Source organism: Loxodonta africana, chromosome 9 (assembly GCF_030014295.1).
Source record: "Loxodonta africana isolate mLoxAfr1 chromosome 9, mLoxAfr1.hap2, whole genome shotgun sequence".
Classification (NCBI taxonomy): Eukaryota; Metazoa; Chordata; class Mammalia; order Proboscidea; family Elephantidae; genus Loxodonta; species Loxodonta africana.
The window spans coordinates 106,232,135-106,304,223 of record NC_087350.1 but is presented as its reverse complement, the minus strand read 5'-3'; the positions used below and the strand labels follow the sequence as shown (position 1 = coordinate 106,304,223).

The 72,089-nt window shown below is 37.4% G+C and overlaps 1 pseudogene; it reads left to right on the top strand.

The window, feature by feature from the left end:
- The first annotated feature begins 14,625 nt into the window (after positions 1–14,625).
- On the top strand, positions 14,626–68,204 carry LOC100671644 (eukaryotic translation initiation factor 3 subunit E-like; annotated as a pseudogene).
- Positions 68,205–72,089: the final 3,885 nt, after the last annotated feature.

Here is a 72,089-nt window from a genome sequence, read left to right as displayed (position 1 = left end):
CACTGTTGAGGGTCTTCCTCTTTTTTGCTAACCCTGTACTTTACCAAGCATAATATCCTTCCCTACGGACTGATCCCTTTGATAAATATGTCCAAAATATGTGAGACATAGTCTTGCCATCCTTTCTTCTAAGGACCATTCTGGTCACACTTCTTCAAAGACAGATTTGTTCATTCTTTTGGCAGTCCGTGGTATATTCCACATTCTTTGCAAACACCACAGTTCAAAGGCATCAATTCTTCTTCTCTCTTCCTCATCCTTGACCAGTTTTCACATGCGTATGAGGTGATGAAAAACACCATGGCTTGGCTCAGGCTCAGCTTAGTCTTTAAGGTGACATCTTTGCTTTTCAATACTTTAAAGAGGTCTTTGGCAGCAGATTTGCCCAATGCAATGCATCTTTTGATTTGTTGACTGCTGCTTCCATGGGTGCTGATTGTGGATACACAATGAATTCCTTAACAACTTCAATTTTTTCTCCTTTTATCATGATGTTGCTTATTGGTCTAGTTGTGAGGATTTTTGTTTTCTTTAAGTTGAGGTGTAATCCATACTGAAGGTTGTGGTCTTAGATCTTCATCAGTAAGTGCTTCAAGTCCTCTTTGCTTTCAGCAAGCAAGGTTGTGTCATCTGCATAACGCAAGGAGTTAATGAGTCTTCCTCCAATCCTGATGCCTCATTCTTCTTCATGTGGTCCACCGTCTTGGATTATTTGCTCAGCGTACAGGTTGAATAGGTATGGTGAAAGGATACAACCCTGATGCACACCTTTCTTGACTTTAAACCATGCAGTACCAACTTGTTCTGTTTGAACGACTGACTCTTGATCTGTGTACAGGTTCCTCATGAGCACAATTAAGTGTTCTGGAATTCCCATTCTTCACAATGTTATCCATAATTAGTGATGATCCACACAGTTGAGTGCCTTGCATAGTCAATGAAACACAGGTAAGCATCTTTCTGAGAGTCTCTGCTTTCAGACAAGATCCATTTGACATCAGTAATGATGTCCATGATTCCATATCCTCTTCTGAACCTGGTTTGGATTTCTGGCAGTTCCCTGTTGATATACTGCTACAGCCATTTTCGAATGATCTTCAGCAAAATTTTACTTGTATGCAATATCAGTGATATTATCAGATAATTTCCTCATTCAGTTGGATCATCTTTCTTGGGAATAGGCATAAATATGGATCTCTTCCAGTCGGTTAGCCAGGTAGCTCACTTCCAGATGAGTGAGCACTTCTAGGGCTGCATCCATTTGTTGAAACATCCCAGTTGGTATTCCTTCATTTCCTGGAGCCTTGTTTTCATTTTTTTTTTTTCAGTGCAGCTTGAATTTCACTACCATTGGCTCCTGATCATATGCTTCCTCCTGAAATGATTGAATGTCGACCAATTCTTTTTGGTATAGTGACTCTATTCATTCCATCTTCTTTTAGTGCTTCCTGCATCGTTTAAGATTTTCCCCATAGAAGCCTTGAGTGTTGCAACTTGAGGCTTGAATTTTTTCTTCAGTTCTTTCAGCTTGAGAAATGCTGAGCCTGTTATTCCCTTTTGGTTTTCTTTCTCCAGGTCTTTGCACACATCATTATGACACTTTACTTTGCCTTCTGGAGCCACCCTTTGAAATATTCTGTTCCGGTCTTTGACTTCATCATTTCTTCCTTTTGCTTTAGCTACTCAACTTTCAAGAGCAAGTTTCGTTTTTTTTGACATCCGTTTTGGTTTTTTCTTTCTTTCCTGTCTTTTGACTGACCTCTTGCTTTCTTTATGTATGATGTCCTTGATGTCATTTCACAAGTTGTCTGGTCTTCAGTCATTAGTGTTCAAAGCGTCAAATCTATTCATAAGATGGTCCCTAAATTCAGGTGGGATATACTCAAGGTCATACTTTGGCTCTTGTGTACTTTTTCTAATTTTCTTCAGTTTCACCTTGAACTTACATGTGAGCAATTGATGGTCTATTCTGTAGTTGCCCCCTTGGCCTTGTTCTGACTAATGACGTTGAGCTTTTCCATTGTCTTTCTCCACAGACGTAGTCGATTTGATTCCTGTGTATTCCATCTGGCGTTGCCCACATGTATAATCCCTGTTTATATTGGTGAAAAAAGGTATTTATAATGAAGAAATCATTGGTCTGCAAAATTCTATCATGTGATCTCTGGCATCATTTCTTTCACGAAGGCCATATTTTCCAACTACTGGTCCTTCTTCTTTGTTTCCAACTTTCGCATTCCTATCACCGGTAATTATCAATGCATCCTGATTGCATGTTCTATCAATTTCAGACTACAGAAGTTGGTAAAAGTCTTAGATTTCTTCATCTTTGGCCTTAGTGACTGGTGTGTAAATTTGAATAACAGTCACATTAACTGGCCTTCCTTGTAGGTGTATGGATATTATCATATCACTGACAGCATTGTACTTCAGGATAGATCTTGAAATGTTCTTTTTAATAATGAAATGCAACATCATTCCTCTTCAATTCGTCATTCCTGGCATAGTAGACCAAAGGGTTGTCTGATTCGAAATGTCGAATACCAATCCATTTCAGCTCACTAATGCCTAGGATATAGTGTTCATGTGTTCCATTTCATTTTTGATGATTTCCAATTTTCCTAGATTCATTCTTTGTACATTCCATGTTCCTATTATTAATGGATGTTTGCATCTGTTTCTTCTCATTTTGAGTCATGCCACATCAGCAAATGAAGGCCCCAAAAGTTTGACTCCATCCATGTCATTAAGGTTGACTCTACTTTGAGGAGACATTTCTTTCCCAGTAATATTTTGAGTGTCTTCCAACCTGAGGGGTTCCCTTCTGGCACTATAACAATGTTCTGCTGCTGTTTGTAAAGTTTCCACTGGCTAATTCTTTTCAGAAGTAGACCATGGGGTCCTTCTTCCTAGTCTGTCTTAGTCTGGACGCTCAGCTGAAGAATCCTGTCCAACATGTGTGACCCTGCTGGTATTTGAAGACTGGTGGCAGAGCTTCCAGCATCACAGCAACACACAAGCCCCATAGTATGACAAACTGATAGATACATGGAGGGAACAAGACAGAGTGGCATGAAATGGAAGCAAAAGGAAATTGTGTGCAAGTAGAAGAAAAAACTAAGAGAGGGAGGAAGAAGCAAAATAGTGGAATGTGCCTTCCCTAAGTAAGATTTTCACCTTGGACAGCAATCCCAAAGGATAGCAGCTACCATAGAATTGATTCCAACTTATGGAAACCTTATGTGTATCAGAGTAGACTTACACTCCATAAGGTTTTCAATAACTGATTTTTTTGGAAGTAGATCACCAGGCCTTTCTTCTCAGCTACCTCTGGATGGACTTGAATCTCCTACTTTTTGGTTAGCAGCCGAGCACATTAACCATTTGCAGCATCCAGGGATTCCAAGGAGTTTGGAAAAAACACTACTCTGGAAGTCAGGAGACAGAGATGCTATAGCTAACTCTACAATTACTGAGCAAGTCTTCTTCCTTCTTTAAGCCATTGTATATTCATCTTTTTGCTCCCCCAGCCCCACACAAACCCATGTAATCTTTATCACGTTATTCAGGGAATATTCTTAATCTATGGTATATCAGCTCCCCTTCTTGGCTTAGTCTTTTTCTCCATGTTGTTGTTAGGTACCATCAAGTCAGTTTTGACTAGAGTGACCCTATGTACAACGCAATGAAACACTGCCTGGTCATGAACCATCCTCACACTCATTGCTATGTTTGAACCCATTGTTGCAGCCACTGCGTCCATCTATCTTGTGGAGGGTCCTCCTCTTTTTCACTGACCCTCCACTTTACCAAGCATGATGTCCTTCTCTAGGGATTGGTCCCTTCCGATAACATATCCAAAGTACATGAGACGAAGTCTTGCCATCCTCTCTTCCAAAGAGCACACTTGGTGTACTTCTTCCAAGACAGATTTGTTTGTTCTTCTTGCAGTCCATGGTTTATTAAATACTTTTCCACAATACCATAATTCAAAGGCATCAATTTTTCTTTGATCTTCCTTACTTATTGTCCAGTTTTTGCATGCATATGAGATGATTGAAAATACCGTGGCTTGGATCAGGCTCACCTTACTCATCAAAGTGACTTCTTTGCTTTATAATACTTTAAAGAGATCTTTTGCAGTGCATTTGGCCAATGCAATACATCATTTAATTTCTTGACTGCTGCTTCCATGGGTGTTGATTGTGGATTCAAGTGAAAAGAAATCCTTGACAACTTCTGTCTTTTCTCCATTATCATGATGTTGCTTATTGATCTAGCTGTGAAAATTTTTGTTTCCTTTATGTTGATGTGTAATCCATACTGAAAGCTATGTTAGTTGTTGTTGTTAGGTGCTGTTGAGTCGATTCCGACTTGTAGTGAGCCTAAGAACAACAGACAAAATGCTGCCCAGTCTTCGCCATCCTTACAATCATTGTTATGCTTGAGCTCATTGTTGCAGCCACTGTGTCAATCCACCTTGTTGAGGATTTTCCTCTTTTCCTCTGACCCTGTACTTTGCCCAGCATGATGTCCTTCTCCAGGGACTGATTCCTCCTGACAACATGTCCAGAGTATATAAGATGCAGTCTCGCCATTCTTGCTTCTAGGGAGCATTCTTGTTGTACTTCTTCTAAGACAGATTTGTTCGTTCTTTTGGCAGTCCATATATTCAATATTCTTCACCAATACCACAATTCAAAGGCATCAATCCTTCTTCAGTCTGGCTTATTCATTGTCCAGCTTTCACATGCATATGAAGAGATTGAAAATACCATGGCTTGGGTCAGGTGCACCTTTGTCTTCAAGGTGACATCTTTGCTCTTCAACACTTTAAAGAGGTCCTTTGCAGCAGATTTACTCAATGCAATGCGTCTTTTGATTTCTTGACTGCTGCTTCCATGGCTGTTGATTGTGGAGCTAAGTAAAATTAAATCCTTGACAACTTCAATCTTTTCTCTATTTATTGTGATTTTGCTTATTGGTCCAGTTGTGAGGATTTTTGTTTTCTTTATGTTGAGGTGTAATCCATACTGAAGGCTGTGGTCTTTAATCTTCATTAGGAAGTGCTTCAAGTCCTCTTCACCTTCAGCAAGCAAGGTTGTGTCATTTGCATAATGCAGGTTGTTAAGGAGTCTTCCTCCAATCCTGATGTCCCTTTCTTCTTCATATAGTCCAGCTTCTCATATTATTTGCTCAGCATACAGATGGAATAGGTATGGTGAAAGAATACAATTCTGACGCACACCTTTCCTGACTTTAAACCAATCAGTATCCCCTTGTTCTGTCTGAACAACTGCCTCTTGGTCTACATAAAGCTTTCTCATGAGCACAATTAAGCGTTTTGATTTTCATCAGTAAATGCTTCAAATCCTCTTTGCTTTCAGCAAGCAAGGTTGTATCATTTGCCTATCACAGGTTGTTAATGAATCTTCCTCCAGTTCTGATGCAGCATTCATCTTCATATAGTCCAGCTTCTGGCATTATTTGCTCAGCATACAGATTGAATAAGTATGGTGAAAGGATGCACCCATGACGCATACCTTTCCTGATTTTAAGCCACGCAGCATCCTCTTGTTCTTTTGGGCTGACTGATTCTTTGTCTTGTACAGGTTCCTCATGAGCACAATTAAGCATTCTAACATTCTCATTCTTCGCAATGTTATCCATAATTTGTTATGGTTTGCAGTCGAATGCTTCAGCATATTCAATAAAACACAGGTAAACATTTTTCTGGTATTCTCTGCTTTCAGCTAAGAGTCATCTGACATCAACAATGATATCCCTCACTCCACATCTTCTTCTGAATCTGGCTTAAATTTCTGCAAGTCTCTGTTGATGTACTGCTGCCACAGTTTTTTAATTACCTTCAGCAAAATTTTTCTTGTGTGTGATATTAATGGCAATTTTTGCATTTTGTTTGGTCACCTTTCTTTGGAATGGGCACAGATATGGGTCTCTTCCAGTCGGTTAGCCATGTAAACCTCTTTCTAATTTCTTGGCATAGATAAGTGGGCACTTCCAGTCTTGCATCCATTTATTGAAACATCTCAGTTGGTATTCCATTGATTCCTGGAGCCCTGTTTTTTGCCAATGCCTTCAGGTTTTTTTTTTTTTTTTTTCAGTGCAGCTTGGCCTTCTTCCTTCAGTACCATCAGTTTTTGATCATATTCTATGCCCTGAAATGGTTGAACATCAGTCAGTTCTTTTTGGTACAGACTCTGTGTATTTCTTCTATCTTCTTTTGATGCCTCCTTTGTTGTTCAATATTTTGCCCATAGAATCCTTCAGTATTGTAAATCAAGGCTTGAATGTTTTCTTCATTTCTTTCAGCTGGTGAACCGCCAAGTGTGTTCTTCCCTTTTGGTTTTCTAACTCCAGCTCTTTGCACATATCATAATACTTTCCTTTGTCTTCTTGAACTGCCCTTTGAAATCTTCTGTTTGGGTCTTTTACTTCATCAATTCTTCTATTCATTCCTGCTGTTAGTTATTCAAAAGCAAGTTTCAGAGTCTTTTCTGATATCCATTTTGGTCTTTTATTTTTTTTCTGTCTTTTTAATAGCCTTTTGCTTTCTTCACGTGTGATGTACATGATATCTTCCCACAACTTGCCTGGTCTTCTGTCATTAGTGTTTAATGCATCAAATCTGTTCTTGAGATGGTCCCTAAATTCAGGTGGGTTATCCTGACATTAGCACTTTGGTTCTCATGGAGTTGTTTTAATTTTGTTCGGTTTTAACTTGAACTTGTATATGAGCAATTGAGGGTCTGTTCTGTAGTTAGCCTCTGGCCTTATTGTGACTGATGATATTGAGCTTCTCCATCATCTTTTTCCGCAGATGTAGTCAATTTGATTCCTAAGTATTCTATCTGGTGAAGTTATGTGTATAGTCACCATTTATGTTGTTGATAAAGGGTATTTCCAATTAACAGGTAAATGAATAGGTTCGACTTCAAAAAAAGAAAAACCCAGTGCCATCAAGTCAATTCCTACTCATAGTGACCCTATAGGACAGAGTAGAACTGCCCCATAGGGTTTCCAGGGAGATCCTGGTGGATTCAAACTGCTGACCCTTGGTTAGCAGCCTTAGCACTTAGCCACTACGCCACCAGGGTTTCCAGGTTTGACTTAGAGACACCAATATAGGTATCATGTGGGTAATGCACACAATTATGTACATACTAAAGGTCACAAAAAGAAGTCACGCCAGTTTTCTGTAAGAAATGTTATCTATATTTGCATAGCATTTTCTGAAGACACACAAAGATGCATACTTCTGGACCACTGAAATCCTTTTCCATGGGCTCATAGTTGAATATGTTAACATTTGGGAGAATAAGAATTGTCTAACACATACTGGAAGGTTAACCAGGCCCTCCAAGTCTAGCCACAAAGAAATCTGGAGCAGTTCAAGCCTGCTTGTCTGAATATTTGCCAGGTGCTACTGCATTGAGAACTGAACATTTCATCAATCTTGATGTTATACAACATGACCTATAACTATAGTAAGGTTCAGTACAGTCAGGCATGAGCATAGAACTCATTTATCACTCCCAGCCTCTTCAATCTACCCAGCCTGGTCACAGTAATTTCTTGAACCCAGACTTATGACATTGGTGCCCATGCCAGTTTCCCAGATGTCCCTGAGAGTCATGCTACTGGATGGGCCTTCAGACCTGCTATAAAGCTGATGTAACCTAGTATGAAACCCAAGCTTAGGAAATCTGCATCCTAAAGCACACAGGCGGCCCAAGACCCTAAGGTGGTACAACAGGGGGGCCATGCTGGTATTCTCATCAGAGGGCATCAAGTAAGAATAAGAATAAGAATAAGAATAATAAAGTATACAAGGGTAACCAGAAATTGGGAGCAAAGGGTGGAAGATGGAGGGGCATTCAAAGACGGCATCAACCCCAAGAGTGTGAGCTGAGGTGCAGAATCAGGTAGGAAGTAAAAGTATAAATGCACTGGAACGATGTGGCTGTAGATGGAGAGGAATTTGTGAAGAATTCTGAGTACGCTGGCTAAAGGGAATATCTGAAACTGCCCAGCACATAGAATAGAATATAATAGAACAGAATGGAATGGAACGGAACAGAGCAGGATAGAGATAGATAGATGATAGATAGATAGATGATAGATAGATAGATAGATGATAGATAGATGATAGAGAGATAGATAGAGAGATAGATGGATGGATGGATGGATGGATGGATGGATGGATGGATGGATGGATGGATGGATGGATGGATGGATGATAGATACAGAGAGAGAGAGAGAGAGAAAGAGGCAACCCTCTCTCATTGCCATGAGAGTAGAACTGTGTTCCACAGGGTTTTCAGGGCTGTGGGTTTGAACTTTTTGGCTAGTAGTCAAGCACCTAACCCTTTGAGCCACTCAAGGACTCTAATAATAGATAGATAGATGGATAAATAGGCAGATACATAGTCATAAAATTATCAACAAAATACTTTTATGTGTAAATCATGGGTTCCTTTTATTATCTGAACTATTTTAAAAAGCATTAACATGAGATACTTTTAGCCAAGGAGTTCTGCCAAATGTTTGCATTGTTAATGACGTGGCCAGCATAGTGGTTAAAGATTCAATTCTATGGAGACAGAGCGAAATCTCAGAAGATTTGAAATTAACCGTGCGGTATACTTTAATACATGTGTGCTTCTAAATAAGTTTTCAAAGTTCATATGGATTGATTGCCCTTCTGACTAACTGCTTAGTGATGCAGTGGAAAGTCCTGACTTTGGATTTAGATGGATCTGATTTTAATTTCTTGTACTGATGTTTGTTAGGCGCTTGACGTTGGGCTGTTATCCTAATCTCTTCTACCCTAAGTTTTCTCATCTGCAAGATGGGAGTAATAATGTTTCAATTGCCGGGATCTTTTTTTTTTTTTATGGAAATTAGTCGGATGATTCATGTAATGAACCCAATGCATGCTTGCCACATAAGAGGTGCTCTATAAATGAGTTTTTATGACTTATTTTATTAACTTCCAGACAAGGTAGATGGTATTTAGACGGAAAAAGGGATGGGGATCATAGAATCATGTCACTAAAATTATAACCTATATTATTACCAAAATATGATTTGATATATAAAGATATCAGAGACACATTAAAAACATAAAAAAGTCATTAACCAGTGTATTTGCTGATGCTGCTGTGGTAATAAAACAATTGACTTGTATCTCTCTTAATATAAATTGTGAATCACTGAGTAAAACAACACTTTAAAATGGTATTCAAATACAACATCTATATAAATATTCTCTGCTTTTAATTTCTCTATTGCACATCAATTTATGCAGTTATAAAAATGCAGAGGAGCAAAAGTATATTTTCAAAAATTATCTCTTATTCTAGCTCTCATAGTGACTATTGCTAACATGTTATGAATAAATTTCTAGGCTCTATATACCTACATATATATGTATATACATATGCACACATACAAATTTCTTTTAAAAAATAGGATTGTATAATCATGCAATAAATACTCTTTTGTATCCTTTTTGTAAAAATTCAACTCTACATCTATTTTTTTGTCCTTAAAACTTTCCAGATAAAATAAGCTACACTATTCCATGCAATAAGAGGACGAACAAAGATGTAGCTATAATAATACTGCTATAAAGAAGCTGCTCTAGAGACCAGAGACTTCTGTAAGCTGGTTTATAACTTTTCTTCATAAAATAGAACATCTTGTTCTATTTAAGTTTTTCACCTGATCCTGAACCCATATTTTTATTCCATTTTGAGACCATGACATACTGGTTTTGAAATACCTTATGATCTTTGGTTGAAAGTGCTGAATATTATTATAACCATTTATCCTCACATAGTAGAAACACTTGACTGGAAAAGGCACTGTTTTATTTTCCTCGTGCGCTTGGGGAAGTTGTTACATTTTTGGCACTAGTTGTTGCTGTTAATTCCTCAACTTTTATGACCATGAACCACTGCCCTCAAATTCTTTTCTTCCCATTTTCATCAATATAGCTATATATAATCTTGCTTTTGCAATGAGAAAACACAGACCAATAGTGCATTACAATTGGCAGGCTTATGCAAAATTAAATATTACCTGTTGACTTGAGGAGACCTTTACGCCAGCTCTGAATTTATAATCATTCTTCATATGGACCCTATCCACTGATTTAGTTACCTAAGGACAATCAGTAAGCAACAACATTAGCGTCATACATTTTCTCTATTAATAAGTAATAAGAAAATGGAATTTCCATTGTTTAGCATTCAAAGATTAACTAATAATGCCTTTATATATGCAAATCGGTAGCAAATAATTTCTTGTAACTCAGTAATACAAAAAAGTTACCTTCTAAAACAAAGATTTCTTTCTTTTTCACTATTTCAACCATAAATATACTCTAACAACTTAACTCTAAGGGAATTACTATACATATAACAATAATTGACATTTAAATCATGTAAATTACCCACTCCTTTCTACCAAATAATTTGAATCATATCAATTTCTACTTGCTTTATTTCTCTCCCTGCAATCAAGTAGGTTTCCTATACAGTTATTATTGATACTATTGAGTTTTTTTTTCTGTATTCCATCATAGGGTCCATTGCTTTCTAAATCCCTTCTTCATCACCTACCTATTAGCTGTTAAGGCACCATGTTTGCTGCCTAAACCTTAGAGTCTAAAACAAACAAACAAGCAAAAGGCAAAGAACTAAGTACTGTAGATGGGGAGGTAGCAGGGAATGCCACCCGTAAGGAGAGATCATTTGTAGGCCTGAGGAGAGAGAGAGAGCATGATGATTGTTCTTTTACAGCACAACCACTAGCCTCATCTTTATATTGTCTGAATAGCAGTGCTGTTGAGCAGTGTGTTGTACCAAACCGGAACTAAACCCATTGCCATTGAGTCAATTCCAACTCACAATGACCCTATAGGCAGAGTAGAACTGCCCCATAGGTTTTCTAAGGCTGAAATCTTCACGACATCAGACTGCACATCTTTAATGGTTTGTGGGTTCGAACAGCTGATCTTTTGGTTAGCAGCTGAGCACTTAACCACTGTACCACCAGGGCTCCTTAGTGTGTTGTCATAAAACAAAAAGTAAAACAGAGCAAAAAACCCTCCATGGTAATGTAAACAGGACATGCAAATTCTCCTGCCACAGCTATGTGAATTGAGTGAACTGGAAAAGGCAGTTAAGATATTACTCAAAGGCTGACTTTTATTTATTTGTCATGTGCTTTGGGAAAGCTACTTTTCCTTTTTGAACATTAGTTTCCTCATTTCTAATATGGTAGTAATAGTACTCTATTATATTAAATGTAAGAAATATTTTATTTCTTACAGCAAGTATTGTGATTGGATATAATTTGTAAGAACCCCCTTCTTCCTTCTTTCCACCCTTCCTTTCTTCTCTTTCTTTCTCCTTTTTACTTCTGTCTTTCTCTCCCTCTTTTTTACTTCTCTCACTCCACTCTAGACATATACATATGTGTATATATATGTATATATAATCACATACACATGCACATATATATTCTCACCATTCTAACTTATTTTTTCATTTCCCTATTTGCATTTACTAATTTTTCTGAAAGTTCTTTTAGTAGAAAGTTATAATACAAGGCATAGTAATAGCAGAAAGAACAGTAATGCCTCTGTCTTAAATTTTTGAGGAAATTAGTAATTTTCTCTTCTTAGAAATTTGTGTATATAAAATCTCATACAATAGTATCAGATAAGTGACAGTGTGGGCTTTTAATAAAAAATATATGTAAGACTGTTTTTAGTTGTTGCTTGGTGCCTCACAATCATTGACATGCTTGAGCTCATCGTGGCAGCCACTGTGTCAAACCATCTCATTGAGGGCCTTCCTCTTTTTTGCTGACCCTCTACCTTACCTAACATGATGTCCTTCTCCAGGTAATTGTCCCTCCTGATAACATGTCCAAAGTATGTGAGACAAAGTCTCACCATCCTTGCTTCTAATGACTATTCTGGCTGTACTTCTTCCAAGACGGATTTGTTTGTTGTTCTGGCAGTCCATGGTATATTCAATATTCTTCACCAACACCATAACTCAAAGGCATCAATTCTTCTTCGATATTTGCAATGAAGAAGTCATTGGTCTTGCAAAATTCTATCATGTGATCTCCAGCATCATTTCTACCACCAAGGCCATATTTTTCAACTACCGATCCTTCTTCTTTGTTTCAACTTTTGCATTCCAGTCACCAGTAATTATCAATGCATCCTGACTGTGTGTTCAATCAATTTCAGACTGCAGAAGTCGGTAAAACTCTTCAATTTCTGCATCTTTGGCTTTAGTGGTTGATGTGTACATTTGAAAAATAGTCATTTTAATTGTTCTTCCTTGTAGGCATATGGATATTATCCCATCACTGACAGCATTGCACTTCAGGATAGATGTTGAAATGGTCTGTTTGACTATGAATACAACGCCATTTCTCTTCGATTTGTCATTCCCAACACAGTAGACCATATGATTGTCCAATTCTAAATGGCCCATACCAGTCCATTTCAGCTCACTAATGCCTAGGATATTGATCTTTATGCATTCCATTTCATTTTTGACGATTTTCCTAGATTCATCTTTGTACATTCCATGTTCCAATTATTAATGGATGTTTGCAGCTGTTTCTTCTCATTTTGAGTTGTGCCACCTCAGCAAATGAAGGCTCTGAAAGCTTGACTCCATCCATGTCATTAAGGTCAACTTTACTTTGAGGAGACATTTCTTCCACAGTCATATTTTGAGTGCCTTCCAACCTGAGGGACTCATCTTCTGGCACTGTATCAATGTTCTACTGCTATTCTTAAGATTTTCACTGGCTAATGTTTCTCAGAAGTAGACTGCCAGGTTCTTCTTCTTAGTCTATTTTAGTCTGGAAGCTCAGCTGAAACCTGTCTACCATGGGTGACCCTGCTGGTATTTGAATACTAGTGGCATAGCTTCCAGCATCATGGCAACACACGAACACCCACTGTTCGGCAAGCTGACAGACATGTAGGGGCATACCTTGTTTTATTGTACTTTGCTTTATTGTGTTTTGCAGATATTGCTTTTTTAACAAATTGAAGGTTTGTGGCAATCCTGTGCCATGTCTTCAACAGTATGTGTTCACTTCATGTCTCTGTGTCACATTTTGGTAATTCTCACAATATTTCAAACTTTCTTCATTATTATTATTGTATATGTTATGGTGATCTGTGATCAGTGATCTTTGATGTTACCATTGCAATTGTTAGGGCACTACGAACTGCACCCATATAAGATGGCGAACTTAATTGATTAAAGGTATGTGCGTTCTGACTGTTCCACTGATTGGCCGATACCCAACTCTCCCTCTCTTCTTGGGCCTTCCTATTCCTTGAGACACTATAATATTGAAATCAGGCCAATTAATAACTCTACAATGGCCTCTAAGTGTTCAAGTGAAAGGAAGAGTTGCACATTTCTTACTTTAAATCAAAAGCTAGGAATGATTAAGCTTAGTGAGCATGTCAAAAGCTGAGATAAGCCAAAAGCTAGGCCTCTTGCATCAATTAGCCAAGTTGTGAATGCAGGGGAAAAGTTCTTGAAGGAAATTAGAAGTGCTTCTCTTTTTTGGTGGTCTCCAGTGAACACAGGAATGATAAGAAAGTACAACAGCTTTATTGTTGATATGAAGAAAGTTTTATTGGTCTGGATCAAAGATCAAACCAGCCACAACATTACCTTAAGCCAAAGCCTAATTCAGAGCAAAGCCCTAACTTTTTTCCATTTTACGAAGGCTGAGAGAGGTGAGGAAGCTGCAGAAGAAAAGTTTGAAGCTAGAAGAAGTTGGTTCATGAGGTTTAAGGAAAGAAGCTGTCTCCATAACATAAAAGTGCAAGATGAAGCAGCAAGTGTTGTTGTAGAAGCTGAAACAAGTTATCCAGATGATCTAGCTAGGTAAATTGATGAAGACGGCTACACTAAAGAACCAAATTTCAGTGTAGCTGAAACAGCCATATACTGTAAGAAGATGCCATCTAAGACTTTCATAGCTGGAGAGAAAAAGTCAACACCGATTTCAAAGCTTTAAAACAGGCTGAGTCTCTTGTTAGGGGCTAATGCAGCTGGTGACTTTAAGTTGAAACCAATGCTCATCTACCACTCCAAAAACCATAAGGTCCTTAAGCATTATGCTGAATCTCCTCTGCCAATGCTCTAAATGGAAGAACAAAGCCTGGATTACAGCTTATGTGTTTACAACATGGTTTGCTGAATATTTTAAGCCCACTGTTGAGATCTACTACTCCAAAAAAAAAAAGATTTCTTTCAAACTGTTGCTGATCATTGGCAAGGTAGCTGGTCACCCAAGAGCTCTGATGGTGATGAATAGGGAGATTAATGTTGTTTTCATGCCTGCCAAAACACCATCCACTCTGTAGCCCATGGATCAAGGAGTTATTTCAAAGTTCAAATCTTATCACTTAAGAAACACATTTTGTAAAGCTATAGCTGCCATAGATGATGATTCCTCTGATGGACCTGGGCAAAGTAAATTGAAAACATTCTGGAAAGGATTCACCATTCTAGAAGCCATTAAGAAAATTTGTGATTCATGGAAGGATGTCAAAATGTCAACATTAACAGGAGTTTGGAAGAAGTTACTCCAACCCTCAGGGTTGATTTTGAGAGATTCAAGACTTCAGTGGAGGAAGTAACTGAAGATGTGGTGAAAATAGCAAGAGAGCTAGAATTAGAAGTGGAGCCTGAAGATGTGACTGAATTGCTGCAATCTCGTGATAAAACTTTAGTGGATGAGAAGTTGCTTCTTATGGATGAGCAAAGAAAGTGGTTTCTTGAGATGGAATCTACTCTTGGTGAAGACGCTGTGAAAATTGTTGAAATGACTACAAAGGATTTAGGTTCCTACATAAACTTAGTTGATAAAGCAGCTGCAGGGTTTGAGAGGATTGACTCCAATTTTGAAAAAAGTTCTGTGGGTAAAATGCTATCAAACTGTATCACATGATACAGAGAAATCTTTCGTGAAAAGAAGAGTCAATTGATGCAGCAAATTTCATTGTTGTCTTATTTTAAGAAATTGTCACAGCCACCCCAACCTTCAGCAACCACCACCCTGATCAGTCAGCTGTCATCAATATTGAGGAAGACCCTCCACCAACAAAAGATTACAAGTCACTGAAGGCTCAGATGATGGTTAGCATTTTTTAGTAATAAAGTATTTTTTAATGTATGCCTGTTGTTATTTTAGACATAATGCTATTGAACACTTAACAGACTACAGTATAGTGTAAACATAATATTAATATGCACTGAGAAACCCCCCAAAAGTCGTGCGACTTGCTTTATTGTAGTTGTCATGAGCCAACTCTGCAATATCTCCAAGGCATACCTGTAATTCATTACATGTATTCTTTATTGTTGCTTGCGTGCACTCAAGTTGATTCTGACTCATAGCGACCCTACAGGACAGAGTAGTACTCTAACTCTAGATGTGCATAGCATACTTTTGAATCTAGGTATACAGGTTTAAATCACTGGAATCTGTTTAGATATTTTTTTCATAAGGGGTCTCTTGCCCATATAAAAGAATCTATTTGCATTTCTCTCTCCCTTTTCTGTCTCTTTCTAACCTAAGGTATGGGATTTCTGAGCCACATTTATCCCTATGTTTACATTAAGGAAGAGTTACCAATTTATTTATGGCATTCTATGTTTTTTTGCTGTGCTCCCTTCCCTAGAAATACAAAAATCCTAAAATAGTTAGGTGAAAAATCTGGTCTTTAGATTTCAAAAACTGTAATGATTCAGTCATCGGTTGTGAGGATTAAGTAATGGCAGCCCTTTTCTGCTTCCCGCTCTCCTATGTGATGTTACTTTGAAATCTGTTCCAAAGCCCCTGACTTCCTTTGGGAGTTTCCCTCATGGGTGTTAGGTATTCATATCTACCATGAACTGAAAGAAAATTGTGAAGAATGAAATCTTCCAACTAATATGCCTCCAAAGTTGCAAAATCAGGATTCACAAAATAAGATACTGAAGGAATGTGTCAGAATCACACTGTTCAGCAGCATATCTGGCCATCTGACTTGTAAGCCATGCTCAGTGACCTCAGCTTGTCCTTGAGGCTCCTTAGCAAACAGAAAGTGCCACAATTAGAGCTGTGGCAGTGACCGGAGCCAAGTTGAAAATGAAGAATGCTGTTGTTTTCTGTCTTTACCAAACGAAGCTTGTAGAGCATCTGAGAAGTACACCTGGTCTTCTAATGTATTAGAATCATTTTTTTCTTGGTATTATGCTCTTTTATGAAGCTAAGGAAATTATTTTCTCACAAGTATGTGGTAACTAACAAGCCTGTGTACTTTCAGATATTAAACAGACATAGAGGGGAAACTTCTCAACCTATTTGGATGACGTTTTCTAATGAGGAGGTTGGATATAGTGAAAGATTAATTTGAAACATTGACAACTTTCAATGCACTCTTTAAAACAATAAAATAAATGGTTTGGATCTGCTCTTCATTCTTGATTTATCAAAAGTTATCCTAGCTTTTTCAAGTTAGCACAGAGAGGAAAGCCTATCTGCATCCTTTAGAGATTAATATAAGTTGAGTTACTATTGTTTTTTTCCTTTTAAGCCTCAAGTAAAGTGAGTCGTGCAGGAAAAAGTGTATTGAAATAAATAAGCTTGCTACAGTTGTAGGAGTCGAGGACTCACAGTTCTGCTACCATAAATTTATCATAATACCTACTGAATATGTTATTTAATGAAGTTAAAGATAAAATTCATATATTCTTATTGAATTTTTATGTTATGTATGATATTCATGTACGAGAAATATCATTTGAACACGTAGGAGGTGATTCTTTTCTCATTATTACTTGTCAGCAGTGGAATTCATGAAGATATTTTAACGAATCATTCAAAAATCTCTCAGGTTAAACTTTACATGCAAGCTGGATGCAAAGCCTTCACAAACCGGAGCTCAACAATTAAATACATTTGCGATATTCATTAACAGGGTCAAGCTGGTTTTTAATATCCACCCTAAAGTTACTCATGGCTTAGCCAGACATTTGAAGAGGCTAAGTGAGCTATGGAAATAGATCTGAAGATGTATATGTATTTTTAGTTGCAAGGTAATAACTCAGTAAGATACATGTTATTGACTGAGTTCCCCTAAACTATTGTTTCTTACTTTTGTTTATGGATTCAAATGTACGGTTCAATATGTGCAAAAGCCGCATAAATTATGGTAGTGTGCAGGCAGTATGAAGCCACCAATTTACTTCCCCTCACCACAGCATTAAATGTGAAGGTGTCAAGTTGTCCCTTCAGGTTTCATTGGCAAACATAAATTATTGCTAATAGAATGCACCAGCAAAATTTCTGAATAACAAATGACTTGGGAAGCATCACCACCAGAAGGAACTATAGGACACTTGAGATAATTTATGACACAAATATTTTCAAAAGCTGGTCAGCTTGGAAGGTTGATTTCGAAGTGTAAAATAAATAACCGACTGAGTTCTGCCTGTTCAACTCATCCTCCTGCAATTTCTGGCAAATATATTCTTAAAGGAGTCGTAGCTCCACCGGGAAACCAGCAGTGCCCTTAGAGCATCAAGGTAGCTGATGGAAAGTTCAGCTTCAAATTAATCCTCCAGGTTCCTCAAACTAACTTTCCTTTTCTACAGATTCAAATGCTATTGTTTCATATAATATATAGTATCTGTTTTACACCCTGAAATACCGAGCTCAAACAGGGTAGAATTTCAGAGGCTCTAACAGCCTGAATTTATACTCCTTGCTATTCTGCTCCCTCCCCTTTGTAAGGGGGGCATGTCTAGGGGACAGAACATGTTCCTCTACATATTTTTAAATGTTTTTGCAGGAACTTGTAGCAAAGTCATCAACCTTTGATGGAGATTCTAAAAGTAGATCCTACAAAAAAAAACTTAAGGAGAAAAAAAAAATCAGTAACAAAATCTATGACAGAAAGAAAAAATGGGTGTCCACCATTTGCAATATAAATCTGTGGATTCTTTTATTTCCAGCTCTATATCATACAATGTTCTGCTGCTATTCATAAGGTTTTCACTGGCTAATGCTTTTCAGAAGTAGACTGCTGGGTCCTTCCTAGTCTGTCTTAGTCCAGAAGCTCAGCTGAAACCTGTCCTCCATGGGTGACCCTGCTGGTATCTGAATATCGGTGGCATAGCTTCCAGCATCACAGCAGCACACAAGCACCCACAGTACGAGTTGGAAGGCACTCAAAAGATGACTGGGGAAGAACTGCCTCCTCAAAGTACAGTCGACCTTAATGATGTGGGTGGAGTAAAGCTTTCTGCACCTTCATTTGCTGATGTGGCACGACTCAAAATGAGAAGAAATAGCTGCAAACATCCATTAATAATCGGAACCTGGAATGTGCGAAGTATGAATCTAGGAAAATTGGAAATCATCAAAAATGAAATGGAACGCATAAACATTGATATCCTAGGCATTAGTGAGCTGAAATGGTCTGGTATTGGCCATTTTGAATCAGACAGTCATATAGTCTACTATGCTGGGAATGACAACTCAAACAGGAATGGTGTTGCATTCATTGTCGAAAAGAAGGTTTTAAGATCTATCCTGAAGTACAACACTGTCAGTGATAGGATAATATCCATACGCCTACGAGGAAGACCAGTAAACACGACTATTACTCAAATTTACGCGCCAACTACTAGGGCCAAAGATGAAGAAATAGAAGATTTTTATCAGCTGCTGCAGTCTGAAATTGATCAAACATGCAATCAAGATGCATTGATAATTACTGGCGATTGGAATGCGAAAGTTGGAAACAAAGAAGAAGGATCAGTAGTTGGAAAATATGGCCTTGGTGATAGAAATAATGTCGGAGATCAAATGATAGAATTTTGCAACCAACGACTTCTTCATTGCAAATGCCTTCTTTCACCAACATAAATGGAGACTATACACATGGAACTCGCCAGAATGAACACACAGAAATCAAATTGACTACATCTGTGGAAAGAGAAGATGGATGGAAAAGCTCAATATCATCAATCAGAACAAGGCCAGGGGCCGACAGTGGAACAGGTCATTAATTGCTCATATGCAAGTTCAAGCTGAAACTGAAGAAAATCAGAGCAAGTCCACGAGAGCCAAAATATGACCTTGAGTATATCCCACATGAATTTAGAGACCATCTGAAAAGTAGATTTGACACACTGAACACGAGTGACCGCAGGCCAGACAAGTTGTGGAATGACATCAAGGACATCATCCATGAAGAAAGCAAGAGGTCACTAAAAGACAGGAAAGAAAGAAAAGACCAAGATGGTTGTCAGAGAAGACTCTGAAACTTGCTCTCAAACATCAAGCAGCTAAAGCAAAAGGAAGAATTCACGAAGTAAAAGAACTGAACGGAAGATTTCAAAGGAAGGCTTGAGTAGACGAAGTACTATAATGACATGTGCAAAGAGCTGGAGATGGAAAACCAAAAGGGAAGAACACGCTCAGCATTTCTCAAGCTGAAAGAACTGAAGAAAAAATTCAAGCCTTGAGTTGCAGTAGTGAAGGGCTCCATGGGGAAAATATTAAATGACACAGGAAGCATCAAAAGAACATGGAAGGAATACACACAATCATTATACCAAAAAGAACTAGTCGATATTCAACCATTTCAAGAGGTGGCATATTATCAGGAACCGATGACACTGAAGGAAGAAATCCAAACTGCTATGAAGGCATTGGTGAAAAACAAGGCTCTAGGAATTGATGGAATATCACTCGAGATGTTTCAACAAATAGATGCAGTGCTGGAGGTGCTCACTCGTCTATGCCAAGAAATATGGAAGACAGCTTCCTGGCCAACTGATTGGAAGAGATCCATATTTATGTCTATTCCCAAGAAAGGTGATCCAACCGAATGTGGAAATTACAGAACAATATCGTTAATTTCACACGCAAGCAAAATTCTGCTGAAGATCACTCAAAGATGGCTGCAGCAGTATATCAACAGAGAACTGCCAGAAATTCAGGCCGGTTTCAGAAGAGGATGTAGAACCAGGGATATCATTGCTGATGTCAGATGGATCCTGGTTGAAAGCAGAGAATACCAGAAGGATGTTTACCTGTGTTATATTAACTATGCAAAGGCATTCGACTGTGTGGATCGTAACAAACTATGGATAACACTGCAAAGAATGGGAATACCAGAACACTTTATTGTGCTCTTGAGGAACCTTTACGTGGATCGAGAGGCAGCTGTTCGGACAGAACAAGGGGATTCTGATTGGTTTAAAGTCAGGAAAGGTGTGTGTCCGTGTTGTATTCTTTCACCATACCTATTTAATCTGTATGCTGAACAAATAATACGAGAAGCTGGACTATATCATTGGAGGAAGACTCATTAACAACCTGCATTATGCAGATGACACGACCTTGCTTGCTGAAAGTGAAGAGGACTTGAAGCACTTACTCATGAAGATCCAAGACCACAGCCTTCAGTATGGATTGCACCTCAACATAAAGAAAACAAAAATCCTCACAACTAGACCAATGAGCAACATCCTGTAATGGAGAAAAGATTGAAGCTTCAAGGATTTCATTTTCTTTGGATCCACAATCAACAGCCATGGAAGCAGCAGTCAAGAAATCAAAAGACACATTGCATTGGGCACATCTGCTGCAGAGGACCTCCTCAAAATATTGAAGAGCAAAGATGTCACCCTGAAGACTAAGGTGTGCCTGACCCAAGCCATGGTATTTTCAATCATATCATATGCGCGTGAAAGCTGGACAATGAATAAAGAAGACTGAAGAAGAGATGACACTTTCGAATTGTGATGTTGGTGAAGAATATTGAATATACCATGGACTGCCAAAAGAACTAACAAATCTGTCTTGGAAAAAGTGCGGCCAGAATGCTCCTTAGAGACAAGGATGGTGAGACTGTATCTTACATACTTTGGACATGTTGTCAGGAGGGATCAGTCCTTGGAGAAGGACATCATGCTTGGTACAGTACACGGTCAACGGAAAAGAGGAAGACCCTCAACAAGGTGGATTGACACAGTGGCTGTAACAATGAGCTCAACCATAACAATGATTGTAAGGATGGTGCAGGACCGGGCAGTGTTTCGTTCTGTTGTTCGTAGGGTCACTATGAGTTGGAACCAACTCGATGGCACCTAACAACAACAACAACAATTCTTTTATTTGGGCTCAGAAAAGGCAAGAATTGGGCAAGTCAAATGCTGATGCAACAAAGGGAGTGGATTTGGACTCATGGTGACCCCATGTGTGTCAGAGTAGTACTGTGCTCCCTAGAGTTTTCAGTGGCTCGTTTTGTGGAATTAAACCACCTGGACTTTCTTCCAAGGCATCTTTGAGTGGCCTCAAGCCTCTAACCTTCCGGTGAGCAGCTGAGCACCTTAATCATTTGCATTACCCAGGGACTCCTTAGAATCACATATGCCTGTGCTATTTCCACTGTTATCATGGAAAAGACAGACTACCAGCTAATGTGCTAAAATTAACATAAATATTAATACTTTAAAACATTAAGTTTAAAAATATTTTGCAATGGTCGTAGCTATCAACCTATATGGGGGAATTGAAATTGCATTTCTAAGCAAAAAGTTACCTTTTGGATTTAATAGTATAGGGTTGCTGTGAGTCAGAATCAGCTCCATGGCCATGGTTTTTTGTATCAATCCTTTATTGAGCCCTGGTGGTGCAGTGGTTAAGAGCTTGGCTGCTAACCAAAAGGTCAGCAGTTCAAATCCACCAGCTGCTCCTCGGAAACACTATAGGGCAGGTCTACCCCATCCTATGGGATCACTATGAGTCAGAATTGATGGGTTTGGTTTGGTTTTTTTGGTTTTAATAGTCCTTTGGAGATGTTGGATGGTGCAAAGAGTTGATGTACTCAGTTGCTGACTGAAATGTTGGAGGTTGGAGTCCAAACAGAGGGACCTGGTAGGAAAGGCCTGGAGCTTTACTTCTGAAAAAGAATTAGCCCCTGAAACTCTGTGGAGAACAGTTCTACTCTGACACACACTGGGTTGCCATGAGTCACGGCAACTTGACAACTAGATTTGCCCTTTATTATACAGTTTTCTATTTTCAAAATGTTTCTCCTCTGTTTCTATTCATGCACTAACAAACTCCAGATTTCTTAGTGGTATTCGGAATAATTGTTCTTAATTAAAAAAAAAAAGAAACTAAGTTAAAAACAAAACAAACAAACAAAAATCCATTGCCGTTGAGTAGATTCCAACTCATAGTGACCTTATAGGACAGAACAGAACTGCACCATAGGTTTTCAAGGAGTGGCTGGTGGATTCAAACTACCAACTTTTTGGTTAGCAGTCAAATGCTTAACCACTGTGCCACCAGCATCCCAGACTAAGTAAAATAATCTGAAATCTAAGTAATCTGAAATAATACTCCTAGGCTTCGATGCAGAACGTCTTTCAGTGCTTTTTCAATGTAGGAACACATTCTAAAAACAACTATATAAGCAGCCATGGATGAAGACCTTTGAAAAAATATATTGTCACTTAAAGCTATATTTCCCATCATTTAACTTTTTTAATGTCTTACATTTTTTCTACTAACTCCTTTAAACAGAAAAGTAAAATCTTTCATGTTTGCAAAATTTTTTGTTTACGTTTGTTTGCATGATTTTATGACATGATAAAATTATTTTTGTGTCCATTCTCTGTCTTCTGTACAAACAGATGAAGTTGGCTATAATATACATTTCTGGAACTTATGACTGTTTCCTCAGTGTTTGTTGAGCATAAAAAAATCATTTGGAGGCCTTGTTAGAATGGCAGTTGTCCCATCTGTCTCCAAAGGTTCTGAACCATGCCATAGGCGAGGAGCCCAGAAATCTGCATTTTAATAAAAGCCCATATGACTTGAAAGTTGTTGCTAATTGACCAGATTTTGAGTTAAAGTAGCCTGAGGTATCACTTGGCAGGGGTTTTATAAACTGACCCATTCATCAGATAACTTCGAAGTCTTTTCTTAGTCTGAAACTTCATGATTAATCCATCCATCAGTTGATTTACCACTAATCTAGTCATTCTTTTGGGACAGATTTGTGTTGGGACAGCTAGGAATTACCTCTTTTGATATTCCTAATATTATGCTATTGTTGAATTTGATATTAAGAATGAGAGGATGCAATAAAAAGTAGGGAAAAGTGTGAACTTTGGAATCAGACACATAGGGATTGAAATCTCAACTCTGTCACTTACTAGATGTGTAACCTGAGGCAGTTTTCTTAATCTTCGAGCCTCAGTTTTCTTTTCAAATAATAGAACTAATAATAACTACTTCACAGGGTTATCATGCAGGATAAAATAATTTTTGTGTGTGTGTGAATGCATTTGACCAGTAGGAGGGCATCTGTAAGGAACCCTGGTGGCACAATGGTTAAGTGCTCGACTGCTAACTGAAATGTCAGAGGTTCAAACCCACCATCGGCTATCAGGAGAAAGAGGCCTAATGATCTGCTCCCGTAAAGATTACAGCCTAGAGGCAGTTCTACTCTGCCACATGGCTCCGCTATGAGTAGGAATTCTCTTGATGGTACCTAACAACAATAAGAGGGCATCTCTAAATGCCTTATAAAAATCTGTAGTTATTTACTTTTTCCTGTATTAAGAAAGTATACAATGGTTATTTGGTTTTCCTAGTAAATGAGCAGATGTTACTTTTGGCTAATTTATCCAATTACCTGCCAAATCCTCTTGTCTCTTTCTAAAGTCATCTCTTACCTGGATTAATACAAAAGTCCCCAATTATTATCCCTGATTTCAGTATTATCCCCTTTCAATCCACTCCCTGCAGTGCATACAGGATGATTTTACTAAAATTCAAGTCTGGCAAGTCTTATTTTTTCTGTTGCTTTAAATTTGCAATGGTTCCCCATGCAGAAAAAAAGATAAACCCTGCTTATATCACTTAAATTATTTCTCATCAATTCTGGTTCCTACCCATTCTCCAGCCCTATGGATATTTCAGATTCCAAGAAGAAACCCAGCTTTCTCCTACTCATCCTTAAGTACTTTACTCTTCACCTGGCTAAATTATATATACCTTTCAGATTTTATAGAAGACATTACTCCCTTGTAGATGCTTTTTGTTTTCCTAGACATGGACTTTAGTTTTCCAAAAGTCTGTCTATGACATCTACAACACTTATCACACCAGATTACAGTTGATTTAGCTTGCCAATCTTCTCCAGTAGGTTATGAGCCCATTGAGACTTGGTAATAATATTTCTCTAGTTATCACATTCTAGTGCTTAACACAGTGCTTGGTGCATAGCAATTTCCCCGGAAAACATTTGCTGAAAGAATAAGGGCATGTATGCAAAAATCTTATTGAATACTACAACGCCTCAGAATTCGTTTCTAGTCTCTGGATTTATCATCTAAACTTGGCAGGATAAAGAAGGGAATGTGATAGGTTAAAGGCCAATAGGAAGCTGTAAGACTATCAAGCTTCTTGATAATGTAAAGGGGTCTTAGGAAAGAACAGCCTGAAAGCTATGGAGCAGCATTGAAAGCTCTTAGGACTGCAGTTGAATGCATTTTGCTGCATGGTAGCAATATTCTTTGTTGCACAGTGTATCTCAGTGTCTTTTTAGCTCTGCAGGAACAGAGGCTAGTGTGTCTGGTGTTCTTCACTTCATGCCATTCTGCATATGTTAACATTGAAGGGAAAGATGATAAAATTTCAGAAAATAGACGACTCTTAGCCTTTTCGTAATTGGGAGTCATACTGATACTCTTTTTTTTTTTTTTAAATAAAAATCACTTGTTTAAACCAAAGTTTTCTGTAATGTGTTAAAGGCATTCTTGAACTTGATAAATAATTTCAGGTTTTGCAGTCTATGGATTGTGCACCTAAGGATTTTGTTGTATCTATAAACACAGACCTGATTGCTTTACTTATTTTTATTTCATCATTGGAGATAGCAGATTGACAAAGATGTATTAAGTACCTACAAGTTTCCAGGAAACGTGCTAGATCGACACACAATAAAAGGCTATATACCGTGTTAGGCACATGCAAATATGAGACTCACAAATTTACCGCATTTTGTGTAAGCTGTATTTTGAACTATTTTGGAGGATTCTTTGAACCTTTTAAGTTTTAGGTTAAGGCAGATTTTCAGGATTTTGTACACTGGACCTGATAAAAGATAGTAAGTACACAATCTTTGCAAAGAATTCTGAGTATAAAATTTCCCAGGTCTTTATATTTGGAGATATTTTATACCTAGCTAAAAAGCTAAATAGGGAGTGAGATGGAAATTTTTGAATCTGAACTCTTCATGTTAGAATTAGTGTTAAGTGTTCATCTGATTATTCTAGAAACATTAGAATGCACATTACTGTAATGAAAATCAGTGAGTTTATTATTATTGTTTTAAATTCAGTGGGCGATACAGCATGGAGATTGACAGAATTTCTGAACATTGAGCATAGATTTTTCTACTATTCTATTATAAAGAGAAGTCACTAACATATATTAACTGCCTGTTGTGTGTCAGACATAGTGCTGAGATTTTTACATATATTTAAGCCACGTGGATGTAGTGAATATTAAGTTAATTTTTTTAAAATACATAAATTTTACCTAGTACAGTGTTGGGGACATGACAGACAAACAATAATTCCAATACTATTCTTCTTATGCTTTATAGGCACTGAAAGAAAATACTTTCTCTCATTTTACAACTTCAAACAATCTGTTTCTTGTCCAAAGCCCACTTTACCTGGAATTGGCAAACCAAGATTCAACTCATTTCTATTTGCCTTCCGTGGTCGTTTGCCAAGTTGTTTTGGGCTAAGGGGTCTTGTTAGTACCTTCCAGAATACTTAGTGAAGGGTATTTCCTTATTTAGTGCTCTCCACTCCACCACCTCTAGAGCATAGTTCAGTTATTTATCTTACACAATGAAATTACCCTGATTTTCAAGGCTATTTATAATTTGCTGATAGGAAGAACTTGAGGACACATTACAAAAATCTCAGTGTTGGGTATCCTGGGATAGAAGAAATCGGGAAGGGAGCATCAAGAAGTTTAATGTCAGTCATTAAAGGAAAAAGCTGCTCATAGACGGAGAGAGATTAGATGAATCAGTTAATCAAATTAAAGCTGCTTTGTAGATTAAGTCAGAATCTGGATTTTGGACTAGATTAAGTGTTAAAGGATTAAAAAATAATCATATTATATATATGAATAGTTCAATATATATGATCATATATATATATATATTCCTATTTGAAGACTTAATCGAGGTTATTACCCATTGCTATAGAGTAGATTTGGATTCACAGTGACTCTATAGGACAGTAGAACTGCTCAGAGAGTTTCCAAGGCTGTGATCTTTACAGAAGCAGACTGCCACATCTTTCTCCCTCAGAGCACCTGTTGGGTTCGAACCATCAACCTTTCAGTTAGCAGCTAAATGCTTTAACCGTTGCACCACCAGGGCTTCTAATTGAAGATATTATTTCTTACCATATTCATTTGTAAGTTCTCCCAGAAGATATTAGACACTCCAAATTCTTTGCCCTGATAGCAGCATGTTTATACTGATTAGAGTTCTCCAGTCTGTTGTCTGTAGCTGCGATTTTGTCTACATAACTGCTTGTCTGTATCACCAGATTTATAGAAACAATGAATTCCCTAGTCACACTACTATTGCAAGCTCTTTAGTCTATAGCAATGCTTAGGTTATGGGATATGGCAAGAGCTAACATTTTCAGGAAGAAAGGCCTGGCAATCTATTTCAGAAAATCAGCCAGTGATACCCTATGGAGCAGAACTGCTGACCTTTTGGTTAGCAGCCAAATGCATAAATCTGTAGAATAGCAGGGAGCTAAAAACATGAATGCACCCCTAATCAGTCTTAACAAAAGCAAGGAAGTCAAGAATTTCTCTGAATCTCATCAGGGGTAATTTGCTCAATTTTATCTAATACTAAGAGGGATATTGGTTCAAGAGTTGAAAGATAGGAAAATTCTTGGCTTGGGAAAGGTGAACTTGAGAAGACTGTCATGATAATAGATTTTAAATATCTGAAGCGTTATCTGAGAGCCTGACCTCATTGCACCGTGTCATTGGCTAGATTTGGCACTAATAGGAGGAGCTTTGGGGAAGCAGATTTTTGCTCAACATATGAAATGTTTATTCATAAATGTTAAATAATAATGGGATAGGCTATTATACAAACTAGAAAGACTTCTATCTGTGGACATTTTCAAGGGAAGACTGGATGCTTTTCTATCAGGGACAAATAAAAGACGTTGCTGTATACTAAATGACCTTAAGTTCCTTTGCAACTCTGAGATGGTTATTTAAATGTAGCTTTTTCCTTTAATTGTCTTTATATTTCAGAACCTGAAATCCTGTACTTAAGGATGTAGCAGTGTTTTTTTTTTTTTTTTTCTTCTTGATTTTAGTAAATAGATGTCTTGGCTTCACCTCAGTATTTACTAAGCAGGGAACAAAACATTATCCAGGGACAACAATTGTTCCCAGGGACATTCTCTTTTAAATAGATATCGGAGACTAAAAGTCTTTTAAAAATATTTATGGAACAATTTTGATCTTAGCATCCTACATGTTTATATTCTTCCTCTCAAACCCATTAATGAAACAAACTTCCCTTTTTTATGAACAGGGTTATGTATTATTTCGCTAGTTTTGCGATTAGGTGGGCCACTGGTTATAAAAGCTGCTTTGATCAAACAATCTTCACTTATGGCCTGGAAAAGAAAAGTCTTCAGAAGCAAGAGTTAAAAGATGTCGAGCTTCTTCAGGGAAAATATCCTATTTGGAGAAAGAATATTGTGGCCATTTACTGTAGCAATCATAACTACAGTAAAGACTGGGGAAACAGTTATCATTCAGTTTTAATCAGGTTACTCAAATAGAACAGCTGCAAGCAGAGATTGCTGTTTAGGCTGAAAATGGGAAAGACTCTTTCTTATAAAGTATAATGCTCTAGGGTCATATATGAAAAATGGGACCTTTCTCTGCTTTTTCCATAACAAAGCATAAAAGCATATTTTAACCGGTTTGGTGCCTAACAGGGTATTGATTAATATCACCATATAATGGCCCACATATACTTTCAAGGACAAAGGTAGGTAAAAAAATCAATTTAATCACAAAACTCATGTTTTTAAACACATTTTATTTTCTTTGAATTATGGTTTCCGACTTATTAAAGACCAGAAGTTTGAATGAAAGATTCTTTAAATTTCTAAAATATCACCCTGCAGTGAGGTTCTAAGTTGCAAACAAACAACAAAACCTATTTTTCAAGTGAATTTTGCAAATTAATACAAATACCAAGGTTTTTTTATATTCCATTTTTTTCCCTTTGGGGTAAATGGAGATGCATGTATTGATTCATGATGCTTTCTTACTTTTTTTTTTTTTAAATTAAACATAAGAATAAAAAAAAAAAAAATCAGTGGAAGGCATGAAAAATTACCATCATGATTTAATTGATATCGGTCTAGCAAAATAATATGTAAAATGTCAGTTTTCCTTAGTTACATGAAAGCAATGCCTAGGTTAAATCCTGCAGGGGTTTAGAACTTGACAAGCTGTGATCACCTATGATCTCTTTTTAAGAAACTGAAATAAAAGACATTTCCTTCACCTTCTAATCTTTGTGAAACATGAAAGAAATCAAATTAGCTTCTCCAGGGCCATAATTGGCCACTCATAAATAACCTGCTGTCTACAGGCACTGTACTTCTTGTTTAGGTGATTCTTCCTGTCTTCCTACAGGCAAGAGAGAAACTTCTGTGGAAAGGATATCTTCAGTGCATAATAATCTTCACCTCAAGAGGCTTGCTTTTTACACCAGAAATTATGTTCTCACTGTGTTTGCTGCTGTTTGCTAGATGGCCCCTGATCTCAGCTCTGACCGGGGTACGTTCAGTCTCAGGAGTCTTCTTCCTTTCCCTCAATACTATCCTTACACATTATTTGTCCTTTTGGTGAAGATCCTTTGAGATTTGAAGATTAAACAGTGAAGATTGTGGTAATTTTAGGTCATTTTAATAGGCTGTAATGGCCTGGAATAACACTGTTTGCTTTATTTTAAGATAATCCTGTTGACCTTCAGAGGGAACTTAGGTTGTAGAGGAGAGAAAAGGCAGAAAGGCAGAAAAAGAAAAAAAAAAAAAAAATTAGGTCAATAAAAAATCTTGATTTCAGTAAATGTATGTAATGTAGCTGAAGATTTTAAATACCCTGTATTTTCAAGGGTATGGAGCAGCAGGCATGCTCAAGCCTTGTTGGTAGGAGTAGAAGTGTGTGTACAATTAAGAGGAGTAGACACTCGTCTTTGGAATATATTTTAAACTAAGAAAAAACATTATTATTCCCTTGTTAATGCCTTCAAAGCTGGCTACACTAACTGGCTCAGCAGCATCACCACTCCCTCTAGAGTAAGTAACCTGTTATTTTACAAGAATGATATATTCACTAGCACATTGTTTAGAAGTGATTAATGTGTTGTTGTCCATTTACGTAGGTGTTGCAAAGCAAGACTCTAAGGAAGTGACACAAGGAAAGGGTTAGCTTTAACACATATAGTATAGCAGTCTGAAGCTCTTTCCAACTGGTGAATCAATTCAGTGGCCTGCACAAAAATGAGATCTCCAAGGAGGCAGCAAAAGTATGAAAGGAAAGACCAACACAGCTCCATTCATAATGTATGGATATTTGTAACGGTAGTGTGGCCACTTGATTTGTTCATCAATAAAATATGAAATGGAAGACATGGTTGTCAACATTTATTAACCATTAATCTCTTTAAGTTGTATTTGTGCAGAAGCATTAAAAAAAAAAAAAAACCTACAAAAGAGGAGAGATTCAGGTTGGTGCTAGGACATGGAAGTAACCATGATTGGCCCTACCCACAGGAAGCCTGTAAGTGTACACAATTTGAAAATGCCTTGGTTCTGTGGCCCAAGAGCATATCAGTTAAGCCACCTAAATATGGGGCAACAAGAATTTCAAGGCTCTGAACCCAGTCAGTAGGTCTTGGTTTACTGTCTTACATGGTATTACTGAGTACTGCAAAGCCCTCATGGCAAAAGAGGAATTAAAACCAAGAAAAGTCTTGTTTGGGACTCATAAAGCTTTGGTGCTGCCCATAGATTCTACTTTGGCTGCTTCCCCCTGAGGAACAGAAGATGAATAGTAGTACTTTCAGTTTTAGCCTTTTTCTATACTGTTCTTATATCCTTTTGATGCAAAATAAACCTTGCCGGCTGAACTGGTTTATTTCATTAAATCTTACTGAACTGATTATTTTTATCAATTATGGAAGCTAGTACCATTCTTTCAGACATGGGCTCAAGAATGCCACCATAAAATCACTAGATTTCCAAAGAGCATAGATTGGAAGCCATTTCTATATGAAAAGCATACATTATCTAGGGTTTTAGAGATCTTATAGATCTTCTTATAAATATAATTCATATTTTAATAGGCAAGTGTGCCTGGTATAGTCACACTCACAAAACTTTCCAAAATTATATAACAAATTTTAAGTAAATGGTGTTGGGCAAACAACAGCAGCAGCTCTTGGTGGAGGTGGATCAATAAGCAAAGTATGCACGGGCTTACTTGTGCTTACTTACTAATCTGTAGTGCACAATTTCACAACATCAAAGATGTGGTGAAAAACAGGTGAAATTGTGCACTACAGATTAGTAAGTAAACACAAGTAATCCCGTGCATACCTTGCTTGCCGTAAGCCTGTGAGTACCATGCTCACTGGTTAATCTGTCCTTGCATATATCCCTAGAGCACTCAGCATCCCACAAGAGTGATGCTGATGTCTGTATGCAGCTGTTGTAACCTAGGATTCTGCCCTGCCAGAGGAACTCTGCTCTCTTATTTCTTTTCTTTGGGTAAATATCCAAAAGTCCTTGTTCCTAGAACAGATCTGAGTTAGATAACAAAGGATCTAATGTTAGCACTGGGATCCTTCTGGAGAAGAACAGATCTGAGTTGGATAACAAAGGATCTAATGCTGGCACTGGGATCCTTCTGGAGAAGAACAGATCTGAGTTGGATAACAAAGGATCTAATGCTGGCACTGGGATCCCTCTGGAGAAGAACAGATCTGAGTTGGATAACAAAGGATCTAATGCTGGCACTGGGATCCCTCTGGAGAAGAACAGATCTGAGTTGGATAACAAAGGATCTAATGTTGGCACCGGGATCCTTCTGGAAAAGAGGAACAGGAGAATTGGTCTCAGCCTTATTTTCTTGATCCAAAAAAGTCTCACATTAGGGAATTAGTCTCCTCTGTTGCCTTCTCTTCAGTAGTAAAAGCATTGTCAACATGGGATGGGTGAACTGCCTCCTCTCTTTTCTTCCCCTGAATTCCTCTCCCAGACATCTGGAGACTGTGGTGGCTGGCTGGGTGCAGTAAGTCTTGTTTCTGATCAGGTTTGTGGCCTGGTAGTTTCCAAAATCTGAAAGTTTATTTTTTACCTTTCTAGTTAAATTTGATGGGTTTCACTGGGTTAGTTAAATTTGAAAATGATGCTTAAACTGGGAAACAAATTTCAAACACTACTATGTAGTAAATAATACTTGTTTTAATTTTTATTTTTATCTCACCTTAGAAAATTTGTAACTTTTTTCATCAGAATAACAAGTGAATATTTAAGCCTCTTCCTTCATTTACCAATTTTGGGGGAGAGATTTAAGGGTTCTTAGGCATGCTTTTTTTTTTTTTTTTTTTGCAAGCCATTAACTGTTTTATGATACTGAAGTCAAATCTGTAACTTACTAGTAAAACATGGAAAGCTTACTTAATGAGGTGCTAAATAGTGGTCTAATTCAAAAAATGCTGCTAGTCACTGTTAACATTAGAGCTCTACAGTAGCTTGATATGTTACATATAATTAGTGCTAATCTTCAATCATCTGGCATTTAAAGACATTAAAAGCTACTCAAACTATCTAGCTAAGAAGCAGCTGGTAATTGATAATATCTACCTCCAGCCTTAGAAAATTGTAATCTCAGCTGGAAGTCTCCAGATGGGGTTAGTTAAAAAAAAAAAAAAAGTTTTTTCTTGTTCTTGTATAAACTGTACTTCAGATCAAACACATAGAAAGAATACAGAATGCTAAAAATTAAAAACTGACAACCAAATTGTCCTTCCCTTTGCTATTCCTGATACTTTTCATTAAATTGGCTGAAAAAAATGGCTATGGTACTAAAATAAAATTCAGTCTTTTTAGTTTTTCTAGCCAAATGTTAGTTTTTCTGTCTCCGTAATGGGTAATTTAACCTTATTACGTCCTTCTGAACAACAAGTAATACTCAGGTTGTACATACGCAAAGCAGCCCTGGTATCATAGTGTTTAAAGCGCTTGGCTGCTAACAGAAAGGTCAGTAGTTTGAACCTACCAGCCACTCTGTGGGAAAATATGGGGCAGTCTCCTTCCATAGAGATTACAGCCTTGGAAACCCTACAGGGCAGTTCTTCTCTGTCCTATAGGGTGGCTATGAGTCGGAATCAACACTATGGTAGTGCATTTGGGTTTATACATACTTATCTCATCTTGAGTTTTTTCATTTTGATAGAAGTGATAATTCATAAGTATAGGCTGAGATACATGCTTACCATTCAGTGCAGAAAGTGACCAGGTTGTGGTAGAAGGAGTACAGATGGATTGCTCAGTGTGGTTGGGTTGGTGTCTTAGTTTCCAAGAGCGGCTGTACCAAAATACCACAAAGTGGGAGGTTTATAAGAACAAAAGCGTGTACAGTTCTGGAGGCTAGGTGCCTGAAATCAGGGTATATGTTGAGTTGATTCCTTCTGAGGGCTCTGTGAAAGAATCTGTTCCATGCTTCTCCTAGCTTCCTGTAACAGCCAGCGAAACTTGGTATTCTTTACATGGCCATACACAGACACACATCATCTGTGTGTCTGTGTATCTTTATTCCTCTTTTATGAAGATCACATTAGCCCCACCCTACTCCAATATGAACTCTTGTTTACTCACACCATCTTTAAAGACTTTGTTTCCAAATAAGGTTGCAGTCACAGGTGCCAGAGGTTTAGGCTTCAGCATATAATTTTGGGAGACACAATTCAACTCATAAAGGTTGGCATCTTGGTTTTGCCACCTTTTAGTTTGGGAAAGGAAATTTAATTTGTGAAGCTTCAGCTCTTTTCCTGTTAGTGTGACTAAAGAAACCCACTTGACATAGATCAATATTGGTATTGGTAATATTAATAATTTTAATCCTTTAGAACCTTGCTATTCAAAGTGTGGTCCGTGGACCAGCAGCATTGGTAACCACTAAGGAGTTGAATGAAATGCAGAATCTCAGGTCCCATATACACAGAATCAAAATTTAGTTCTTATGTGGGTCCCAAGATTCTAAATTTCTAATAAGCTCCTCACATTTGTGAGTTTGTCAAACTGTGGGGGCTTGCATGTTGCTGTGATGCTGGAAGCTATGTCACTGGTATTCAGATATCAGCAGGATCACTCATGGTAGACAGTTTTCAGCTGAGCTTCCAGACTAAGACAGACTAAGAAGAAGGACCTGACAGTCTACTTCTGAAAAAAACTAGCCAGTGAAAATCTTACAAATAGCAGCAGAACATTGTCTGATACAGTGCTGGAAGATGAGCCCCTCAGTTTGGAAGGCACTCAAAATACAACTAAGAAAGAGCTGCCTCCTCAAAATGAGTTGAACTTAACAATGTGGAAGGGGTCAAGCTTTTGGGACCTTCATTGGCTGTTGTGGCATGTCTCAAAATGAGAAGAAAGAGCTGCAAATATCCTTTAAAAATCCGAACGTGGAATGTACGAAGCACGAACCTAGGAAAATTAGAAATCATCAAAAACAAATGGAACACATAAATATTGATATCCTAGACATTAGTGAGCTGCCGTGGAATGGTATTGCCCATTTTTAATCAGTCATATGCTGGGATGACAAATTGAAGAGGAATGGCATCACGTTCATGGTCAAAACGAACATTTCAAGATCTATCCTGAAGTACAACACCGTCATAGTCCTATGAGAAAGACCAGTTAATAGGACTATTATTCAAATTTATGCACCAATCACTAAGGCCAAAGATGAAGAAATGGAAGATTTTTACCAACTTCTGCAGTTTGAAATTGATCAAACATACAGTCACGATGTATTGATAATTACTGACAATTTGAATCCAAAAGCTGGAAACAAAAAGGATTGGTAGTTGAAAAATATGCCCTTGGTGATAGAAACAACACTGGAGATTGCGTAACAGAATTTTGCGAGACCAATGACTTCTTCATTGCAAATACCTTTTTTCAACAACATAAATGGTGACTATACACATGGACCATTGCAGATGGAATACACAGGAATCAAATAGACTGCATCTGTGGAAAGAGTCAATGGAAAAGCTCAATAGCATCAGTTAGAACAAGGCTAGGGGCCGACTGTGAAACAGACCATCAAATGATTTTATGCAAGTTCAAGTTCAATATTAGAATAAGTCCATGAGAGCCAAAGTACAATCTTGAGTATATCTCACCTAAATTTAGAGACCATCTCAAGAATAGATTTGACACACTGAACACTAATGACTAAAGACCAGACCAGTGGTGGAATGACATCAAGGACATTATACAGGAATAAAGCAAGAGGTCACTAAAAAGACAGGAAAGGAAGAAAAGATCAAAATGGATGTCAGAAGAGACTCTGAAAATTGCTCCTAAAAGGAGAGTAACTAAAGAGAAAGGAAGAAATGGTGAAGTAAAAGAGCTGAACTGAAGATTTCAAAGCGTGGTTTAAGAAGACAAAGTATTATGATGACATGTGCAAAGACCTGGAGATAGAAAACCAAAAAGGAAGAACATGCTCAGCATTTCTCAAGCTGAAAGAACTGAAGAAAAAATTCAAGCCTCAAGTTGCAATATTGAAAAATTCTATGGGGAAAATATTAAAAAGTACAGGAAGCATCAAAGAAGATGGAAGGAATACACAGAGTCATGGTACCAAAAAAAAAATTGGTTGATGTTCAACCATTTCAGGAGGCAGCGTATAACCAAAAACTGTTGGTACTGTAGGAAGAGGTCAAAGCTACACTGAAAGCATTGGGGAAAAACAAGGATCCAGGAATTGATGGGGTACCAACTGTGATGTTTCAACAAATGGATGCAGCACTGGAAGAAATTTGGAAGATAGCTACCTGGCCAAACAACTGGAAGAGATGCATATTTGTTCCCATTTCCCAAAGAAAGGTGATCCAACAGAATGGGAAAATTATCCAACAATATCATTAATATCACGCACAAGTAAAATTTTGCTGAAGATGATTCAAAAGTGATTGCAGCAGTAAACTGATGGGAAACTGCCAGAAATTCAAGCTGGATTCAGAAGAAGGCAAGGAAGAAGGGATTTCATTGCTGATGTCACATGGATCCTGGCTGAAAGCAGAGAATACCAGAAAGATGTTTACCTGTCTTTTATTGACTATGCAAAGTTTTCATAACCAATGTTGGATAAGGTTGTAAAGTATGGCGATTCCAGAACACTTAATTGTGCTCATGAAGAACCTGTACTTGGACCAAGAGACAGTCATTCCAACAGAACAAGGGGATACCGCGTGTTTTAAAGTCAGGAAAAGTGTGCACCAGGGCTGTATCCTTTCATCATACTTATTCAATCTGTGTGGTGAGCAAATAATCCAAGAAGCTAGACTATATGAAAAAGAATGGGGCATCAGGATTGGAGGAATATTTGTTAAGAACCTAAGATATGCAGATGACACCAACTTGCTTGCTGAAAGTTAAGAGGACTTGAAGCACTTACTGAGGAAGATAAAAGACTATAGCCTTCAGTATGGATTACACCTCAACATAAAGAAAACAAAACCCTCACAACTGGACCAACAACCAACATCATGACAAATGGAGAAAAGATTGAAGTTGTCGTGGATTTCGTTTTACTTGTATCCACAATCAACAGCCGTGGAAGCAGCAGTCAAGAAATCAAAGGACACATTGCTCTGGGCAAATCTGTTGCAAAAGGTCTCTTTAAAGTGTCAGAAAACGAAGGGGTCACTCTAAGGACTAAAGTGCACCTGACTCAAGCCATGGTGTTTTCAATCACCTCATATGCATTGAAAGCTGGACAAGGAATAAGGAAGACTGAAAAAGAATTGATGCCTTTGAATCATGATGATGGTGAAGAATGTTGAATAGATCATGCACTTGCAGAAGAACAAATATATCTGTCTTGGAATAAGTACAGCCAGATTGCTCCTTAGAAGCAAGCATGGTGAGACTTCGTGTTGCATACTTTGGACATGTTGTCAGGAGAGACCAGTCTCTGGAAAATGACATCATATTTGGTAAAGTAGAGGGTGAGCGAAAAAGAGGGAGACCCTCAACAAGATGGACTGACACAGTAGGTGCAACGATGGGCTCAGGTATAACAGCAATTGTTAGGATGGCACAGGACCGGGCTGTGTTTCATTCTGTTGTACGTAATACAGTCACTATGAATCAGAAGTGACTCGATGGCACCTAACAACAACAACAAAAAACCCCATTTGATGCTGATGCTGCTGGTGCTCAGGGCACACTTTGAGTAGTGAGGCACTAGTGTTTCTAATATGTACCACTCAAAGACACAGATTTATACCTGGGCTGCATAATTTTAGATTCTATCAGGAATGCTTTAATAGAAGTAGAATTAATACACCCTGATATTTGATCTAGAGCAAAACAAATGTCCTCACCTCCAGAAATTGTGATATAATTGGCCTGGGGTTGAGTGTGGCCACTGCTATTTTTTAAAAAGCCCCCAGCTGAGTTTAACTCATAGCTGGGATGCAGAACCAATGACCTAGAGTTAGCAAAAAAAAAAAAAAAAAAAGGACACTGGAAGAAGCAAACAACAAAACTAATAACAATGGAGGACTATGGTAGGTGGAATTTTGCCCCCTGCCCCCCAAAATAATATCCACGCCTTAATCCCTGGAATTTGTAATTACGTTACCTAAAAGCAAAGGAGGTTTGTAGATGTGATTAAGATTATAGACCCTGAGATGGGAGGTTACTTTGGAGCATCAGGTGGGCCTAATCTAATCCCACGAGTCCTTATAAGTGAAAGAGAAGGCAGATAAGTGAGTCAGAAGGATGTGACGGAAGAGGCAGGAACTATTCACATGAGAGGGATGAAACTTGCTCTTGCTGGCTTTGAAGATGGAGAGAGGGAGACACAAGCCAAACAAAGCAGACAGCCTCTAGAAGCTGTGAACAAGCCTGGCCACCACTCAGCAAGGAACTAAATTTGGCCAGCAACCTGAAACAACAGGGAAATGAACTCTTCCCTAGAGCCTCTAGGCTAGCCCTGCCTACACCCTGATTTTAGCCTGATCAGACCTGTATCAGACTTCTGGCCTATAGAACTGTAAGATAATATATTTTTGCTGTTCTAAGCCACTAAATTTGTGAGAATTTGTATGGCAGTGATGGAAAACTAATACAAGGACACAGGCAATTTTGTTCCCCTCTGTCTCTTACTTAAAGATCAGCATAAATAATTTTTCAATATTTGATAAGGAAAAAAGTTTGGTCTACTGATATTCTGGTATGCTTCCAGCCACAAAATAATAAGAAATATATATTTGGCAGTATTTTTCTTTTAGGTTAAACTGCTAGGAGCCTGAGAGCTAGTTGAATAATCTGATAATTATAATATTAAAAACCAAAAAACCAAACCCATTGCCATCAAGTCAATTCTGACTCATAGTGACCCTATAGGACAGAATAGAACTGCCCCATAGAGTTTCCAAGGAGTGGCCGGTGGACTCGAGCTGCTGACGTTTTTGGTGAACAGCTGAGTTCTTAACCACTGTACCACAAGGGCTCCAATTACAATATTAGGTAACATTTATTGAATGCCAACTATGAGTCAGGCAGTGGCCTAGCACTTTATATTATTTAACATTACATGTATCACATAACACAGGGGTCCTTGGGTAGTGCAAATGTTTAATGAGCTTTGCTGCTAACAGAAAGTTTGGGGGTTCAAGTCCACCCAAATGTGCCTTGGAACAAAGGACTGGTAATGTAATCCAAAAAATCAGCCATTGAAAACCCTGCGGAGTGCAGTTCGTCTTTGACACACATGGAGTCACCATAAGTCCTATTTGACTCTCTGGCAACTGGCTTATCACATAGCATACTCATTTTATCCCCACAACAGCTCTATGAGGTAAGTACTTTACTATCCCCTTTTGTCATAGATGGGGAGCTCTTGTGGTACAGTGGTTAAGAGTTCAGCTGCTAACTAAAAGGTTGGTAGTTCGACTCCACCAAGTGCTTCTTGGAAACCTTAAGAGGCAGTTCTACTCTGTTCTATAGGGCCCCTATGAGTTAGAATTGACTCAACGGCAACGGGTTTGGTGTTTGGCTCTTGTCATAGATGCAATATTTAACAAGTGGTACAGGTGGGTTTCAAACAGTGTGAGCTGTTTGTCCAATCTTTAGTAATACAGATTTAGAGATAATAAAACATCTTCTTGTAAATACAAATGCAGCAAATGAAACTCAGGAAAACTAATTATCATTACATTACACTGGCTGCCCGCCATAAAAGGGGCGGCTAAGACTCAGATTTGTAAATTCCTGGTAGAGTGTTCCTTTGAACTATAATATGTAGATGAAATCTAGAGGAAACCCAAGATTTTTCCACCATAAAGTGTACAATAATCAGTACCTTGAGTAAACTTGATGAAGTAAAATTTGGCAATTCTCTAATTTTCATTTCTAGGCAAGAAAAAGAAGCTTGAAAGCCCAAGGAGAATGCTGTGACCTTAGAAAGGACAATACCAAATCCATCATTCAATTTTGTTATTAAGGCCTAAATGTACACTCAGCAAACAATTTCTAAAATGATTCAGACAACTCTTCTATGGTAATCCGAAATACTTGAACTGCAGTTAATTTATGAAACAAAGGCATTGGTCTTCTATGCATTTTTTTGTTTTTTTTTTCCTTTCCTCCAGGAAATACATACAAACACTTAGCTAATGGAAGAAAAGGAACTGAAAGAGAAACACAGCCTGATGTTCTGGGATCTTTTTTTTTTCTTACATTCCTAGGAAGCAGAATAAAGTAAAAACTGGAGTCCTCTAAAGAATGAGACAGTCCTGTCCCTTCTGCCCCCATGCTACACTTTTTTTAAGCCCTTCATCTGAGAGGCACGGAGATAAAAGGAGTTGGTTATCTCAGTAGATAAAGGATGCCACTGGAGCAAACCTTAAACAAAGATTTAGAGATGGACAAAACAGTGTGGAATGGCAAAGGGACACCTTGACAGAATGAAGGCTTATAAAATGTGACAGTGAATTTAATGACCAAAAAAAAGAAGAGAGAAAAGGCTTATGGACGATTTACTTAGAGAAAACCTCTATGATTTCTTTTCCAGGAGAGAGAATTTTCATATACGGTATTGTGAGCTTTGTCACTTAGCAAACAGGCTTTTTTGTAATATGGCATTTGAAACGTTTTAGATGAGAAATACAAAATTCAAATATTCACCGTGTTGCTGAAATTCTTCTATAACTTAATATATTTTCCTTTATTTATTGTGTTTTTCTTCAAAAGTTGCCAGCCTGAGTTAATCCATGAAACTAAATAATATTTAAAAAGTATGAAATATTATTCTAAGTATTGTAAAAAAAAACTAGACCAAAAAACAAACAAAACAACAACAAGAACAAAAAACACTTAATGCACTCATTACAAGAACACAGAACACATAAGACCAGGAAAACGGAGGGAGGAATATCCAAGTAACCAAAGCAATCCACACATATTCTAAGTATTTTATTCTGAAGAGAGCTTTTCAGAGTCTTAGACACTTTTACATTATTTAAAAAAAAAAAAAAAGTTTATTCCCACTCATAGCTACCCTACAGGACACAGTAAAACTTCCCCACCGGGTTTCCAAGGCTGTAATTTTAGGGAAGCAGACTGCCACATGTTTCTCCCACGGAGCCACTGGTGAGTTTGAACCTCCAACCTTTGGTTTTGCAGCCAAGCGCTTAACCTTTACACTACCAGATCTCCTTTATAGTATACATAATTCAAATATACATGAATATACGGTTCTTTGGTTTATAGCAAATAGGAGACAAGAAAATTCAAAGTAGAATGTGAGATTTTCATTTTGACTCTCCTAGCCCTTGACTCAGCAATACCAATTCCAAAAAGTAATTACGGAGATATGCTTACCCACCTGCCAAGAGATATAAGTACAAGAATATTCAGTGTTCCTCCTCCCGTCCTTTTTAAATAATAAAAAAATTGTAAAGAAATCAATTCCTGTTCTGAGGTTTAAAAAAGTCATGATTCATCCTCACTACAAATTAATACACATTCATTAAAAAAAATGGATGCGTTCTATTGTACTGATACAAATGGACTGAAAAAAATGTTAAGTGAAAAAAGTAAGGTACATTATTATCCCATTGGTATAAAAAACATTTTTATGTTTGTAACCCATACACATTTCTGAAAGTATATACAAGAGAAGTTTTAATTGATTTTGTCTGGAAAACAAGAGTAAGGTTTTGAAAGGGAGATAAAGTGAAATCATACCCATTTTACAGATGAAGATGCTGAATCTGGGAGATGCTAAATAACTTGCCTGGGCCACACTGTTTGAATATCGGATACAGACCCAGGCAGCCTAGCTCCAGAGTGGGTGCCTATAACCATTTTGCAATGTTACTTTTCATGAGAAGGAAAAGTTGGCATATTATATATTAAAAACCAGTTGTGGACAAGTCAGTTCCAACTCATGGCAAGTGCATGTGTGTCAAAGTAGAATTGTGCTCCATAGGGTTTTTAATGGCTGCTTTTTTAGAAGGAGATTGACAGGCCTTTCTTACAAGGTGTCTCTGGGTAGACTCAACCACTTGGTAAGCAGCCCAATGTGTTAACCATTTGCAGCACCCAGGGACTCCGTTATATATTAAAATATCGACTTAAAGGTGCTTGCTTTTTATCTACCCGGTCACTTATTCAACTTGTTCAAACTTCATTTTAAAACAAAACAAAATATAAACAAACAAAAAACAACAACAAAAACTAAGCACAAAAGAAAAAAACAAAAAATAAATTCCTTTACTCAGATGCTTATCTTTGTATTAACTTGTGTGTGTGTGTGTATGTGTGTGTGTTTACAAACTATTCCAAGGTTAGACAGTCTTTCATAAAACAACTTTGCCCAACAGAATTCCCAGGAAAGTAGTATTTCTTGCTAGTGGAAAATGTAGTGATCTATGAATAAAAACTGGTTTAGAGGCCATCCACCAGAGCTGTGCAATCAGCACGGACTACTGTGGGCTGCAGAGTGCAATTCCTGTACTGATTTTAATATAGAAAGCTCCTTCTGGTGGTCCGCGGGTTGCCTTATAGATTGCTTCCACACCTGTAAGTCAACCTACAGCTGGGATTGGTTGTACCACTCAGAAACCTAATTCTTTGATTTAAATGTTAGGGGACAGGAGGCAGATGTTTTCACTAATCTTTGATGTATTTTTTTCTTTTCTCACACATTTATCTCAGGATAGTATGAAGATACATAGTTTTAACCGTCCTTGATTTATAATTTAAGGTATTTCATTTATAGAGAGTCCAATGTAAGAAAGGTTAGCCCTGGGCAAATTGTAAATAGTTAATTTTAGAAATCTCTACTTCTTTATTTGACCTCTTTTATTCACCCTCTAAGACTCCTCTCCCACCACCTCAGGGGCCCACCGCTTTGACTTCTTTCTCCTCTTATACTTTTTATATCCACTTTCACTGCTATAAATAATGCGTAACTACTATTGGTTTTAAAATGTTACCTCCACCCTAATGCTTAAACATCTACAAGGCTCAAACTCGTTAAAAGCAGCTTTAAGAATACCTTAGCTCAGAGGTGCTTCATCTTCCAAGCTCATACTATTGCCTCTAATTATCCTTTAAAAAGCCCTGGTAGTGCAACAGTTGAGCACTTGGTTGCTAGTAGAAAGGGTGACCATGGAACCCACCCAAGGCTCTGCAGGATAAAAGACTTGGTGATCTGCTCCCTTAAAGATTACAGCCAAGAAAATCCTATGGGGCAGTTCTACTTTGGCGCATGGAGTCGCTATGAATCTAAAATCCACTGGATGGTGCTGAACAACAACTATCCTTTTTACTGGCAGACCTGAAGCAGCCATATTTATTTTACTCAATCTTGCCTTTGACAATGGTTAACTGAATGAGGGGCAGCCATTTGACACAGGGTAGGTCAGTCAAAATCTCTCCCCTAAGAAATTAAATTTGGAAATAAGAGTTTCTAATTCAAGTTTGAACAGTGATGTAAACTCTCAGGAGTTAAGGCTCTGCCCTTATCTGTCCCTGGGTTGAGTATCAGAGAAATCTGGTGTGCAAAAAAGAAAAAGAAAAATTAGGATTTTAAATGTGAATAAGAAACCAGAGATGGAGAATCACAAACCATTTGTGAGTCCCTACTGCATTCCTGTGGTTGAATTCAATGTGACAGCATTGTTTCCAAGTGAAAATTACCCCACTTCATTTAAGTTAGATCAAAATGGTTTCTGTTACGAGCCAAGGAAGGACTCTGATGTGTAATGACACCTGCCATCCCTACTCCCCTTTAGAGTCAGATTATCAGCATTCTTTTGGGGAGATAAATTTATTTCACACACAATTTATGGGCTCAGATAAGATTGCTTCCATCCCCAGCTCCAGGTGTATAGCTTTTAGCCTAAGCTAAGTAGAACTTGACTCTATGAGGCAGCTCTACTCTGTCGTATAGGGTTGCTATGAATCGGAAGAGCTTCGTATTTTCAGCAACTTGGTTTAGGGATGGACATGTGGTACAATGAGAGCCAATGAGTTGAAAGGAAATTTTGTTGAAATTTTTGAGACTCTTACCTTTCCTGTGGGTATTGAACCTACCAACCTTTTAGTTAGCAGCCGAGCAGTTAACCATTTCACCACCAGGGCTGCTTTTTTCTGGTCCTAGCAAGTTTTAATTGAGATGATATTTACTGGAGAAAATAAGAATGGACAAAACTCAAAAAAACTATACGAAAATATATGAATGCATTATTTAATCAATAAGTGACAAAAAAATTCTGGTTTAACCAAACCCATGGAGATTATTCACTTTGGATTACTGAACAATAGACAAATTATAAAAGAGAAGCTATGTATGCATATTTCCAAAAAATCATAAAATATTTCACTGGTAAACCTTGATTTCTCCAAGCTGTCTCTTAGAAACCTGAAGTTTAGTGATATCTGTATTCCAGAATAAATTCAGGGTAATCTATAACATTTTACCTCATTTTTCAAGTAGCTGAGAATCATCATTTGAGAACTGAGATCATGATATGTCCAATACTATCACTGGTGAAGCTTAAAATGTGAGTTTAAAGATAATAAGCAAGTATTGGATTTCTTAGAAGATAATAAAAATGCATTGACTAAAGATATAGATAGCAAAAAATTTCATACTAACTGTATAAAACTAAGCACTATATAATAATTTCACAAAGTATAGAAGTATACTTTTTGGAATTAAAAAAATAAAAGACCAACCACAAACTTTTATTAGCAATCACTTTTACCAACAAACTTTGAAACAAAAACACGTCTAATACTTTCACATAAGATTCATACTTTAAGAACCAAAAAAAAAAAAAAACCATTGCTGTTGAGTCAATTCCTATTCATAGTAACCCTAAAGGACAGAGTAGAACTGCCCCATAGAGTTTCTAAGGAGCGGCTGGTGGATTCAAACTGTCAACCTCATGGTCAGCCGCCATAGCTCTCAAGCAGTGTGCTACCGAGGCTCCCATACCTTAAGAAGATTATGTAAATGTGAAGACATAAAAGGATATTTTGGTGCTAAAATTATAACTAGGTATGATTAGTAAAATAGTAACTTAATTAGTTAAAACATTTAATTCTTTTAGGAAAAATAACCATTTGCTAATTAATGGAATTTAAATACAATTCTATATCACTGTAGCAAGTGAAAATATTAATACAAAGGATCTTTAATACAAATGGAAGAAACATGATCAATTTTCATATGGGTGCAGCCTTTAAACACAGATGAGCCTAACTGAAATGCTTAGAGTTTCATTGGGCTATAGAGTCTTTTGCAAGAATATACCACAATGTTTTTATCCATTCTATAATGATGGGGGAGAGTGGTTAAGAATTCGGCTGCTAACCAAAAGATTGGCAATTTTAATCCACCAGTTCCTCGTTGGAAATCCTATGAGGCAGTTCCATTCTGTTCCATATAGCTGCTATGAGTCAGAATCAACTTGATGGCAATGGTATAATGACAGGCATTTGGGTTGTTTGAACTTTTGGTTATTAAGAATAATGCTGCTAAGGACATTTATATATTTGTCTTTTGGTTACCATATATATGCATTTCTGTTGGTTAGATATGGCTTGGTGATAGAAACAATGCTAGAGATCACATGATAGAATTTTGCAAGACCAAAGAAGTCTTCATTGCAAATACATTTTTCCAATAACAAACAGTGACTACACATGTGGACCTCGCCAGGTGGAATACACAGGAATCAAACTGACTGTAGAAAGAGATGATGGAAAAGTTCAATATCATCAGTCAGAACAAGGCCAGGGCCTGACTGTGGAACAGACCATCAATTGTTCCTATGCAAGCTCAAGTTGAAGCTGAACAAAATTAGAACAAGTCCACAAGGGCCAAAGTATGATCTTGAGTATATCCCTCCTGAATTTAGAGACCATATCAAGATTATATTGGATGTATGGGACACTAGTGACAAAGATCAGATGAGTTGTGGAATGACATCAAGGACATCATATGTGAAGAAAGCAAGAGATCATTAAAAGACAAGAAAGAAAGCAAAGACCAAAATGGATGTCAGAAGCAACTCTGAAACTTGCTCTTGAATGCCGAGTAACTAAAGTGAAAGGAAGAAATGATGAAGTAAAAGAGCTGAACAGAAGAGTTCAAAGGGCAGCTCGAGTAGACAAAGTAAAGTATTATGACGAGATGTGCAAAGACCTGGAGTTAGAAAACCAAAAGGGAAGAACACGCTCAGCATTTTTCAAGAGAACAAACTGAATAAAACATTCAAACCTCGAGTTGCAATGTTGAAGAATTCTGTGGAGAAAATATTAAATGACACAGGAAGCATTAAAAAAAGATGGAAGAATACAAAGTCACTATACCAAAAAGAATTGGTGGACGTTCAACCATTTCAGGAGGTAGCATATGATCAGGAACTGATGGTACTGAAGGAACAGGGCCAAGCTTCACAGAAGGCATTGGTGAAAAACAAAACTCTAGGAACTGACAGAATACCAATTGAGATGTTTCAACAAAAGGATGTAGCAATGGAAGCACTCACTTGTCTACGCCAAAAAAATTTGGAAGACACCTGCCTGCTCAACCAATTGGAAAAAAAAAAAAATTTTTTTTTAATTGGAAGAGACCCATATTTATGATTATTCTAAAAAAGGGTGATTCAACCAAATGCAGAAATTATTAAATGATATCATTAATATCACTTGCAAGTAAAATTTTGCTGAAAATCATTCAAAAGCAGCTGCAGCAGTACATCAAGAGAGAACTGGCAGAAATTCAAGCTGGATTCAGAAGAGGACGTCAAACCAGGGATACCATTGCTGATGTCAGATGGATCCTGGCTGAAAGCAGAGAATACCAGAAAGATGTTTACTTGTTTTTTATTGACTATGCAAAGGTATTCAACTGTGTGGCTAATAACAAATGATGGATAACATTGCAAAGAATGGGAATTCCAGAACACTTAATTGTGCTTATGAAGACCCTGTACTTAGACCAAGAGGCAGTTGTTTGAACAGAACGAGAGGATACTGGGTGGTTTAAAGTCAGGAAAAGTGAGCGTCAGGATTGTAACTTTTCACCATACTTATTCAGTCTGTATGCTGAGCAAATAATCTGAGAAGCTGGACTATATGAAGAAGAACGGCATCAGGACTGGAGGAAGACTCATTAACAACCTGCATTATGCAGGTGACACAACCTTGCTTGCTCAAAGTTAAGAAGCACTTACTGATGAAGACAAAACACTACAGCCTTCAGTATGAATTACATCTCAACATGAAGAAAACAAAAAAATCCCACAATTGGACAAATAAGCAACATCATGACAAACGGAGAAGTTGTTGAGGGTTTTACTTTACTCGGATCCACAATCAACACTCATGGGAGCAGCAGTCAAGAAATAAAATGATGCATTGCATTGGGCAAATCTGCTGCTGCAAAAAAAAAAAAAAGCTGCAAAAGACCTCTTTAAAGTGTTGAAAGGCGAAGATGTTACCTTGAAGATTAAGATGTGCCTGAACCAAGCCATGGTGTTTTCACTCACCTCATATGCATGTGAAAGCTGGACAATGAATAAGGAAGACCAGAGAAGAATTGATGCCTTTTAATTATGGTGTTGATGAAGAATCTTGAATATACTGCCAAAAGAACAAATGAGTCTGTCTTGGAAGAAATACATTCAGAATTCTGCTTAGAAGCAATGATGGTGAGACTTCGTCTTGTATACTTTGGATGTGTTATCAGGAGAATCAGTCCCTGGAGAAGGACATCATGCTTGGTAAAGTAGAGGGTCAGCAAAAAAGACCCTCAATGAGATGGGTTGATAAAGTGGCTGCAACAATGAGCTCTAGCATAACAACGATTGTTAGGATGGTGGTGCAGGACCTGGCAGTGTTTTGTTCTGTTGTACACAGGGTCACTAAGAGTGGGAACCCACTGGACGGCATCTAACAGCAACAAATAAGATTATCATACAACTACAAATCAGTTTTCTGAAGAGGTTGCAACATATCCTACCAGCAGTGTATAAGAGTTTATATTGATCCATATTCTTACCTACGTTTAGAATTGTCTTTTCTCATTTTCGCCATTTGGATGCATTTGTCTAATTAAGCATTTACATTTGTGTGTTTTTTTTTTTTTTAAGCCATTCTGTTTGGGGTAGGTTGTGATGTCTTGGATGTGATTTTAGTTTGTATCCACAATGGCTAATGGAATTCAGCACATTTCGTGTTTATTGACCATTTGAATATTCTCTTGTGTAAGAACTGTTCAGTCTTTTGCTTATTTATTTTTTCTATTTGATTGTACGTCTTTTTCTTAATAATTTGTAGCAGTTCATTTCAGAGTTCACGTATGAGTCTATTGTTAGATATATATATATTTTTTCCTTTATGTGGCTTGTTATTTCACTCTCTTGATGGTGTCTTATAAGTTCCACTGCTAACCAAAAGGCTGGCAGTTTGAATGTACCAGCCACTCCTTGGAAACCTTATGGGGCAGTTCCACTCTGTCCTATAGGGTTGTTCTGAGTTGGAATCGACTTGATGGGAATGGGTTGGTTTGTTTGGTTATAATGAACAAAGCCTTTTACTTTTTTCCATTTATAGTTAATAATTTTTGCATCTTGTTTAATAATTTGTCCTCTATGAAATATTACAAAGGTATTCTCCTGTATTTCTTTCTGAAATCTTTATTATTATACCATTTACAAATAATTCTCTCTTTTTTTTTTTTTGCAAATTGTATGAGATATAATCCAGGTTATTTTTTTTTCTATAAGGATATTTAATTGATCCATAACCATTTTTTGTAAAGACCATTTTTTCCCCACTTTACTGCAATGCCACTAATATCACTGTAATAGGCAGCCTGTAGGTTGGCCTCCAATGACTCTCACTTTCTGGTATTCAGGCCCCTGGGTAGTTTCCTAGCACATCAGGGTTGGTTTGGGTGACCAACAACTTTCAGCAGAATAGTGTATCACTTCTGAGATTAGACTATGAAACACTGTGGTTTCCGTTTTCAGGCTCCTCCCCTGTGCACTCTCTCTTTTTTCATATCACTCGCTCTGGAGGAAGCCAGCTGCCACGTGAGTCTTTGGAGAGACCCACGTGATGAGGAACTGAAGTCTCTTAACCAAAAGCTGCCTAAGTGAGCTGGAAGCCAACACTGCAGCCGTGCAGGTTAACTGCAACCTCCTGATAGATCCTGAGCCAGAACCACCCAGCTGAGCTGTTCCAAAATTCCTGACACATAACAACTATGTGAGACAATAAATGTGTGTTTTTTTAAGCTACATATTTTGGGGTAAGGCAGAAGAGATGACAAATGCAATCACCAAATGACTCTATGTGTTGATTTATTTATGGACTCTATTCCGTTCCATTGGTCTATTTTTTACTCTTTGCACCACTACCACACTGAATAATTATCATAGTTTTAACATAAATCTTTCTATCTAGTAGTGTAAGTTCTCAAACGTTTTTCTTCTTCCAAGATTGCCTTTGGTGCAGGTGGCCTTTTAAATTTTACATATACACTGTAAAGTCAGCTTGTCAGTTACCATACACACATACACACCCAGAGACGTAAAATACTTTCAGTGATTTTGATTGAAATTTAACTGAATCTGTGTAGTCTCTGGGTGGCACAAATAGTTAAGCACTCAACTACTAGCTGAAATGTTGGTGATTTGAACCCACTAAGAAGTGCCTTGGAATACAGGCCTGACGATCTGCTTTTGAAATGTCACAGCCTTGAAAATCCTATGGAGCATTTCTACCCTGCATGCACGGTGTTGCCATGGGTAGGACTCAATTACATGGCAACTAACAACAACATGAATCAATCAGGCAGAATAGACATCTTTATAATACTATGCCTTTCAATCCATGAACATCCCTCGATTTATTCAGGTCTTTATTAATAACTATCAAAATTACTCAGTGGTTTGGTTTATAGAAATCTTGAACATATTTCATCTAATTTGAAGTTTTTGATGCTGTTTAAATAAAAATACATCAACTTTTTTTTCTCATGGTTTATTGCTGGTATATTAATACAATAAAATACAAGTGTATTCTGTTACCTTACTAATGCCAGTTATTAATTCTAATAGTTTTCCCTCCAGATTACTTTGGATTTCTATATGTACAGTCACATTGTCTGCAAAATAAAAATACTTCTTCCTTCAAAATTCTGATCCTTTATATTTCTTTTCATTGCATTATGACATTGGCCAGGACTTTGGTTCAAATGTGGAACAGAGGTGGCAGAGGCTGTATTGTTTTCAGTCTTCAAGGTAAATCTCTTAATAACTCATATCTTTATGGGATGTTTTATATATTTTTTTCTTGGTAGATATTCTTTATCAGATTAAGATTTAAGGAGGTTGTCTTTTATTCTTACTTTTATAACAGTTTTTAATCATGAATGGGTGTTTAGTTTTGTCAAATGACTTTTCTGCATCTATTACAATGTTCCTACAAGATTTGAAGAGATATTCTTCTCTTCCTTTTCCTGCTTATAGTAATGAATTTCAATAATTGACTTATTTTGTTTACAATGTTGTATTTTTGGAACAATTTTAGATAAAAACTTCAAACAGATATATTTGAAGACTTTTACAGGGAACACTCATATTCCTGCCACCTACATCCTAAATTGTTAATATTTTACTATATTTGCTCTATCACATGACTATACATCTAAAAAACATCTACTGTCCATTAATTCATCATTTTCAAATAGTAATTATTGGGTGTTCAACCATTCTTGGACTAAATTCCACTTGATTTATCATTTGTTTATTTTTTTATTTTGCAGGGTTGATTTTCCATTATTTTGTTATGACATTTACATATACGTTTGGAAAATGGTCTCTAAATATTCTGTTCTTGTAATGTCTTTGTCAGGTTTTGGGATCAAAGATAAGCTGATTCCATCTTCAATGTATAGGTTCATGTCTTTCATCAAATTTAGGAAGCTTTCAGCCATTATTTCTTCAGATATCCTTTCTGTCCCTTTTCTCTCTCTTCTCCTTCTGGAACTCCTATAATGCTAATGTTGGTCAACTTGATGGTGGCACACAAGACCCTTTAGCTTGTTTCCCAGACTGGGAAAAGTCAGGGCTATAACTCTTTTGTTTGTACCAAGTATTGGCAAATGCCCTAGGAAAAAATTGGCTGAAGATTGTCAGCTCACATCTCAGTGGTTCTCCCAGAATTTAGCCCCTCTAGTTTTAATTGCAGAAACCCCGGTGGAGTAGTGGTTAAGTGCTACCACTGCTAACCAAAGGGTTAGCATTTTGAATTCACCAGGTGCTCCTTGGAAACTCTATGGGCAGTTCTACTCTGTCCTATATGGTCGCCATGAGTCGGAATCGACTCGACAGCACTGGGTTTGGTTTGTTTTTTTTTTGGTTTAGTTTTAATTGCCACAGTATATCTCTCATGCCTTTAACACATTTTGTAGTTGTTCTCAGTGAGCTCACTGGTCATTGCCAAGCAAAAAATACAAAACAGAACAAACTAACAAAAAGCAAAGATAACAACAAACAGCAAAACTCATCCCATTTTAATTTACCTCCTTACACCCCTGCACTCTTCTGTCTCCTTTTTTACTAGACTACTACCCATTTTCTACATTTTCTAAAGAGACGAGGAGGTTCATCCTTACCTTTGTACTTTTGCTCTCATTACTTTCTGTACTTGCAAAACCTTTTATTTATAATTGTTTTTGACTGCTTAGTATCTATACCCTTTTCATCTGTTAATAACATCCTCATTTTTTTAAAGCAAATCTTCTTTTCCTTTTACAAATGACTTGGCTGGATATCGATCAAGGTGACTCATCTTCTCTTCTCCAAGGATGAAGACATAACCCGATCAAGGCCAAACAGATATATTTTTCTTGGAATATGAATCTTAAGCTTCGTTTTCCCCCAACTGAAAATGATTATAGAGTTGATTCTCCTTTTTTGATGACACATTATAGAAACACTATGATTATTTTTGTTCCCTTAATCTTCTCTAGCTTTTTTAAAAACTCATCCCTTTATATAATAATTGGAAGTGTAAAGGTAATATACTCTACATTGGTGAGATCTACTATAGTATTTACCAAAGTCTATTTTACATATAGCTGGCATTTCTGTGAGAGAACAATGAAGATTCAAGGTGCAAAGATCAGAAACTAAAACTGCTGTCGTCTGAAAAAGTGTTCCCTTCTGCAAGCTTATTGAATCAACATGAATATAGAAAAGAAAAACAGAGATAAGGTTTTAACATCTATACTTTTTTTTATTGGGTCCTGAAAGAAAGCACGAGGATTTTAGATCAGAGGCAGATTAATATTACTTACGTCAATAACTTCATTCATTCCCATTCCTTCTCTCCCTTTAGGGTAATGAGATGAGAGCTAGAAGGCTAAGCATGTGTTTATAAACGGGTGTGTTCCACAGGAGAGAAACTACAAAATTACGAATCAGGGAGTTTACACAGAAGCTATTATAGAGCTTCCCTTCTCATCTCCTGAGAAAGGAGGAAAAACAAAGTACAGAAGTAGAGAAGACCAAGTAGAAAACAAGTTATTTCAGGAAGTAAAGAGTTCTTGGTTGCTACACCTCATCAAGCATATAATCAAGTTAGCCATTTATAAGAGGCATTACAACTGGGATTCAAGCATCCAACAAGTCGTTAGACTATATGATTGTAGTGTCAGGGCATGGCAGGAAATGTGACACTCTCAAATAGGGATATTGAAAAGAGATTAATGAATGGACTCTAAAAAAACATGGTTAAGGGTAAGGGAAACTAACAAGAGATGTTGGAGCATCCTGGGGATAGGAACAATGGGGAGTCATTACCATCTGGAATTGAAGGGACAAGGGGAGTGAACAGTTGCCCAAACTCAGAAAGCCCTATAGCTTTCTCTGTAGAACAGGTCCATGCAACAGGGATTAGGGCCTTAGATGAAGACTACGGCCAGTGCAACCTCTTGGAGCTTGGTAGTCAGGAAGGTGGAGAAATAAATACCTTAACATCTCTCTCATGCTTGCACCCACCAACCTCAACTTCTTCTAATGCCTTCCGTTTGTCAAATCCAGCAGGAAACCAGGGGACAAGGGAGCTCATTTGACACAATCCATAGAGTTCATCCACTGAACGCCCAGATCCACATAGTAAGAAGGCACCTGACCAGTAAGGCAGAGAGTGTCTAGCCTAAACACTTATAAACGCATCTGAGTTTAGCTGAACCTGAAATTCTCTGATTTTGCAAAAGGCTGATCCTATCACATTCTTTAGAGGAAAGTGATACAGCCTGAAAGAAACACCTAAAAGCATGGATGAAGAGTTGGTATATAGAAATGCATATTTATAAGTTAGGCGTTAAATAAAAGTTGATATAACTTGATGGCAAAGGTTAAATAAACCTCATACTAGTGGAGAAGACGAAGCTTTACTTGCTCCTTGCTTCTTTGACCCATACTCTTTATTCTGAAATTCTCGTGATTGACCCTCAACCAGTTGCTTTCAACTCTTTTCTTATCTCAGGCAGACACTTAAGGAGTCAGGGATCTGTACCATCTGCGCCAGATGAAAGGAGACCCAGTGCTGGGTGCCAATAGCATACTGATAACATTACATTATGAAACATCGCACTCCTTCCCTGTGAGGCTTCACTGAAAAGACTTCACAGACAGTACCATATGTCAGTGGCAATCGCAATTTTTAGTCAAGGGTGTGGAGAAACAAGTGTAAAAACTACTGGTTTCTTCTGTTTCTAGTTTCAAACTCTACCGGTAATAGGTATAGCTAAAATAAAAATGCTTTTATCTGTCACTTTTTGTCTCATTTCAAATTTTGACTGGCAGTCAATACTAATGCAGCAGATATTCAGAGCAATTTTATACTGCCTTCTGTCAAAAATTAAAATGTTCCATTAACTAAACAAATTCTCAAGAGCATAAATCAACCCACACTAAGTAAATTACAGTTAGTGAAAACCAAATTGTAATTCCATAAAAGTGATTAAGTGCTGGCAAGATATAGTGAGATATATCATCTGCAATGGAGAGTATGATTATTCAGTAGCTGCATGTTGTATTTTAGACTGGCTAATTTCTTCCATGTCAGTTATTTTCATGGGAAGTCTTTATAGAAAGAATATATATAACATAACATTTTATATTTTGTTTTTATTTTGAAATGTTTTTGTAATAGCCTCCTCATTAAAGAAAACTTTGAAATATGACTGATGGTTGGCTTCACAAATTTGAAAACTTATAATGGATAATGTGTATATCCTAAGATAGAAATAACCTTCCTGTCAGTAGAGTCAAACATTTCTAAATTAAAAAATTTATTCTCTCGGATATGCTATGAATACAAATTGATTGCTTTCAGTTATTCCTTTTAGAAACTGAGTCCCCTCTCCCCTCATAAGTTTGCCATCTGAATGAAGCATAACAGTTCTGCAGATTATATATGGATGTTATAAGCTTATATTTAATTGTTTTTAGGAAACATTTACATAATTATATGGATACAAAATACAATCAACAAATAATTATAAACTACTTGTTGTTGTTGTTGTTAGGTGCCCTTGAGTCACTTCTGACTCTTAGCAACCCTACATTCTACAGAAGGAAACACTGCCCAGTCCTGTGACATCCTCACAATCTTTGTTATGTTTGAGCCCATTTTTGCAGCCACCATGTCAATCCATCTCATTGAGGGTCTCCTTTTTTGCTGATGTCCTTCTCCAGGAACTGGTCCCTCCTGATAACATGTCCAAAACATGTGAGACAAACTCTTGCCATCCTTGCTTCCAAGGAGCACTCTGGCTGTACTTCTAAGACAGACTTGTTTGCTCTTCTGGCAATCCATGGCATGTTCAATATTTTTCAACCACACCATAATTCAAAGGTGTCAATTCTTCTTTGGTTTTCCTTATTCATTGTCCAGCTTTCGCATGCATTTGAGGCGACTGAAAATATCATGACTTGCGTCAGGCGCACCTTAGTCCTGAAGGTGACATCTTTGCTTTTCAACACTTTAAATAGGTCTTTGGCAGCAGATCTGGCCAATGCAATACGTCGTTTGATTTCTTCACTGCTGCTTCCATGGGTGTTGATTGTGGATCTAAGTAAAATGAAATCCTTGGCAATTTCAGTATTTTCTTATCATGATGTTGCTTATTGGACCAATTGTGAGTATTTTTGTTTTCTTTATGTTGAGGTGTAATCCATACTGAAAGCTATAGTCTTTGATCTTCATCAGCAAATGCTTCAAGTCTTTGTTTTCAGCAAGCAAAGTTTTATCATCTGCATATCGCAGGTTGTTAGGGCGTCTTCCGCCAATCCTGGTGTCACATTCTTCTTCATATAGTATAGCTTCTTGGATTATTTTCTCAGCATACAGATTGAATAAGTATGGTGAAAGGATACAACCCTGACACATACCTTGCCTGATTTTGAATCACACAGTATTCCCTTGGCCTATATACAGGTTCTGCATAAGAACAATTCAGTGTTCTGGAATTCCATCCTTTGCAATGTTATCCATAACTTGTTATGATCCACACAGTCAAATTCCTTTGCACAGTCAATAAAACACAGGTGAAAAATCTTTCTGGTATTCTCTGCTTTCAGCTAGGATTCTTCTGACATCAGCAATGATATCCTTTGTTCCACATCCTCTTCAGAATCCAGCTTGAATCCCTGACAGTTTCCTTTTGAAGTAGTTCTGCAACTGCTTTTAAATTATCCTCAGCAAAATTTACGTGCATGTGATATTAATGATATTGTTTGATAATTTCCGCATTCTGTTGTATCACTTTTCTTTGAAATGGGCATAGATATGCATCTCTTCCAGTAGGTTGGCCAAACTTCTTGGCATAGATGAGTGAACGCTTCCAGTGCTGCACCCATTTATTGAAACGTCTCATTTGGTGTTCTGTCAATTCCTGGAGCCTTGTTTTTCACCAACGCCTTCAGTGCAGCTTGAACTTCTTCCTTTTATCATTTATTAGTAACAAATAATAAAAATCCTTTTATTATTTTTTATTTAGTTAACTAAATATTAGTTATCTATTACTATCTTTAAAAAAAATTTTTTTATTACAATCAGCAGAAAGTAGGCCCACTTACTAAAATTAGAAGAGATGATGAGAAAACGAATGAAAGCAATACCAGTGAATATATAACTTTGCATACAAAGAAAACAAAATTAATTTGATTAAGGGTGTAAAGAGAAAAAGGGTGTAGCCAAAAATACAGGAATGGAAGATTAACATAAGCAAGAAATGAATTATCATTCACATTTTCCTTCATAGTCTGGGTAAAGTTTGTATTTGTGGCCATTATCAATGAATAACAGTAATAGTATTAGAGAGGGTCATTAGAAGCCATTATTCACAGACATTATAAAGGATGATGCAGAGTCTTGAGGAGTGAAGGAGCCAGCATTAAATTAGTGGTATTAAGTGACTGCAGAGTCAAGAAGAGCTATATTATTTCAATACAAGCACGTCCTGAAGAAGCAAGGAATTGTTAGTAATATTGTTTCCATTTTCTCATGACGGAGGATATGAAACAAGTCAGGAATGGCACATTTGACAATAAAGAACATGAAGAGATGGTTCCTAGATCTTAACAGGAGATGTTGCTTGAACACTGGAAGAGTTTTTAGGTGCAATGATAGAAAAAAAAAATATGCAAGCATCTCCTCTCTAACCATTATTCTAAGTATAGATAAATCAATAAATTTTAAATGGATCCATAGATTTTATAATGCATTGTTAAGTCAGTTTATTTAGACAGGAGTCCTTCAAAAATATTTTTCAGGCCTCCACAAACCCTATGAAGAGCCCTGATGATTAATGCTGCCCTTAAGATCCAGTAGACCAATCAAGCCCTGTATCACTATCTTAATGGTAGGATGCACAAGGTGTATTAACTTGGCATTTACCTTAGACCCTATAAACTTCACCATTGTTGCAGGGTCCCAAAGCTGTGTAGAATTTATTTCTCACATGCAGGCAACATATGTATTACAAAGATATTAGTTCATATGCCACTTACTGCCTACAGGCATCATTAGAATGATGGCATAAATATAGTGGCCAGCATGATGTTCTGCAGAATGTTAAAACCATCATGGTCATTGTATAATCTATCGGGATAGGGAGTAAACATTTTTTTGCAGAACGCGTACAAGTGAATTGAAAAGATTTATGAAGTATACTATTATCCTTACAATCTTTAAGCTTTTGAATGTTACACTGACCTCTGCAATTCCACCAAAAACGTGGTATTGTTTCTGACAAATTCTTGGTTTGAGTACATGCATATTGGAGGTGGAGAGACTATGGAGCTGGTTCAGGGACTTTAAACTTATAGTTCTTACATTAATAGATCTTCTATGTATCAGCAAAAGTGAGGGTTCAGTCAGCAATTACGTATATCCAATCACGCATGCAACAACTAGAATAATTACCATAAGGTGAGTCTACGGATGCTTTTGACTCATTGTAAGGTGGATTTGGGACAAGGCTTCACTTATCACCTGGATTCCATAAGCTCTCACTCTGATCAGGTATCCATAATGGCATTTTGTGTCCCATGATACGTGACAACTTAGATTTTGCATATAAAACCAAACCCAGTGCCGTTGAGTCAATTCTGAATCATAGTGACCCTATAGGACAGAGTAGAACTGCCCCATAGAGTTTCCAAGGAGTGCCTGGCAGATTTGAACTGCCAACCCTTTGGTTAGCAGCCAAAGCACTTAACCACTACGCCATGAGGGTTTCCGATTTTGCATACAACAGGCTTCAAAATATTTAGGTATTACCTTTCCCTCAATGTTCAATTATTCAAGTCAATGATTGTAGGTCCCTTTATGGAAAGATTAGAATAATATTTATTTCATTGGTAGTGCAAGCACCTTCTTTAAGAGGCCTTAGCCGAGATCTCAATAAATGGACTGTAAATTTCACTGGCTCAGATCTGGTAATTAGTCAAGGGTTGGTTTTTCATGTGAGAACATAACATGAGCCTTTGCTCACCAGTTTTTTATTTTATTACTAGACAAGCCAGTACATGTCCTTGTTGGCTGTCCATCCATCTCACCCTAGGAACATTATCTCTATGGCCAACTCGATAGATTTTGACAGGTCAATTACCACCAGCTGCCAATCTACTTTGCTGTATACCGTGGTAATTAAATCCACCTTGCTTTTGATGGTAATTTCCCACCTAGCTTCTGTTACTCTAGAATTTCATCAACTCCACTGATACCAGGGAACCCACGTGAAATTTCCTTTTATCAACCCTGATCTTTGAGAACAGCCACCATAGAACTTCTCAAGGATGCTGGTACCCCTATCAATATTGCATTAGTGGAGGTCTCTTCTCAGGATGTTATCAGATATTCCATTTTCTAGTCACACATAATATGTATATCCAACTTTCTGTGCCTTCTGGCCCATCCCTCAATACTCTTCAAGTGAGATCCAAAAATGCCACGTCTTTACAGCAGGCTGTTATCATGACCAGGCTTTAAAAAGCCATCCAAGTCCACTTAGATTAGCTCCCAATTAGCCCCCAATTTATTAGCTCCCAGTTTATTTGGCAGGATATTAAATTCTGAGTCACAGGATATTGTTCTCATGTTAATAAAATCTTTCTATCTAAAAAAAATATATATATATTACTCAATTTCTCCATTTCAGCAGTTTTACAATTCAAACCTATCCATGCTCCCACTATTCCTGCTATTTCTTTTTAGCCAGTTTTTTGCATCTCTTTTTGCATACTGCTTCCTTTGGTCTATGAAGAGACCTGATGCTAGTTATTGTGTGGAGGCAAGGAGGAAAGACAAGAGAGAGTATTTTGGAAAAAATGCATTATCTTCTAAAGAAATTATCATATGTGAGTTCTTTGCATGGTCTCTGGACAAAGGAAGACCATCTTTCTCTAGCAAGAGCAAGAGGGTTATTTCTGCTGGTTTATATTGTTTAGTGGTATTTGTTCTCAGGCACATCCACTCAAGTGTCCCCATTTTAATTCTCAGAGTTTTCATCCTTATCTCTGAAGACATTTTTTTTTTTTTTAAATTGGATGACTATCAAGGCTGTGCATTCAGCCCCCTTTGCAATTTTGCCACCTTTCCAATTAAATCCTTGGCCTGATTATCAGCACAGTCTTTACTGCAGCTGCAGAAGGTAAGGGTCTCTTATAATACTGTCCTGGAAGTACTCAGGCTTTGCTAAGCTGCACCTGTCAGTCCTATTTAAAAGGCTTTTACAGCCATTAGCAAGTGGCAAGCAACTAGCAATCTTTATAATTACCATTTTACCATTTCCTTCAAGTACTAGAAAGGTTCTACACAAGCCAATTGTTCCCTTTTTTCATTTCTGTTTCGAATCTATAACAGGGAATAGTCTTAGTAATTGCTATTCTATAGTATGCCAGGAGTTAATGGCACCCACTTCCAACCAGTAATGTGGTCCTTGTAGCATCTGATCACAGAATAATCTAGTTTTCAATACCATCCTGTTGGCTGCAATCTGAGTTCTCTTCCCAAAACATATGGACTAGTCTTCAGCTCCAAGAGCAAAACCTTAGAGAAGGATTTAGTTGTGGCAGTTTATCTGGAAGGTGATCCCTGGAAGCAGAGGTGAGGGACATACGAGAGTCAGAGGGATAAGTATGAAAAGACAACAAAAGATGTGTTATTAAGCTAGTTTCTGCTATGGGAAACTGGGACTAAACCACACTGGGTATCCTCTAAGGCATCCTGTAGAACACATCAATGATTAATCTCTATGGATGAGGAAGGTGCAACATTTAACCATCAATTCCTTATCCATTAGCTGAAGGATGGCTCCCTCCAACTACTTGTCTGGGCCTGAGCATGGGAAAAGAGAACTGTCTATGGCTTTGGAAAGGAGCCTGGGTGGCCCATGCAGTTTGTAATTGGTTGCTAACCCAAAGGTTGGTGGCTTGAACCCACCCAGCAGTTCTGCAGAAGAAAAGGCCTCACAAACTGCTTCCGTAAAGATTAAAAACCAAGATTACAGCCCCCTAAAAAATCCTAGGAAGCAGTTCTACTCTGTAACACATGGGTTGCCATGAATCGGGTCGACTCCACAGGCAACTAACAACAATAACAACAACATGGCTTTGGAGTCCTGGTGGTGCAGTGGTTAAGCATTCGGCTGCTAAACAAAAGGTCGGCAGTTTGAATCCACCAGCCACTCCTTGGAAACAAGCTCTATGGAGCAGTTCTACTCTGTCCTATATGGTCGGTATGAATCAGAATTTGAAGGCAACAGGTTTGGTTTTCGGAGGCAGAGACGTATAGAAGGAATGAGTCAGAAAACTGGTCAAAACAGCTGCAGCTCAAGCGCCTTGAGGGAATGTGGTTTGTGGCACCACAGACATCAGCTACAAGTCCAAGCAGTTTTACATGGTAAGATTTTTTAGGCTTCAAAGTACAAATCACCCTCATTTTACATAAATGTTTCAGAAAAAAAGAAAAAGAAGGATTACGAAACTACTTTAGCCTTTAAAAAAAAATCAGGAAAGAACACGAATATATATTATAGATCAATTTCACTTAAGAGCACAGGTAAAAAATTCTAAAGAAAACATCAACAGATTGAACTTAGCTGGGTATTAAAAAAGGGACTACCTAATGATCAAGTCAAGTATAGTTACAGGAACTGCAGGAAAGTGTCAACATTAAAAATATCTAGGAATATTTAGTATAGTTCAGTATATTAACAAAATAAGGAAAAATAATTTAATCATCTTAATAACTGGAGAAAAAAATCATCCAATAAAATGCAGTACTCATTCATGATAAAGAGATTTATAACACTAAAAACAGAATATAAATTCTTTAAGCAAATAAAGATATATATCAAAATCCCACAGCACACGTGACATATGTTGATATTTTATTTTGTACCCATTTAAGATTTTACTGTAAGTTCTAGCTACCACATCAGTTAAAAAATATGAAGAGGCAGGTAAACTGTAAAGAAGCATACATTTTTTTTTTAATTTAAAAACAATGTGATTGGATCACAAACCCAAGAGATTCCATAAACTGTGAGAATGAGTTTATTTGTTCATTAGTATATAAAATTTGAACCATTTATAAAATTCAGGAATGACCAATTAGAAAATGCAATAGACAAAAAAGAAAAAGACAGTGCCATTTACAATAGAATAAAAATCTCTGTGGAATGAATGTAACAAATATTCAGAGGAACTTTATAAAATCATTATAAAACTCAATGAAGAACGAAGTATTATTAAGGAACTTCAAAATAGGCCTGAATAAATGGAAAACTATAGCATATTCATGAAACAGAACATATAATTTCATAAAGATTTCTGTTTTTCACACATTATTCTATAAATTTAATATAATTGCAATCAGTAAACCAGAATGATTTTTGGAGAACTAAGCAAATATTCTAAAATTCATACATAAAATAAAAACCTAATAATAGTCAAGAAAATATAGATAAATAGTAATACATAAGAGTATTACACAGAACACATATTTAAATGAAGCATAAAACTATAGTGTGGTTTGACTTATAGGTCCATAAATCTATCGATCAGAATGGACAGCCCAGAAATTGAACAATACCTATGTACATATAAAACAAAGGAGAACTTGTTATATGACATAGGCAGCATTACGAATCAACAGGCAATGATGAACTATTTAAGGAAAGGTGTTGAGATTATTGGATTTTCATATTTAAAAAGGTCATTAACAATCTACTCAGATTTTACTGAAGTGTAACATCCAGATAGATAAAAATTTGAAAAGAAAAATGTAGGAGGCAGTTGTTTTGACCTCACAGCAAACAAAAGGCATTATGATAGCTCTAATGAAAACAAACTGAACTTCTACAGGATATCATACATGATGTTAAAGAAGAGTCAAAAATTGGGAGAAGATATCTGTAACACAGAAAATTGACAAACCATCAGCACCAAGTATTCATAAAATCTCCTTTAAATTGCTAAGGAAAGGATATAACAAATGGGCAAAGTATATGAAGCATGTCACAAAAGAGGAAATGTGAGTAGCCAACAAGCTTAGGAAAAAATATTCAACTATTTCAGTTATCAGTTGTTAAGTGTTGCTAAGAACAACAATGTTATTAAAAAACAAACAACATTGTTACACTATTTTAAACTGGTAAGAAATTCATAATGCTAGTGGACATTAATAAAATTGTAACAATGCATACACTAAAATCCTCAAATTTCTATTTTAGGTGGAAGAGAAATGTCACAGAGAAATTTTGATCACATTCGCCAGAAAACACATACAAGGATGACCATGGAAGCAGTATTAGTTGTAAGGAAAAACTAGAAACAATTTAAACAGCTATCAGTAAGGAAAGAAACATTAAGTGCAAAATGTACATAAATTAAGTACAAAAATTAAGTATATAATACAATAATACAATAAGAGTAGTTAAAATCGATAAAACAGATAAATAAATCAATACATAAATAAATAAATCAAAACTAACAATGACTGAAAAAGTAACTTGCAGATTAATAGCTAACATAGATAATTCATGCAACAGAGAAAACCTCTGAATTGATAATATGTGTTCACCATCAAATATGTATTTATCAAAATATGAAACAGTACTGCCTGAAAGAGAAAAAAAAAAAGTTATATACTTCATTTCAATAAAATGAAATAATTTGTGTCAGGCACTTAGTAGGCGTTGGAAATAAAGTGACTGTATAATTATAGCCACTTGCGGAGTTTAGTGACCAGAGAATAAACAAGAAAATCTCAATTTTAATATTATGGCATTGGTGTACCAGATTAAAAGGAGAGCCAATAAGCAGAGCTTTGTGGAGTAGGAGTGGGTAGGCAGGTTGACATAATAAAACACATCCTTCCTGTTTCTTTAAGCCACTCCATTCTTTCCTTTAAAGAGTAATGTAGTTCAAAATGGACTTGGTGGCGCAATGGTTAAGTAGTCGGCTGTTAACCAAAAGGTCAGAGGTTCGAAACTACGCATGGCTCTCCAGGAGAAAAGACCTGGTGATCTGCTCCCATAAAGATTATAGCCTAGGGGACCCTATGGGGCAGCTCTACTCTGCCATATACGGTCTCTATGAGCCAGAATTGACTGGGTGGCACACAACAACATCAGTGTAGCTCAACATTGGGCACAGGTTTCAGTCATCCAAATGAGCAAACTGGCAGAGACACTCGTAGCTCAAGCTAATACACACTAAATCCCGAATCTCTGGATAATCTATTCATATCAATAATTTTGCTCGATCCAATAGCATATCCCTTTCTTTCTGGTCTGATAGTTTTGCAGTGCATTCTGAATATATTCCCTCAGGTTTCTACAATATTGAATGGATAATAATTATATAGATCTTCCAATTCTTTTGCTGTGCATAGAACTTCATTCCAGGTCACATTTTGGTGTGTGTACTTCCTGCTGTTGTGGGTATGTGTTCCCATGTGGTCTCCTGGTTTTTGAGTCTAGTTATGCCTCTATAAACACTGAGAGTTATGGGGGTCTTAAGAAGGATCTGTGTTCACCAGCAATGCAATTAATTAATTTATGCTTTTCAGGAAAGGAGAGATAGGATAGCTTCCGCTTTCAGGGGAGGCTTGCCTTTCTTTAAGAACGAGCAGAGTGTTTCATTAAGAATATAAATTAAATTGGGAAAGGAACTCTAGGAGGAGCCAAGCGGGAGCCGGGGACAAAGCATGAAGGAGCATGGTCAGTGTAAGGAACTGTACATATGCATAATTGGGTAGATGCTAATGTGGCCAAGTCTGAGGCACAGACTGTAGGAGTTAAAGAAAGGCCAGATATCAAGGGTCCATGTAAACCATATATAGGTTTTGGACTTTTTAGTTTAAGTAACAGAGGGCTATTAAAAATATTTTTGAATGGGGAAAAACTTGGTCATATTGGAATTTTAGATGGAGCACTCTAGCTACAATGTTGAAGATGGACTTGAGAGGGACAAAATGCACCAGATGTCAGTATTTGCTAGCCCAAATTTTGATACTTCTGATGCTAATAATAATATCTGGTCATAAAGGTTTCAAAAATAAAAGCATATGTAATTGATTAAACACAATGGAAAAGGGAGTCACTTGCAAGTTGCAAGCTTAAAATTAAGTGGCATCATGAAAAAAATATACTGAAAGAGGTATTATAAACCCCTGTTTACTTTTCTAACTATTTGGCCTGGAACACTTGAATAGAAACAAATCATTATATAGTGACTCTTGTGTACCACTTCTAGGCAAGAGAGTAGATAAATTAAGAAAGGAGGTAGACTCAAGCATACCCCATTGCCATCTAGACTCCACAAGAAAATCAGGATATAGCTATTCCACTACTGATGAGCTGGTGGCACGTATTTTTGAATGGGGAAAGATTTCCTTGAAGAAGTAGAGAGAAGTTTCATGCGTGTTGTCAAAAACACTGGAGAGGGTAGTGTGGAATTTTTGTCCATGCTTAGCACGGCAGGCTGAATTTGAGCCCCTTTGTCAAAAAATGTCATGGCTAGAACCTGTAGGAGTTATTCTTCTGAAAGATACTTGAGACTCTGGATAAAAGGAGTATATGGAATTATGGAAAGACCAGGAAGCAGTGCCAGCTGGGCAGAATGATGGGAGGCAACGTCCTGGGGGAGGGCAAAGCTGCAGTCACATGCTGTCCTCCACAAACACCCCCTAATATGCATGAGATCTAAAGTCACAAAACGATTCACTCTTTGGATGAAATGCCACCAGGACTCAAAGGATGAAGCGAACATATTCCAGGAAAACTTAAACTATGTCGCCTTCACACGTGCTTGTATTATACTTGCATCTGCCTTTGTTATACTATTTGTCCAATTACATTGAACTTGATTATTAGACCTCTTTCTTTACAATTAGTCTGAGCTCCTAGTTTACTATCATCCCTCTAAACTCAACTCCGTGATTAAGATTTTAAATGAAATCATAAAAGCTGATATTTATACAGGTGCCAAGCACTGTTTGTGGCTTCAACTTTTATATGCATTAGAATCACCTGTAGACTTTTCAAAATATTCAGTGACAAGGATGTGTCTCTCCTCTATTAGACGCTGATTTGGTAGGCCTGGCAGAAGCTCAGGCACTGACATAGTGCTCTAATCCCCACCAAATTTTTTGAACTGTGGCTGGAAACCAGTGGTCTCCTGGAGATGTGGTTAAATCATAGATTAGTGGGCCTCATCACCAGACTTTCTGATTTAATACTTCTGGGATAAGGCCTGAAATTTGCACTTCCAATAAGTTCCCATCCAATGAGGCTGGTGGGAGTATGCTATTTTAGAACTACTGCTGAGGGCCATCTACTTACCAGTAGGATAAAGTACACAATAGAATCACTTGAGGACCTTAGGTTCTATACTTCCCAGGTCCTATACTTCCACTGTCTTCAAATCCCTCGCCACCACCTCACCCTTAGGCTTAATTCTGATACAGTGTGAAATAAGAGATGTATAGTTTGAAAACACTCTCTATGTTGAATTGTTAGAAAATCAAATGTTATACCAAAATTGATAATGCTTTGTAACTACAAAGGACAATATGCATGAAAAATAGAAACTGCTTCTAACCCAGTACACAAATACTGCCCTTACAATCTCCAGTTCAGAACAATTATCACTTGATTCAAGTTTCCAAGCTGTATATCTAGATTGAAAGGAAAACAATCTTAGAGAGGAACAATAGAAATTCAGCACATTTAAGAAATAATTATTGAGTGCCTATATTAGTTTGCATCTTGCATTTTGGGTTAGGTTTTTTTTTTTTTTACTAAACAGCAGTATTTGATAACTGTGTGCCCTTGTATTCCTATTTACCTGATATTTAGAAGTACTTTAGTGTAAAAAAGATCAGACCCTGAGTATGTTTAATAAAGTAGGAATTGTTGACAGGAAGACAGAACTAGCTAGCTTTCTGCAATTATTACGGAGAGTTCAATGGAAGAAAATGAGGCAAATACCAGCCTTTCAAATACTACCTACTGAATAAAAGCAATTTCTCTATGATAAACTGAAGAAGATAATTACGGGGTGGAACAACTGCTTTCTTCAGAAAACCCCTCCCTACAAAATGAGAATGTAGGGTGAACTCTTATAAAAGGTGTCAGCTGGAGATGGTCATAGTACGAGGTTATTATTCTGCTTTCTCCAGTGCTAGTAAAAAATAAAAACAACTCCTTGAAACATACTGTGATAACATTGTATGGGAAATGAAAAATGAAACCACCACCACAACAAACAAACCACCCTTGGTCAAGCGTCTCATTAAAATTGTATTACAAAGCAATATTCAAAATACATTTTCCTTAAAAATGGTTTGAATCAGAAAAATAAACATCTAGAGTAATCTTTCTTTTATAGGGATTTTCATATCTGTCTTGGAAAGCTAAGAGTAGAGAAAGAGAATCATTAAGAGAGAGAATAAGCAGCTATCCAAAGGGCTGGAGGCAGGCAGGGAAAACAGGGAACATTGGCATACCATGAAAGATAAATTCTCTCTTAGTGATGTATGTACATTTTACAAATTTTGGTTTGTTTTAATCCCTATAAGTCTGTGGCTGTCATATGGGTTTGATGAATATTTATTAAACTTTTCTTGATGTTGAGTGAATATACAGGAGCCCTCGTGGCACAGTGGTTAAGAGCTTGGCTTCTAACCAAAAGCTGAGCAGTTTGAATTCACTAACTGCTCCTTAAAAACCCTATCGAACAGTTCTACTCAGTCCTATAGTGTCACTATGAGTCGGAATCAACTGGAAGTCTTACATCTTACAGCAGTGCATGTTAGGAACATGGTAAATTAGGTGTCATGATCTTGCTGTTAAGGCTAATTCCAGTTGCAGCCAGACCTTACCAGAAATTAACACCTGTCCAAACTTGAAGGAGCTCACTTAGAGACAGATGTTGTTGTTTTTAGGTGCTGTCAAGTCGGCTCTGATTCATGTACAAGAGAATGAAACACTACCCGGTCCTGCACCATCCTCACCATCATTGCTATCGTTGAGCCTATTGTTGCAGCCACTGTGTCAATCCATCTCATTGAGGGTATTCATCTCTTTTGCTGACCCTCTACTCTACCAAGCATGATGTCCTCTAGGGACCAGTCTCTCTTGATAACATGTCCAAAGTACCTGTGATGAAGTCTCACCATACTTGCTTCTAAGGAGCATTCTGGCTGTACTTCCAAGACAGATTTATTTGCTGTACTGGACAGTCCATGCTATATTCAACATTTTTAGTCAACACTATAATTTGATTCTTCACAGTCTTCCTTATTCATTGTCTGGCTTTCGCATGCATAGGAGGCGCCGACCTTCTGAAATTACCATGGTTTGAGTCAGGTACACCTTAGTTCACAAAGTGACATCTTTGCTTTTCAGTACTTTCAAGAGGTCTTTTGCGGCAGATTTGCCCAATGCAATAAGTCAATTGATTTCCTGACTGCTTTTTTTTTTTTTTTTAATTGGGAAATCCTGGTGGCATAGTGGTTAAGAGCTACAGTTGCTAAACAAAAGGTTCACAGTTCAAATCCACCAGGCGCTCCTTGGAAACTCTATGGGGCAGCTCTACTCTGTCCTATAGGGTTCCTATGAGTCAGACTCAACTGGGCTGCGATGTTTTTATTTTATTTTTTTTAATTGGCATCTAGTTTTTCTACTGCTTCAATTTTTTTCTCCGTAAAGGATATGTATAATGAAAAAGAATTATTACAAGGGAAATTGGAACTTCTTAGTGATACTAACTTGGTAGTCTACTGCGGATGTATACTAAAACCTTTATTCCGGTGATATTCCTCACTCTTTGAGAGAAAAAAAGAACCACAGGTGTTGCACAATTAAAACAATTTCAGGCAGAAACAGAACCAATTGTGAAGATGTTTGAAGTTCCAGGAACTAGAAGGAAAATGCAGTCAGCCAGGGGTGGTTGGATGTTGTTCGACCACCTGGTGGACAAGCAAGCTCTCGACTCAAAACTCAAAAACCACTGCCATTGAATTGATTCCAACTCATAGCTACCCTATAGGATAGAGTAGAACTGCCCCATAGAGTTTCCAAGGAGTGCCTGGTGGATTTGAACTGCTGACCTTTTGGTTAGCAGCTGTAGCTCTTAACCACTATGGCACCAGGGTTTCAAAGCTCTCTACAGGTACATAAAATTTCAATATAAATACAGGAATTACTCAGGAGCAGCAGGTTATCTTTACTTTTTTTAGCGTGCTGGTTCCAGCAATAGATAGTTCACCTGGGGGAAATTGGCTTCTGAAATCTTAATACAGTATTGGGATGCAGCCATTGAAGATCTTACACGGTTAAAAGATATCACAGATGATAATTCTGTGAGTTTTCCACTCCAGTCTCTTCAGCAGCTTGAACACGAATGGCTCATTCATTAGTTTGTTTTCTTCAACCACCCCAAAGAGTGTGATAACATTATTGATCTCTTCCTTTACCACCTGCAGTATCTTAATGCACTTCAGATGAGGTATCCACATATTCTCTGCTATTTGACTACAGCTGTCATAACAAAGATGTTCGAAAATGTCGGCAGGTGCTAAAAGACCTAGTCAAGGTTATTCAACAGGAATCTTACACATATAAAGATCCAATTACAGAGTTTGTTGAATGCTTATATATTAACTTTGACATTGATGGGGCTCAGAAAAAGCTGATGGAGTATGAATCAGTGCTTGAGAATGATTTCTTGGTGGTTTGTCTTGAGAATTTAACTGAAAATGCAATTCATATTTAAGACTTTTTTGTTGTATCCATCAGTGTATCAGCATTACATGTTGGCAGATAAACTGAACGTGACCTCAGTAGAAGCTGAAAGGTAGACTGTGAATTTGATTGGAAATGCAAGAGTGGATGCCAAGATTGAGTCTAAATTAGGTCATTTGGTTATGGGTAACAATGTGGTCTCACACTATCAGCAAGTGATTGAAAGGACAAAAAGTCTTTCATTTAGAAGCCAGATGTTGACCAAGAATATTGAGAAGAAATTTTATTGGACTAGAAGGTCAGAGGCTCCTAACTGGGCAACTCAGGACTCTGGTTTGCACTGAAGAACTGTTAAAAAAAAAAAAAAAAACTAAAATAAAGATGCAACAATAAAACCATTATGTAAAGTGTGACATGCATTTTAGAAACAAAAAATTGAATATAAATTTTGGAGAATTTGGATAAAATTGGCTGTGTTTCAAAAATAAAAATATAGAGACAGAAAAAGTAAAGTAATTAATGGCTTGATTCCCAGTATCTTATGGTGGCAAAGAGCAAGTAAGCTATCAGCAAAATAAGGGAGCCAGAGTCAGCTAGAGCATAAACCGTCCTAGAAGACTACAGATATAAGTGTAAGGAGAGTGTAACTGGACTAAATCAGGCTAGGTTGAGTAACCATTGGCAACTGTCTCTAGGAGAAATGAGCTAAACATAATTATGACAAATTAAAATGCCTAGCAATATATATGCTTTAGAATCTTGCTTTAAAATTATTTACTACTTTACCTACCTTTTCAATAGAGAATAGATTATTTATATTTCTGTTTTTATATATGACTTCAGGACTTCAGAAAAAGAGCCACTTATTCACTTTGGTCAGAAAAAAAGCAAATACATAACAAAAAGTGTATTCTTATCAAACAACTTAGGCCTCTTTCCTAATTTCTATTTTATGAAGGGTATATAGATTAGTCTTTCCTCAACAAACAGAACACAACAAGTGAAATATTCACCAAGTATATTCTTGAATGGCCTGTCATGCTGTATTAAAAATCTGTCTGAGAAAGTGAATGCGGTACAGTTAGTTACTTAATACGACCCTTTTAGCCATAGTCCTTGTGACTCTAGTCATAGTCTTTGTGGCTCACACACAATGATTGAGTGGGACTATGCAAATAAGGTATATGGAACCCTAATGAACGGATTGGTCAGTTTTGCCATCCCACTACACTTGAAATGAGCCATCTCAGAGGCAGGAGGAGAAGATCTCATCACCATCAAGAAAGAAGAGCCAGGAGTGGAGCATATCCTTTGGATCTGGGATCCCTGGCCTGAGAAGCTCTTGTAACCAGGAGATTGAGAGAGAAAGCTGTAACACTGAAGATGGTGAGAAGCAGCAGCAGAGAATAGGTGACATCAGAGGCAGGAGACCTCAGGAGACTGGCAGGAGATGGTGCTGTGGGCTTCCCAGCCCATGGAAAGAGACAGCTGAGAGCCTTTGGGCAGGAGGATTGCTGGAGAAATAGGGTACCTGTGGGCACATGGTGGAGCTAGGTTTATCAACCCACGGAGTAAGAGCTGGATCTTGATTCTCCTTCCTCCTTGTGAAGTTAGAGGAGGTCAGATGCCACACTATTTTTACAGTGATATTTAGAGAAGATAATTAAGGGGACAGGTATGCAATTATCAATATTTTCTATATTATACTTCCTCTTCCCTTTCTTCAACAATCTTTCCCACTCACCATACTTTCAGAACTATCTGACTCAGAAAGTTTGCTTCAGATATTGTCCAGTCCACTAAGGCAATGAGGGCAGTCATTCATAGCATTACATAATACTAAATTTCTGGATTTAGAAGATGACTTAAAATTTATTTAAATTCAATTACCAAAGATGACTTAAAAGTTATTTAAATTCAATCACCTATTACAGTCCTCTCCAAAATAGTGACACTGTGTGGCTGCCCACCTAATGGATTTTAAACCTGTTGCCACCAAGTTGTTTCCAACTCATTGCGACCCTATAGGACAGAGTAGAACTGCCTGACAGAGTTTCCAAGGAGCATCTGGTGGACTCGAACTGCCAGCTTTTTGGTTAGCAGCAGCAGCTCTTAACCACTACACCACCAGGGTTTCCAATGGATTTAAATATCTTCTAAAAGCAAACCAAACCCGCTGCCGATGAGTTGATTCTGACCCAATTTAGTCTGTTAAAACTCTCTATACAGGAGAAAAGTGAAATGCACACCTTAAATTCTAGTAAAAAGACCGGACTTAATGGTCTGACTGAGACCAGAGGGACCCCAGAGGTCATGGGCCCAGACTGTCTGTTAGCCCCAAACTAAAACCATTCCTGAAGCCAACTCTTCAAAGATTAGACTGGACTATAAGACACAAAATGATAATGGTGAGGAGTGTGCTTCTTAGCTCAAGTAGACACATGAGACTACGTGGGCAGCTCCTGTCTGGACGTGATATGAGAAGGCAGAGGGGGATAGGAGCTAGTTGAGTGGATGTGGGAAGAGTGGTGGAGAGAAGGGGTGTGCTGTCACATTGTAGGGACAGCAACTAGGGTCACATAACAATATGTGAAACATTTTTTATGAGAAAGTGACTTGAATTGTAAACTTTCACTTAAAGCATAATAAAACAAAACAAACAAACAAAAAAACTGTAACTTACCGACTTATTATACCTTTTAGGAATAGATAGAAAAACATGCCAGATAGCAGTTTTTTAGATATTAAAAGCTAATTATTGTCTAACAAGGAAGTTAACCGATTTAATGAGCTTGCTTTTTTTCAGGAATAGAAATTCATGGAAATAGATTTTTACTTTTGGGCTTTTACTTTTACTTGGGCTTCTGGGATCTCTCCACCCTTCTTATATTTGGATATCTTCAAGAAATACCCTACAGCAGATTATATTATTATTATTATTACTCAACTTTTTGGCAGGGTGACCAAGATAATGTGCTATCTGCAAATTCATGCTTTTTAATTCAAGGTAAAAAATGACCAACATGAAATAAGTCCAGAGAAAAGAATATTAATATGTTGATAATACTTGAAATTAAAGCACAAAACTGAATACACTCTGATAAATAAAATAACCAATCCATAGTTTAGTAAAACAAAAGCAAATAACTATTTCTGAAATGAAATTATCTTTTTCATGTGGGGAAAAGTTGATTTTAAAAGGGGACTTTTGGAGGAATTCAAAAGTTTTTGAAAGTACAAAGTATTTCTGAAATTAACTACCTACAAATATATCAGTGTGTGTTATATTTAATATTTTATTTTGTTTTTATATGTAGACATTTTATCTAAAGACCTGCTCCATGATTTGAGTAGAATTTAGTATAGTTTGTTATGCATGTACTGTCTGTATAATATGATATACAAGCAATCTAGGCTACATGAGATGAGGCATAATGAGATCAACTCTGACTTCAGAAGATTTCAAATACCCTTTGTTTTAAAGCCAGAAAGCTAGATCTAGGCTACCTCTAAATCATACAAATGTATGTATTAGCATTACCACCAGTCCTTCTATGAGACATTTATCAACCACCTTGAACGGAAAGCTGGCAAAAATTCTGAGCACATTGATCAAGTTAGAAGAGCCAGGGAAGAAACTAAGGTTTCATACCATACACTCTCAAGCCTTTGGGCGTATGGCAGCTGGACCCTAAATTGCCTCCAAATCCCACCTGCTACTGGGAAGTGGATACCTTATATTCTTCTAGGCCTGTTTCCATTTGCCAGGATTTGCCCTGAGGCTTCTTCTGCATTAATCATCATTGAAGTCAGTGAGGGGTGGGGGAAAAGGAGATAAACTAGGACAAGGCCGGGATTTAGACTTTAATCCAAGGTTTACATATTAAATTCAATCTCTCTCCCTGTTTCATAACTTTTACTTTTTTGTGCCTCCTGGCTGTATCACATTAGCACTTCAAGTGCAATGTTTCTGAAGTAAATGAGTAAGCTCCACTACCTCTCCATTCCTTGCCTGTGCCTTCATTATAAGTGACTACTACTCTTCACATTTTGTCCACGTTAGAAATGCTCTCTCACTTCAAACCTCATATCCAACTGTAGATTCTACCCTGTAGGTGTCTTTAACCCCCAAACCAAAACCACTGATTTGATTTCGACTCCTAGTGACCCTACAGGACAGAGTAGAACTGCTCTATGGGGTTTCCAAGGCTGTAACCTTTAGGGAAGCA